Here is a 72089-nt window from a genome sequence, read left to right as displayed (position 1 = left end):
TTGAAAATGCTTTAAGCAACCATGACCATTCTTACACCACCTACTGAGCAGTATTTTAAGGGGAATGGGAATTCTCTCTTCCACACTCACCAAACTGTCTTAGTTTTCAACTATCTCTCTTGAACCATGTCTCCTACCCAATTCTACCATGTTCTTGACAATCTCCGCTCGCCTTCTATTATCATCCTCACATCAATCTTCGGACTTGACAGTGCCAGTTTCGAAAATCCTCTCCAGTCCAGCTGTACCTAGCTCAGATAATCAATCAGTCTGCTCAGCTGATTTGGCAAAGGACCCTTCTTCTCTGGTCACCTCCCTTCATGGGCAGCTCACTCAACAGGGTTGCTTTGGACACAAGAACATGAGCTATGTTCTTCTTCACTTGGAATCATCAGCCTCTATACCTCTCCTCCTATGAATTAGAACCCCTTCTATTGGTAAAATACCAAGTTCTCTGTCCTGGTTCCAAGGAGAACCCTTAAATAAAAATCAGGAAGACAATCTTAATTTTGGGCAATGAAAGTTAAGATTTTAATTTAAAGAGTGGGGGATTTATTCTTACTCAGGACTAAAGAAAGTGTGAATAGTGGCAGTACTAGACCAGATTCTAATACAGAAACACCCCAGAGTCTTGTCCAAACCAAAGCAGAAGAAGGTACTGAAACATCAAACAGTTATCATCAATTTGTCATTGAATATATTTATGTACTTTGCTCTCACTCTCTGACAAAAGAACCAAAGTATAGTGAGAGATTTTTGTGAACATTTTTTTTTTAAAGATTTTATTTATTTGACAGAGAGAGACACAGTGAGAGAGGGAACACAAGCAGGGGGAGTGGGAGAGGGAGAAGCAGACCTCCCCGCAGAGCAGGGAGCCCAATGCGGGGCTTGATCCCAGGACCCCGGGATCATGACCTGAGCCGAAGGCAGACGCTTAACGACTGAGCCACCCAGGCGCCCCTTTTGTGAACATTTTTAAACAAAGATGGGTAAATTAACTGAGTCATCTAATAACTGAAGATCAGAAAGCAGAGAACACACCATAGTCTTCCCCACTCGGTCTGAATGCCAAACAGAGCCTGACAGGGACAGTCAGGACTCTGGCTGTAGCACTGTCTCAGAGCCTGAGGATGCTGCGCTCTGGCTATACCAGCCACATCTGAATGGGTGCTGAAGAGCCTGGATTCACTGAGAATATTCTCTGCACAATTTAGGAATAGTCATTCCAGTGATACTGAAGAAGAGTAGATGGACATTCCCCACAACTGCTCATCTGACAAAACCAAAAACTCTAAAGATAGCCCTGTGAATTAGCAGTTCTGTCCTGAGGGACAACTTTGAACGACTGACTACAGGATTTTTAATAAGACTCAATTAAAACGAATAAATAAATAGGGAATCCTGACACACAGATTTCATAATCTGTCCGTTCTCTTTATTTCTATAAAAGGCACATGGTATGTTTAAAATGATTCTGATGATTTCCCTTTTTTCTTTCAACATATAGAAAGAAATAGAGGAGAATCTCGTTTAATGGGAATAACGGTGATGGGAACTGTGGCTGTGATTAACTCTATTCAGAGTTGGAGTTAATATTCCTTCTCCTCGGCAGTATTTTTTAACTACACTCCTGATTTTCTGTTTGGAGACATCATAGACCTGTTCTGGTAATTTGTCACACAACCACAAGTCAAACACTCATATGTGCTAAATATTAGAAAATGCTGCCATTTTTATCTGATTTGTGATTCATTCATACACTGTTATCTACTTTTAATTAAATAATATAAAATATACATGGTCAGCAGTTTGACTTTTCATTTCCTTACTATGTCAGTAATTCAACTTGATTGTTCCCATCTACCCTGAAATTACACTTTAAGGATGTAACACTTGCATGGTACTCAGCCAAAATCTGGTAAAGTCAAGCCCCTGCTAATAATAGCCACTGTCCAACCATACCCTGAAAAAAAAAACAGGCATACCAAAATATGCCAAAGAATATGATCCCTCAAAAACACAGTGTGCTTTAGTAAGGAGGCAGCAGCCTTCCTTGTCTGATCTTCTTGTTTCATCCCTTTCCCCAGTGTCATATCCCTTGTTGATTTATAGTGTACTGAGTTCCTTAAAGACCCACAAGACTCCCATGGAATTGCTTAAGGCACTGGAAGAAAGAACTTTACTCACAGGCTGTTATGGACTTAGACAGTTTACTACTTCATTAAGGTTGCTCTTCCCCTGGACAGTTTGCATATTGCTGTGCCAAAGAAACCACTCGCTTCTTCCTCAGCCTCCTACCCCCACTTTCTCCACATTCTTCCCAAGAACAAAGACAGGCTGAAGACAGAGGAGTGAAAAAATGAAAACCCAAATACATACAATTCCTATTTTTTGTTATGATTACTGTTATTATCCTCATCAAATCTAGCAAATTAATTCTACTGACCTATTTGACAGTGTGCTGTTCTGTATGCAATTTTTTTTTTTTTCAATTTAGAACTAAACTGGACAAGGACTCTATGGAGGAACTCTGGATACCGGAAAGGTACAGAATCCTAGCTGAGGAAATACACACTCAGCCTTGCTCCTGATGAAATGGGCAGTGTCCTTGGGAATTTATTTCCCTAGGATATTCTTGAAATTATCTCAAAGCTAGAAGTTTTCAGGATGAGGCAGCTCTATTCATAACCCAAATGAAAATAAAAGCAATTAGTTAAACGATAATAACCAGGAGGTAACCCTAAAAGCAAAATCCTCTTGTAAATAAACTTGATTTACTTACATTTAAATGTGTGATTGCAAAATATATATATATTTTTTTTTCAGCCAAACCATAGAACTTCTGCTTAATAATAATAATACTTAGCACTTACACAAGCACTTTACATCTGCAAAGTGCTTTACAAACATTAACTGATTAATTGTTAACAACACCCCAGTGAGGTAGGTAAGTATTATTCAAGTATTCTCTTGAATGTTCAAGCCAGGATTACAGCAACTCCAGAATGGGTTGGTGCTTGAGTGTGTGAGTGTGTGTGTGTGTGTGTGTGTGTGTGTGTGTCCTGCTCCACTCTTACTAAATATAGGACTTTGGAGTATCTTATAAATGGAAAGACGGCTCATCTGGGGAATGTTTGAAGCCTTTCCAAAACCATGGCTTCGGAGTTTCCCTAATAGAACCAAAACAAACTCTGAGGTGGTTTCTCCAAATCTTTGAAGTAATTGGGTAAGGAGCGGTTTTACATACAAGAAGCCAACCGCCCCCTCCCTTCCCACATTCTTCACTTCTCGGTGTTTTGGTTCTCACCATCATTTGATAACAAAGACTAAAATCTCACTTTTAGAAGGATTTCGCTCGATGGTTAGGAGAGTAGGCACATAAAACATGGCGCAGCATGGAAGAGCCTGGCATCCCCAGGGATATATAAGACACAGGCTTAAAGAGCAACAGTTTTGGAACCTTATGGTACATGCCAGGAGAGTGAATCACAGTGCTGTAGAAACCAAAGAAATAACTATTAAAAGCCAAGGGTGGGCCTTGTTGGAGCAGGGGCATTTGATCTGCCCCTACAAAGTGTCACGGTAGACATTCAAAACGTCTGTGATAAACATTACCACTATCCTTTGGCTGAAGGCACTGTAACTTCAGCAAATGAAGGCCACTGCTAAAGTGCTGATCTCTTTCCTGGGTCAGATAATATGCTGCCAAAAATGACCTTGGATTTTTTTGGTCATTTGCATCATACTGACAATAAAATCAATTGGATCAATTTCTTCATTTATTCATTAATAATAGCTAGTATATACTGAGCATTTCCTCTGTGAAGGGCACTATGCTGAATTCCTTAGTTTTATTTGGTCACTTAATCTTCACCACAATCCCCTCAGGAATGTTCTATTAGCTTCATTTAAAGATCAGTAAAATGAGGCTTAAAGAGGTTAAGTAATTTGGTTAAGTCACACAGCTAGTAAGAGTCAGAATTAAAACCCAGGCTCCTAGATCCCTGATTCCACTCTCTAAACTCTACTCTATATTCTTCCATTCATGTGATTACTATCTGAGTAGATGCCTGTCCTAGAATTAGGTTCTGAGCATAAGTACTGAGCAAACAGACATGATTTTTGCCATGGTAGAGACAGACATTGGAAAAAAAAACCTCACAAATAAATATGTCATTTCAAACTGTAATCAGTATTGTGAAGGAAAAATCAGAGTAGTGTGAGAGATACAGGGAACATAATTTACATCAGAGAATCAGAGAAGTCCTCTCCAAGTAAATGACATTTAAACTCGAACCTGAAAGATGACAGGAGTCAGCCAGGCAAAGAAGGAGTAGGAGAGCATTCCAGGCAGGGGAACGACAGGTGGGAAGGCCCCAAGGTGGGAAGGAGTTCAAGAAACTGACAGCAGACCAGTGTGGGGAGTAGATAGTGATCCAGGGGGACAGGCACACAAGACGAGGTCAAAGAAGGAAGCCAGGGCCAGATAATCAAGCAGGGCTTTATGAGCCATATGTATCAGTTAACATTAAGTTCAGCTGCATATAACTGAAATGCAGAAATAACAGTGGCATGAAGAAAACAGAAGCTCATTTCTCTCACACATCAAAGAAATCAGTCCAGGGTGAGTATCACAATTCCATAACTCAGGACTAGGATCCTTTTTCTATCTTTCCACATGGCCATCCAGCATATCAGCTTCTTTCTGACAGGTCCCGTCATGGTCCAAGAAGGTTTGTGGTGACCCAGCTATCACATCTGCACCAGGCAATGGGAAGGAGGAATGGAGGGCAGGCCAAAAGGGTGCCCTAAATCAATTTCCTTAAGGGATCCTTCCCAGAACTCCCAGGGGACATTTCCACTTACGTATCTTTGGCCCGACTGTTACATAAACACACCTATTTGCAAGGGAGGGAGGGAAATGTAATCTTATAACCAGGCAGATTCTGTTCCTCAAGAAGGGGAAGAGACTGGGTATCAGGAAGGCCCCTGGTAGTCTCTGCCATACCATGATGGAGAGTTTGGATTTTATTGTCAGTATGATGCAAAGCCTGTACAAGTTTTTAAGAAGGAAAGTAACATTACCTAGTTGGCATGCTTAGAAACTTTGGCTGCTTCATGAGAATAGACTATAGAATGGGTAAGAGTAGAAACAGGGTATCGTGATGGTCTAGGAAAGAGATGTGGCTTTCATAATGGGAAAACATGGTGGAATCAAGATATATGTCAGAGATGAAAAGAGCAAAAATGTTTATATATTTAATACAGGACTGGAGCTGTGGGAGTTTTCCAGGATAATGCCTCAATTGGTGGCAGGTACAACCACATGGCTGGAGATGCCACTTACAAAGATGGGTAATACTAGAGAAAAGAAATATTTGGGTGTGGGAGAGAGAGATTTTAGTTCTGGACATCTTAAACTTAAAATGCAAGTGAGTTATTCAGAAGGGAAACAGGGAGTGTGGTATCATGAACACCAAGAAAAGAGAGTACTTCAGAAGGGAGATGTCAACTTTGACAAATGCTACTAAAAAGAGACCAAAAAAAATGAATACTGGGTAGTCAACATTAGATGGAGCAAAATGGAGGTCACTGGCAACCTCAGCAAGACAAGTCAGGAGTAGTAGAGAAAAAAGACATACGTATATACAGAAGAACAGCTGAGAGGTGAGGAAGTAGAAGAGGAAACATTTGTCCAGACTTCTTTTGTGTGGCTTGGCTGTGAAGTACAGTTAGGGTAGTAATGGAGGGAGGAACTGGGATAAAAGGAAGACATCTGAAGAGTACTTAATGCTTGCTTCAAAATCAATGGAAAGAATCTTGTAAGGAGTAAAGGCTGAAGATGCAAGAAAAAGAAGGGCTTGCCAATCAAGGTCATGGTCTAAGAAAAAAAAAAGGAATACAATCTAGAACCTATATGAAAGGACCAGTCTTTTTTCAAATGTGCCAACACATATGCAAAATGACATAGGCATAAATGTATTCATTACAGCATAATTTGTAATAACATATTGGAAATTAACTATCCATCAATAGTAATACTACAATATTATAAAAAGAATGGGAACATTCTCCATATACTGATATGGCTTTATCTCTCTGACACATCATTAAGTTAAAAAAAAAAAAAAAAAGCAAAGTGCTACCATATATGTAAAAGAAAGAAGGGAGAGAATATACATGTGTATTTGCTTTTTTTAAAAGATTTATTTATTTATTTGAAAGAGAGAGAGAGGCGGCAAGGGAGAGGGGCAGAGGAAGAGGGAGAGAGAATCTCGAGCAGACTCCATGCTGAGTGCAAAGCCTGATGCAGGCTCGATCTCACAACCCTGAGATCACGACCTGAGCCAAAACCAAGAGTTGTATGCTCAACTGATTGCGCCACCCAGGCACCCCTATATTTGCTTTTATATGCATAACTGTCTCTGGAACACACAGACTGAGATCAGTGGTGGCCCCATGTGAAGGAAAATGGGGAGTACAGAGAACTGCGATAGAATGGTGACTTTTGTATCTTTTGAATTTTGGACTGTTTGAATGTATAGACCAAAATAAATAAAATTATGTTTAAATAAAGTTAGAGAAAAAGCATTTATCTATGTATTATTAGGCCTGGTAGACCAGGGAGGTGGGAGGCAGAGATGACAGAAGGAGAGGAGAAGAGAGAAGAAGATACATTGGTCTGTCAAGTGTGGGAAAGCAAACCTACTAGAGATAGGCAGGAAAAATGTTGGGCAATGTTGAGAGCCTAGTTGAAGGTTGTGAAGGTCAATGTACAGTGGCGATACACCGCTTGGTCATGTGATAATTTTCTCTTTTCCTCCCTTCCATCCTTCCTTCCTCCCCAACCCCTCCAAACCCCCTTCTCCATCTCTCAATCTCTTTCTCTCTCTTGCCAGAAATGTCTTGCTGTTTAATTACAGGTACAAAGACAATAGGTTGTTGAGCTCATCTAGAGTGTGTGTTTTTCTGCCAGGTGGGAAGGAAGGAAAGAGGGTGAGGGTATTTGTAAGACTGAGTATAATAAGCTAGATACATGGCATGTGAAAGTGATAGAAAGTGGAGGAGTCAATGGATTAGGGTCATAAAGATGTCTAAAAATGTTAAAGTGGGGATCTTGAGCAGGTGAGTTCTAAGAAGAAAGTTAACTTTTTCAGTTCCTAGAATGAGCCAACAATATTTTTCCTGTTGGGGGTGGTGGTTATTAGAAAATGTTCAGATTAAGAGTAAGGCAGGGCGAGAAAGAGGAAAATAAAGGGTATGTGGGAGTCACAAGAGCATTGAGACTGTGGCCCAGAAAGGGATGCAGGATGCAGAAGAATGGCTTCTCTGGACCATGCCCAGGGCACTTATGTGGATTAATGTCTTCCAAAGTCAATGCTGTGGGGGCTTTGTGCTTGGGACAAAAGCAGTCCAACAGTCAACTTAGAGAGGGGAGGGTTACAGGAGGATTGCTTAAGCCATATTTACAATCGAAAGGGAGTCCTTAAACATATAAAGAAGAGCAATGCTAAGATCATGGCAATTTCATTATCAAGAAAAATACCATTGTCATTGGTCTTTGAGAAAGAAAGCTCCAGAAAGGGACTCCCACAAGACCAGCTATGGAACTATCACTGTCTAATTCACAATTCTAAAATTCTTTTGATTCTTGAAATCACATACTTCCAATGGCTCTAGGTTAACCATAGAATAAAACTAAACTCTAAAGAACATGGCAGGAAATCCTTCTACCCATGGTCTGCCCTATCCAGAATCAGCAACTCTGATTTCCTGCTTACATTGAGAAGGAATGTGCCCACGAGTCCCAAAATATCCATTATTATACCTGCTTCCATGCTTTTGTTCATGCCATTTGCTCACCTGGAAAAATCTTCCTCCCTTCTATCTAAAGTCAACACTTCCAAAGTCCATGTCAAGTCCTACCCTCCCCTCTAGAGCCATCTGTCTAGCAACTTATAAAGCCCAAGGACTCAAAAGGCAGCCCAACTTCCAAGAACGGTTCCCAGTTCTGTTGGCCAGAAGCCTGGGGAGAAAACTCATTCATTCATTTGCATTGAAAGAGAAGCAAACACTAGACTCAGGTCTCCCCAAAGAGTTGTAGGTAAGAGAAATGCCTCCTCTTTTTTTTCAGGGGAGCAATTTCTGGCCCTTGCAGGTCAGGTTTAAGTCATTTCCTGACCAAACACCAGCACAGTTCCTACGCAACTCCAGCCAGGTTCAGCTCCTCTGGAAGACTCAAATGTAGTTTCTGAATTAATAATTCCTTCCAGCTTTGATATCTTCATTTGAGAGTTCCAGGAGAACAGTGTGTTTTTAAAAGGAAATGGGAGAAGGGATGCTCAAGGGGGGCATTAGAGTGGGGAGAGAAGAGCTGTAACTTTTAAAAACGCATCTGGATGAATGAGACTAACTTCCTATGACTAATGTCCCCCAAACATTAAGCTAATGATTAAACTAAAAAATGCAAATCCCCAAGATGTCATATGCTGCTGGGCGGACTGATGGAAAGAAGCCTTGCAAACAGTCCCAACATTGTGTGGGGAGTAGGAGAGGAGATGTGCATGAAAACAACGGAGAGCCATATGGTGCTAGCCAACGGTCAACAACCAAAAATTCAAAAGCAGGGAAAGAAAACTCCAGAGCTACACAGAAATGTGATTCTCCTACTCTCTCTTATTCTGGCACTTCTCTGGAAGTTCTGAAGTGAGAAGAGAGCAATACCTCAGGAAGCAGATCTGTAGGCATAACCCCCTGGGGCTCAGCTCAGCAAGCTATGTGACAAGTGATGATCTCTACCTCCCCAAAGATTCTCCATCTCCAGAGAAATGAACGGGTGCTAGGCTTGTGTGACCTCCCAACAGCCACCTGGGTCTCCTCACGATCCTCCACATGCCCCCAAGAAATACGATAGTCCCCCAAATCAAGAGGAGCCTGGAGTTAGCAGGACATCCCAGAAAGTACAACAGAGATGCAAAAGAAGATTCTGTGGCAGCAGTGACTCAGAAAGGTCTGTTTTGGTGGTGCAAGAGACTTAGTTACCTTCTGACCTTGGAGGGTCTAAAAATTGTAATTACTTGATTTGGGGTATCTTTTTGTTTCAAACTACCACTAAGCAAAAAGCTGATAGTGTCCCGGCCTCTTCAACATATGTGTAACTTCACAACAGAGGTGCTTGAGCTGGCATTTAAGGCCTTCTGGAAGGCCCAAGGAACCCCCAATATTGTATGCCATATTTTACAAGTATGCGCATTTTAGGAGAAAAGAGTCATTGTTTTTATTCGATTTTCAAAGAGACCTACTACCTGAAGTTGGCTTAAAACTACTGGTATGCCTCATGTAGCCAAGAAATGATAGTCTTAGTTATGGAGAATATGAGATTATGTTTTTCAGAGGTTTGAAGGACGTGATTGTGGGACCTCATTAGAATCTGGGGCTTGGGTTCAGAAATACCCACTTTAGGTGTACTTGGGTGGCTCAGTCGGTTGAGCAACTGACTCTTGGTTTTGGCTCGGGTCGTGATCTCATGGGTCATAAGACCGAGCCACGCATCAGGCTCCTCATTCAGTGTGGAGTCTGCTTGAGATTCTCTCTCCTTCTCCCTCCCCCCCACTTGCTCCTGTGCATGTGCTGTCTCTCTCTCTCTCTCTCTCTCTTTCTCTCTCTCTGTCCCTCCCTCCCTCTCTCTGTCTCTCTCAAATAAATAAATAAATAAAATCTTATTTAAAAATACCCACTTTACAGACTCTCTTTATTAGAGTAAAAGAGATACAATATGCATTCTTTTGCTCAGAGTATACACCTTGATCTGAACAAATGCTATAAATAAGGGCTCTTTAATGTAGTCTTATTTCTAAGTGAGATTAAAGAACAAAATGCCCAGACATACACAGAAGTCATCCCCAAGACTTTGCAAACAATATTAAATTACAGACCTTATAGGACACATCACAAACCAATATCATATCATTCAATGAACACATATCCTTTCAGTCTGTGGGTATTTTATTGATATATTTGTATATTTATGATACAGTTTTTCAGAGTTTGAGGAGACCATAATGAAACATCTCATTGTGCAGAAGAAGAAATTAAGACCTAAGGTCACAGAGCAGCCCTGCACCAGAAAGCATCATCTTCTGAATTAAGCCCCGGAAAACAGCTGTCCAGACTCTGAAGCTATGGAGAAACTGGTCCAACCTTCCTAGAAGACAATCTGACATCTTCTCAGGGATGGCAGAGTTTCATGCCATTCCCTCCACTGCCAGAAAGCTGCTGCTACAGGGTTCTGCTTAAGCAAGCTGGACTGAGGGTGGCAATTTCTATCAACACAGTTTGATTGTTTTTCAAAGTTTCAATGCTTTCTCTCCAATGACTGCTTTCATGAAACACGCAATGTATGAGCTGCCAGCCAATCACCTCCCCAAAATGAAAATCAGTGAGTCCTTGCATTTGAAGGTGGGAGAAGGATAGTTACCATGGTTGTTCTTGTTTTCCTTCACCAGCTAGGGCTTTGGTAGGAACGAGGAGTTCTGGAACCTTACACAAAGGAAGGCTGTATTTCCGAAGTGGCAGTCATTGGGGTCCCAGGGAACACCAGGAGCTCATCTTATAATTAGGTTAGTCTTTCAGGTTGACATTTTTGAAGAGTGCAGGCCAGCTATTTGTAGAATGTCCCTTGACTGGATTCTGGTTGCCTGATATTTTTTCATGATTAGCTTCAGGCTATGCATTTGAGGCGGAAATTCCTCGGGACATTACATGAGAAGGCACACACTGTTTTTCCTGCTTTCTACCTCCTACCTGAGCTGTGCACTGGGACTGGGGAATGCAGTCCTCAGAGACACCACTCAGACAGCAGCATGCCAGGCTTCTAGCTCAAAATGAAGAAATCTGAACCTCTTGAGTCAAACCTCCACCCCCAGCTCCTCACTCAGGCAGTATGATTATCAGTTCAGCGGAGTTCCGTGGAGGCAGCCCATAGCAGGAGCACTGCAGGCTGGCAGCTGAGAGCTGACAAGGAGGAGGACTCCACTCCAGGTCCTGGAGTCACCCCCACCCAGGTCTCGCATCCTCGGGGATTGGCTGGGGTGGGGACGGAGGAAAGGGCCACCTCATTCTTGTCTTTCTGATTCACATCTGGGAAGCTGAGATGCCTGCAGGGTGACCTTCACCAGGGCTGGACAGCCAACACCCTCTGGGTAACTTGTTGCCAACCACAGGTCACCCAATCAATCCAGAGCTTGCTTCCAAACATTCGTTCCCAAACCATTATTCATCTAGGCAGAGCTGGCCAAGGGGAAGAGGAGACGCAGCTGGAAGCATAAGATCAAGCTCGCCCTAGGCAAAACTGAAGAGCCCAAATAGCTTGTTTTCAGGGGCTCCTGCTCTTTCCATACATTTCCCCTTTTTCAGAAATAATTTTCTCCCTGGGGCCTAAGGCTCCCAAGCGCTGCTGAGTAGAGATGGCATCTCACTCACAGTAAAATGGTGGGTGCTTTCTGCATATTTGGAGTACATGCACAATTTTTAAAAAGGAGGGTTCATTTTTTCCTGGTGCAATTATTATCCAAAAAAAAAAAAATGATTGGAAAAGGGTGGGATGTCCACAGCAATGGAGGAGCCGTGTAGGGTCTTCAAAACATCCTTCAAGTCACTCCAAGGAGCCCACCAACTGCCTCTATGAATCTGAGGCTGGTCAGCAAGGCTTTAGTACTAAACCCTGTGCTCAGCGCTGTTGTCCTTTCTAGCAAGCCCAAGTCCCAGGAAGCTCTCATCAGGAACAAGGAGAAATATCTGCAAAGAGCACTAAATTACACAGAATCCACTCCACCAATCTGTTTAATATGTTGGTTACTTTACCTCACCAGGCCTCAGTTTCTTCATTTAAAAAATGAGAAGGTCCAGCTGGTGGATCATGAAGCTCTCTCAGCTTTGAAAGGCTGAAAGATTATATTCTGGCCTGTCATGATTCATTCAAAGTTATGGAAATGGGAAGTGGCTTCAGATTTTTAAAGCTAATAACATTTCAGATTTGTTATGTGCTAGTCTAAGTACTTAACCTGAATAAACTCCTTGGAGCCTCAAAAAAACATTTGAAGTCATTACTCTTACCATCCCCATTTCACAGATGAGGAGACTGAGATGCAACCACTCAGGAAGTTGCAAAGCAAGAAGCCGAACACAGCAGTGTTAACTGTTAGTGCTCCAAACCACTATGCTATACCGCCTCTCAAAGTAGAACAATGTGCCACCAAGAATTGAGGTATGTTAGGCAGGGCTGGGGGCAAGAAGAAAGAGAGCTAAGAATGCTGGCCAGGACTGGTGGTCGGGCTGCCCCAAGCTTCGGGGTTCACGCACAACAACGGAGCCCATGGCAAGAGACGTGAGCAGAAAGCAGTCCAGCCGGGCCTGTATGACCATATGGAATGAGCTCCCTTGCTGCCACCTTAAGTCTCTGAAAGCCTGTGGCTATCTCTGAGCAGAACTGGCAAGGAAGGTTCATCACAGACACACAGGGCAAATTGTGCAGTCCTGCACCCACCCTGGCCAGCCTTCTTGAAGCCAGGCCTCTCCAGGCTCACTCCTGCATGGCCATGATTACAGGACTGGATGCCTGAAGGGTGGCCTGAAGTTCTTTTCCCTGAAACTCCCCATGCCTGAGCACACGGACACACAGGTCTCCAAAAAGAACATCCAAGGAATTGTTTCTTCACTCTCTGTACCGCTAATGGCAAATAAGCAAAAGTGTGTATATAAATGTGATACCGTGTGCTCGGGACCCTGCAGGGAAGAGAGACAGACAGAGACAGAGAAAGAGACACAGAGAGACAGGGACAGAAAGAGACAGAGAGACAGAGAGCAAGACAGAAATACAGAGAGACAAGAGACAGAGAGAAGGTAGCAGAAACACAAGACAGACAGAGGGGATAGGGGCGAGAGACAGGCAGGCAGGGAACTGACTCTCAAAAAGTCTCAAATCTTGTTCAAAGGTTCCCATTTAAATAAACCTAGATCCTACTGCAGTGTTCGGGAGCCTCTGTTGGTGTCTTAAAATCAGTGTTTTAGCTCCACCTAACTTTTGCAGGTTTTTTGTTTTTGTTTTTGTTTTTTTAAGTTACAGTCTGGCATAAAAGTGCCAGTTTGTTATGTGGGTGGGTAATGGTATGCTTTTAATTAAGGAGGCAGAGACTAAATTAAACCACATCAAGTGGCTAGTGTTTCTTTAATTTCAGATTGTGGGTCCCTTACCCTGAGCATAAGGAGTTGCACTAGATCATGATTCCCCTTTAATGGTTATGGCTGAAAAGCTCCATCTCATGACCAGCTTCATAATTGATTAAACACAACTGTGGACTCCCATGATCAGGAAGTGCAATTTTGCTGGTGTCACTTCAAGTCTAAAATACCTCCAGGGTAATTACAGGCTCAGAGGCAACTCCAAAGGCTTTGAAGTAGAGAAAGAAAAGATTAGGGCGTCCAGAGGATCTGTGCCTGTTCATTTGTCCTTCATGGCAAAATCTTGAAAGCCTTTGGGGAAAGATGCCTCTGTCTGCAGGAGTTCTGGGGGTCCGGACAACCCGGGTTGGCTGCAGACTGGGAAGGAGAGCAGTGTCCCGGGTCATGACAAGCTTCAGAGGTTACTACGGTGTCCCCTACGGAAGGCCACCTTTTCCTGTTAGCCCCGAATCCAGGATTCATGCAGCTCTGGTTCTCTTTGCCTTGGGTTTGGTGTGCCTGACTGGCCGTGACTTGAGCCTTCCACTCGAGGCGGGGAGAAGTGCACTCTGTCTGACCAGCTAAATTATTTACTTTGATAGCAATTATCAAACACTACAAACCACACTCTAAAGGCCTCTTTGCAGTTCACACAGAGAGGATATAAACCTCACTCAGAAATAGTGAGAGTGGAGGGCTCTTTTTTATTTTTTAATTAATAATAGGTTAGAAGTAAAAACCATTATTAGTGACAGGACATAATGGGAAAGCCAGACCTGCATTGTTAAGAGGACTATTTAAGGAAATGTTAATGAATTGAATTTGAAGTTCTTGGTAGTCAACCTGGAGACAACTAATGGTTTCAAAGTGGAAAAGTGAAGAGTTATTAAATGTTGTATATTTATTACACTAATAATCAAACTGCCAGAGGCTGAGAGAGATGCAAATACGGGTCCAAGTCCTATTTAACCATTAGCTGTGGAAATGCAAGAGATGCACTGGGGGAAAGTTAGCGCATGCAAACATTTGCCAATGCCACCGTGATGAATAGTTCATGGATTAGGACCATAACTATTCCAGTCCCAGGAAAGAGCCCATTTCAGCAGAGGATAGAATCGTAACTTAATTTTTTACTGGCACTTGGAGAGAGACAAGGACAATATTTCTGGCGGCTGCCATTTTACATAGTGTGGGGGTTTTGTATTGAAATAAATAAATAATAAAAGACACCTTTTCCAGTTGTCCAAGTCTTCCAGCTCTCCCAGGAAGAGGTGAGATCCCTCAGATCCTGGCATGTAGGAAAGAGCTCTTTCTAAGGCAGACATCCCTCTGAGGTAAATCTGCAAAGATCCTCTGGTATCTGTGATAACTTCCCTCAATGAACGGTTCTATTTGTAGCAAACTAAATCTCACAGAGTAGAAAGAGTGTGGATTCTAGAGACAGAGTCTGAGTTCTGAACTTGGAATTCTGAATTTGCCACTTCCGACCAGAATGAACCTGGGAAAGTCATTCCTCTCTCTGGACCTCAGTTTCCTCATCTGCAAAATGGGGAGAGCAGTACCTATCCTGCAGGATTGGGCCAAAGAGCAGTGATAAAGTGTGTCAAGTGCCTAACAGAGTGGCTGCAACATAAGAGGCTCTTGTTTTAGGGGGTTCCCTAGAATTGGACCTTCCATGAGAATTAGTGCACATTTGTAATTTGTAAAGAGGATCTTCCCGGGGCAAATCTGGAGGGCAGTGGGAGAATCAGGATAAGAAAGGGGAGATGGCCAGAAAAGGGCTGGATTTCGGGTGAAGTCTCATGGAAGGTAGCTTCAGCCTGATCCTCAGTGGAACTCTAGAGTTTAACTTATACCTTAGAGTCACCAGAAGGCAAGAAATTGGGTGTTCATATCCCTGGGCTGTTTGTCATTGGTCAAGGCCTCCCTGAGAAGATCTGAATTCCCAGGCACTTTTCAGCTCTCCAAACCAAGAGCAAAGCAGGCTCTGATAGTCTGAAGACAGTCCAGAAGACAAGCTGCAGTTGTTGACTGTCAGAAACTAAGTGGCTGGTGGTGCATAAAAATGGTAAAAAAGGATCTGAGGGCATTTGGGCAGACTATCAACGTCATACACAAGAGTGCTCCACACATCATACCATCAATTTTCTGACCTACCTTGAGTTTATCCCACAAGCTCTCTCCAGCCATCTCTCAGTTGAATGTGGAGTAATGGAGGACAGGGGTCTATCACATTTTCCCCTGAACTCAAGCCAACAGGGATGTAGTAAGTGCTTCCTGTATGCTCTTCACTGCACTAAGTCCTGTGGGGAAAGACATACCAGCGTGAAGTGTACGCTCCATCCCAGTCCACTTGGGAGAACAGGCACTCAAATAAATAGTGCAGTAGCTGCACAAGGTAAGAGCTCATTCCTTGGCGCAAAAGAAGAAAAGCGGGAAACAAAGCACTTCCTGATTCTGCTGTCACTAGTGAAAAAAAAAAATGGCACCAGTATGTACTGAATGTACTGAATATGGGACCTGCTGAAAGAACAATTGGGGCTCTAGACAGAAATGATCCAAGGCCAGGTTTGGGAAGCAGAGCACTGCTCCAGTGAATAGGCACTATATAAAGCATCACTCTCTCCCAGACTCCCCCCATAATACCACCATTGCCATCAAGAACCCAAAATGATGATGTAGATGTGGGGAAAGATATTCCTTAGAGCCTGAAATTTGGAACTCCCAACTCTTCGATCAGAACTTTCCAGCTGCAAGGAACCTCAGAGATCATTTAATCTAAACTCCTTGTTTTATGATGATGAAATTAAGGCATGAGAGGTTAAGCAAGTTACCACAAGCAATGGCAGAATGGAGATTAGAGCCCATGCCTCCTCATTATTGATCTTTGTATTGTTCCAAGTTAAATCTAAAATACAAGATTTGCAAGTGTCTAATAACTACCCCCAGAGGTCAGCAAACCAGGGCCTATAGGACAAATCCTGCTTGTTGCCTGTTTTGGTAAATACAGTTTTATTGGAACATAGCTGTGCCTGTTCATTTATGTATTGGGTCTATGACTACATCCACACTACAGTGGCAGAGTTAAGTCACTGTGACAGAGACTGCATGGCCCACAAGACCCAAAATATTAACTATCTGAACATTTGCATAAAAAGTTTGCTGACCCTTACCATAGACCATTAGGAGGTGAACATTACCAAATGAACCAGCCTGTGCAGGTAGGCTCGGTAACTGAATCAGGTAGCTATCCAAACGCCTTGCTGAGTAATCCTAAGTAACCCAGGAATGGATGATGGTGGAACCGGCTGAAAGGTCTGCTGAGGACACTCAGATCATAGAAATGGTCAGCATGGCTTTCTCAAAGTCAACCCAGTCTGGGCCAGAGAGGCCCCACATACTACATGTGCTACTAGGTTAGAGGACCTTTTTAGTCCACTTAAATACATGAATCAGTGATGAGACCCTCAAAGGTGCCTTCCAGTTCTGTCATTCAAATGCCAACAAGAGGATCTTCCACCTCACTCCGTGACAACACACTGCTTTCTTTCCTAGTCCTCCATGAAATGCCACAGAAACAAAGGTATACACATGTTCCCTGCCTCAGCAGCGCCAGAATTACCTGTCTTCCTTCATGGAATAATTATATGTATTTAGCAATGACAGTCCATAAATCTACTTGTTCGAACAAGAAAAAAATTACTGATATTTGTTCTCTATCTGGTTGGCTAATTCTTAAACAAAAGGAAGTGTATTTCACCAAACCATAGGCTCCAGAGGGTTTAAGGCATACATTACTAGCATTCAGCCTGCAGAGAAACTTTAGTCTAAGGTCCTATATGGGAACTGCTTCACAAATGTTATTACTTCTCTAGCAGATAAATATGATTCAAAACACAGACAAATGATTTAATTAACATGGTGCCTTTATGTGGACACTCTGGGGTTAGCTGGGTAAAGCTAAGCTGTTTGCAGATATCATTCTAGTTGTATTGCTCCTGGGGAATATTCTACTTGAGCAAACCTAAGGTGCTTTTCCACATAAAAAGATTATCCCTTGGGAGTAGTCAAAGTCATATCATCACCAGAATTAATAATGACATAATTATAATAACAAATACTATATGTACTATAATTTTTATATAATGATACATATTGTAATACAAATAACAACACATTATATTTTATTTAATTTTAAAACTTAGTGGAAGTGGACAGATGGTCTGAGGAACACTTCCTGCATCCAAGTGAGACCCAACTTTCAAACGAAGCCCAGCATTCCTCCCTCCAGTGCCTCAGAAAATGAGATGAAATCACATGTGACAGCCTCGAGTGAGTCTCAGGTGCTACATGCTCTCACACACTCAGCATCCCTCTGACAAGAAAGAACACTGTGGCGAGTAGGAAACTAACACTCTCAAGTGGAGAGGGTAAGAAAATGTCCTGCAATATCAGCCAGAAGGGCTCCTGTGAGGCCCACGTCTACAGCAGTGAGCAGGGGAAGCAGCTCTTCTCAGAAGTACTGATAAACTGTGATGTGTACAGCTGCTCCTCTAAGGAGACAAGATCGAGGCCTGGAAGCTGCTGATGCTTTTGGAAAAGCTTCCCCAGGAGGAACCCCTTCTCAGAAGCATTGGATACCTGGCTGAGAAGTAAAGGTGGTGGCTGTAGAGGTAAACTTGGCTGGCATCCCTGAGTCTCTGGAATGGCTATGCCCATAATGCTGGAGTATGGGCATATGTGCATACTACCAATGGGAGCCAGTCAAATGAAGTGAGCCTAGAAGATGATGGAAATGAGCTTTAAATAAGCCTCGCACCATTTACACATGCAGCGGAGGCTCCATCCTGTCCCAAGAGCTGTCCTGGGAAGCAGAGCATTTACTCTACTAATGTCACCAGAATAAGAAGGGTCTAGAACTCTTCCCCGGGACTCCTTGTCAGATTCTTTGGCAAATTCTTTGGAAACCCCCAAAAGTAGCAATTTTCTCTTTTGGGGGTAAATTTGACTTTTAGAATAAGTGAAAACGTTGCTCAGAACCAAGCCTGTGAACAAGGTGAGTAATCAAACTGGGGAACCGCATGTAGGATTTAAGCGACATATAGCTATGAAGAAATGAGTCTCCTTGCCTTGGCTGGCTCAAATCCTGGTTCGGAGAGTGACTGTAACAGGCAAGTTCTCCACAGCACCCTGAACAGTGGCAGCCTGTGCGTAAGTGACTAACACTGAAAGACACACTCACTGAGACGTCACTTAGCCTGAGAAAATATTAGTTCCACGATTTTCAGCACCACCAAGTATGCAAGAAGTCAAGGCCATGTAAGTGGACTTTCAATGTAGCCAGCAATAAATGTCTACATATTCACAAGGCAAGGGAGGTCTGCAAAAGCCATCCATGCCTTTTGTCAGAGTTGGGCTAATCATAGCCCATGGACCACATCCAACCCACTGGCTCAGCACCTGCTTTTGAAATTAAACTTTTACTGGAGCACAGCCATGCCCATTTGTTTACGTGTTGCTTACCCTGTTTTCACTCTACAATGGCAGCATTGAGTAGCTGCCACAGAGAACCCATGGCCAGCAAAGCCTGAAATATTTACTATCAGACCCTTTACAGGAAGTTTGCTGACCCCAGTCCTTTGTGATTGAGTCTAATTACAGTAGGGAACGTGTGGTGAATTGTCTTTCCTCCCTAGTTTTCCTCAATGACACTTGATCTTTTATTTGTATGGAAGGTGATAACAGAATTGGGCATATACTTTTATTAGTCTCTAGGGCTGCCATAAAAAGTGACCACAATATGGGTGGCTATTAACAACAGAAATTCATTTTCACAATTCTGAAGGCTAAAAATCCAAAATCAATATGTTTGCTGGACTATGCTTTCTCCAAAGACTCTAGGGGAGGATCCTTCCTTGCCTCTTTCTAGCTTCTGGTGATCACCAGAAATCCTTGGCATCCGTTGGCTGGTAGATGCATCATTCCAATCTCTGGTTCCATCTTCCCATGGCCTTCTTCCTGTGTGTCCACATCCCAGGTCCAAATTTTCCTCTTCTTATGAGGATACCAGTCATATTGGACTTAGGGCCCACACTATTCTGTATAACCTCATCTTAACTTGATTACATCTGCAATGACCCTATTTCCAATTAAGGTCACATTCACAAGGTTCTAGGACATGAATTTTGAGAGGACACTCTTCAACCCAGAACAATTTAGTACTTGGTACTCAATAAATTTTATTTATTTATTTATTTATTTAGCCCTTTGTGATATATTCTGACCGATTTCCAAGTCAGTTGACCCTCTTTCTTCCACAAAGCTCTGAGGAGCTTGTCCTCCTGTCCTTCGGTATGTCTATCTATGTCTGCTCTCCTCTACTTAGAAATACGTCACTTCTTCTCAACTCCCTAATATCCCCTTTTTCTACTTCCTCTTGAAGATCTACATCAGAGAAAACCCATTTATGGCAATCCTCCTCTTTTTGTTTCCCAAATCTTCACAACACCGAGACTCCCCAAATCTGGGCTCACGGTTTCAAGTGGCTTCCTCTGCGGTCTTGTGGCCAAGACACAAAAACCTAGCCTACTCTTCATACGAACACAGTCACTGTCTAGCAAAGAGTAGCAAAGCTGTAACCATTCTCCACTGTACTCTTTTCCCTGTGATTCTATGGTCATAATTATTATTTTGCCATTTTAAATAATACTTGCCTTTGTCTAATGTTATCAAGGAGACGTAAAAGTTAAAAGAAATCCTTACCTACCAACAGACAGTATTAACAATGTTAGGGTTGCCAGATAAAACAGGATTCCTAGTTAAATTTGAATTTCAGATAACAAGGAATAAGTTTTTGGTGTTAAGTATGGCCCATGCAATATTTAGGACATATTTGTACTAAAAAATATAATTTCTATTTATCTGAAATCCAAAATTATCTGGGCCTCATGGATTTTATTTTAAATCGAGCAACCCTAAATAATAGTTCATTGGCTATTTATAAGTACAAAAGACTTCACTAACTATACTACACAGTACTTACCTCCTGTCGCCTGTTGTCAATACCTCTGAGGGATCAGCTTTTAAGGCCAGTTGTTAGCAAGTAACACTTAAGAATTTGCTTCTCTTTTTCTCTCCAGCATCTGAGGAGAATTCTCTAGGAATTCTGGCAACACCGCCTAGTGATGCCAGTGGTATCACCATCAAACCACCAACACTCAGTAGCCATGCGGCTCTGACCAAGTTACTTATCCTCTCCCTCTAGGCCTCAGTTTGCCCATTTGTAAAAGAGGGGTAATCACAGTTGGATTAAATAGTCCATGTGGGAGCACTATACTTGGCACAGAGCAATCATCTAATTAATACCTTCCCATCGCCTAGCACCCTTATTACCCATAGGGACTTATTGCATGACTGGTGGGGAGGGTGCAATTGGCCTGGACCTCTCCAGATGAAGTTATACCTGCCTTCACCAAAATCCCCTGACAAGCTTGAAGAAATGTGCTCCCTACATAGCTTTAAGCTTGTGTCATAGAGTTATTCATACTTTATAAGTAAATATTATTTTATAAACCCTGTGATTATAATGGGAAAAGCACATTTCCATTGCATCACAGTTTTGTAACCCTATTTTGTGCCTTTCTTATTTTAAAAAATACGGAGACACTAAGAAACTACAGGTAAGCAGGGGCTTATACTAACTTCTGATGGTAAATCTATGAACCCACTGCTGAGAGTGATGAACAGTGGCCCTCCCCAGCCCAGACCATCTAGCCAGTGGGTACAGAGGTATGCCTCAGAGGAGCCACAGATAAGGGCCTAAGGAAGACTGGAAGGGGCCAAAGCCCTGGGCCAGCACTCCATCCATAAACAGCTCATCCATCTTCTCCAGAGAGCCCTACAAATATTGTCATTTTATATTTGTGCCATGACGTGAAAAATGATGGGAAGCACTATTCTAGCCTCCAGGGAAAACTCACAGCTTTGCCACCTCGGCCCCCCAAAATCCACCCTGAGGAAGAAGAGGAACTCGGAAATGGATCAATGACAAGTTGAGTCCTTAGAGAACACAATTTTGGTCCTCATATTAAGGGTAGAGGCTTTAATGGATGGGAGGAGTAGAGGGAAAGTAAATAAAACCAGACAAGGGCAAACTATTCTGTTTCTTTTTTGCCTTCCTCATTGTGTTCCCTGTTTAAGGTTCCAACTAGCTCTGTGTCTGATCGGAACATCTCACCTCTCCTGATCCTCGATTGAACGTTTGGGGGAAGAACACACAGAACAGGGCTTGAGCTATCTCTGCTCTGTCCTTGGGGGAGGGCACTTATTTTCTCTGACTTGCCCATTTTTCCCCACGATGGTGAGACTAAGATCCAGATGCCCAAGTCAAGGGGTATATGGGCAATTTGAGAGGTGGGTATTTACCATCTCTGAGACTCTAATCTGAACAACAGGCAATGATCTGACATGTCAATATAATGCCATCAGGTGCAGTGAGGAAAGCATGGGGGTAGGGCTTGAACAATTCTTGGGATGAAACTCAACACAAAATCTGGTTTTGTGACTTTGGGCAAGTCAGTCACTAAAATTCTCTGAGCCTCATTTTTTCTCTCATGGGAAATGGGGATAATAACACCTTCCTGACTGGAATATTGTAGGGATTTAGGGAATCAGAGTAAATAAAAAGCAGCATTATTTCATCCTGCCTGATACACAGAGGAATTTAATAAATGTTACTTTCCTGCTGCGCTCTTCCCTGATTCCCCATTTTTCTCAGAGAATCTAAGGAAATATGCTTCCACAGATCTGCTGTCCAGAGGCAGCCCTGCCCCTGTGGCTCCACCTCCCAGGTAGGATTTGTATGCAGCTGCCTCAGTTGCCTGCTCCGCAACTCCAGCCTCATTCCATGCATTTCTAGTGACCACATCCTCGCCATCTGATGGAGGTCCTTGGTTCCATTATCAGCACAGAAAATCTGCTTTAACAAATCCAGTTTTTATTATTTTTTTTAAAGATTTTATTTATTTATTTGACACAGAGAGAGATAGCTAGAGGGGGAACACAGGCAGAGGGAGTGGAGAGGGAGAAGCAGGCCTCCCGCGGAGCAGGGTGCCCGATGTGGGGCTCGATCCTGGGATCCCGGGATCATGACCTGAGCCGAAGGCAGACGCTTAACGACTGAGCCACCCAGGCGCCCCAACAAATCCAGTTTTTAAAGAGAAGCTTTTATCATCTTTTAAAAATATCTTAAAACTATTTAAACAAAATAGCACCTTTTTGAATGGTGATCTGATGATCTTTATTCTCTCCTGATACTTCCTATTCCTGGGCTTGAGTCATCCTGAAATGAGACCATCAGTACCACAGGCCAAGCTAATTTCCCAAGACCACAGACCCAATCAGGCATCTCCCCTCCTCAAACACTCTCAGCAGCTCCCCAAGCACCTTGGCCTGCCAGTCAAAGTCCTCCATGATTCTGCCCAAGCAAATATTTCAGCTATGGTCACCCCTGAACCAGCATTCCAACTACAGCTAAAATGGAAATGAAAGCTACACAAGACCCTGACTTTCTTCTGCTGTTTCCTTATGCCGTTCCTCATTTCCACATGTACAAAATGTGGAAATGCCCCTCAAAAAAAATGCCCTTCCCAGTCAGCCACATTGACATTGTTCCCTTCTCTGAACTCCCAGAGCAATTAACGTGCTCTGCATTGACTGACAGATATTTAAATAATAATAAAAAATCACCATCTAACCTCTTATATAGGCCTCACATATCCACAAGTGTCCTCTAATATTTGCATCTGCATGATCTCATCAACTACATTATAATCCCTTCAAAGACATAGGTTTAATTTCATATTTCTCTCTGTATTCCCCAGGGCATCTGACCAAAGCTTTGAACATAGAACCATGTACAATAAAAATTTGAGGAAGAAATGAAGGAATGAATGAATGGTTCTCAAGAAGGAAGTGTCATAAGGAGTCAGATGCTATGAGAAGCAAGGTTGATGACCTCAAAGTTCCTTTCACCCTCTTTAAATGGCACTAGTCCAATATTTGTTATTTTTTTAATGCTACGTACTTATTCCACACATAATTGATGTTCACACACTATAAGCAAACTAAATGCACTGATGGTATGATTCACGAAGGGTCACAGAAATGGCCCTGCCCTTGAGAAGCCTTCATCTAGTAAAGGGATTTGAGGCATGGTCATAAATGCATATTGATAGAGCAGCCTCAAATAAACAAAATGAGGCAAGAGGTATAAACAAATGTCCCAGAAGTTCGAAAGAGGTGCAAACCTTCTAGTTATGAGAGCTACATCAATAATCAACGAGAGTCCAAGTTTACAGGAGCTAATGGGTTTCAAGGATTAGGGAGTCCAGGTCAGTGGACCCTATCAAAGTTACAGGTATGGGAACAAAGCACTCCATTGCAACTATACCTTGCCATGAGGTGACACGTTCAGAGATGGCCAGATCCTCAAATACAGGGAAAGCCTTTCACAGAACTCAGTGCCTATGAGCCTTGGAATCCTCATCTGTAAAATGAAAATAACATTAGCTCCTCTATAGGGTTGAAATGAGATCGAAGTGAAACATGAGTCAAAGGTCTTCTACTACACTAAAGACACCACATATGTCCAATAAATACTAACTACCACACATATTATTACATTATCTCATCAACTCTAAGGTACCATGGGCTGGAAGGTATGTCTTTGATTTTAAAACAGTGTTTTAGGAAGAAAAAGAAGTAAAAAAAGATATGTTTAGTGTACTATAAGCAGGATGCTGATCACAGCTATCTTAAAATGCTAAAAAGCTACTTCCTAGAATTGAGGAAATACGGTAGTAGTAGAGAGTATGTCTCAAGAGTCCATTGATTGTGCTTAATTTCTCTGGAATTTAAAGCTACACCAAGTCCTTATAGGTCAGAGACCTCAGGATATTTGTGTCTGTCAAAGCAGGATCCTATAGCTCAGACCCTGGAGGATGGATTGGGACCTTTGCTCGAGTCTCTCTCTCTCTCTCTCTCTCTCTCTCTCTCACACACACACACACACACACACACATTCCAGATATGGAAACCTAGGAACAAATCACCCTTCACAGTAAACTTGCTCATTGTCTGAGCAGAATCGTGTTCTTTTAAAAATAAAACTGTGAGTGGGAGTGCTTGCGTTCTGGAATAGAGTCTTTTTTTTTTTCCCTTCATCCCATGTTCCTTGGCTACATGCTATTATGTGATATTCAGGACTGTCAAACCTTCTGGAGCCATAAGCATTTTTCAGACAACCAATCTCAATATGCATTATCAAAATTAGATCTTTTCTCTGCAGATGACAATTATGTATTATATGGTTACACGCTTATGAGTCTGTGACACCGTATTGTTAGACTTGGGGTATTGACTTTTAACAATATGTTACCTTATTATATTTGGTGTCGCATTATGCCTGGATTGCAGCATTTGTCCCGTGGCCCCACTCAGGCTGCAATTAGTTTCTCAGTAAGTGTCAAACAACGTTGGGGGGAAGAGTGAGTGAAAGGTAACTTGGAAATGATTTTCTTCTGCAACTGTCACTTAACTATCCTGTTCCTCAACAAAAGAACTTCAACTATTCCAGCAAAAGACAAGTTGTATGCTCATCAATAAGACTGCCTCTGAAGAAAAAGGCAACTCCGGTTGGGAGGTCAAACATTCTGAAGGTCTTGGATACCAGCCCACGATCACAAAAGAGCTGATCGCTGGGCAGGGAGAAAGGAAGAATAGGACGTAAGAAATCCCGGTATTTGTTTCTATAAACACAAGCTCAGTGCAGTTAAAACTCATAAACCTGCTAAAAGGAGCTAGAGGTAGCCTGTTACTTTGTCATATATTTTTATAGGCCTTTCTGAATGGTTTCAGATTTGACATAGTAACTGCCTGTTACTAGAAATAAACTGTAAGTCAATTCCATGCTGCCATAATTCACTGCCCAGGGTTGTTCAAAGAGATTTAGTGATGCCCCCGATGGACAGCAAGGCCCCTGATTTGTTCATTTTCACTAGGTGTTTTGTAGTGCCTCCAGCTTGCTGACCTCTAGCGCCCTGGAAGCAGAGGACCTTCCTAAGGTGTGACCACTCCCACCAAGTCGGTACAAGACCCATCCTTGCAAGAAGGCAAATGAGACATTCTCTACAAGCCTCTCCGGGTCTGCCTGCCTCCCTCTTTATTTCTAGAGGTTGACAATCACTGTTCCCACAAGAGTGACCTGCTTTGGAAGAATAAATTAATCCAAGGTCACAATACCACCCAGCAGGAATTAGGTGCCTGGAAAGTAGCAATACCTCATCTCCTTGGCTGGCATTTTCTTTTGGCTCAAGACTTTGGCTGCATCTCCACCATGTCACGCACCCAGATGGAAAGTGAAAAATCCATTCAGCCATCTGGCTGTTTCGGTCTACACAATGCCATGCATCTGGGGCCATCTGGGAGACGGACTAAATTTTTTCACTTTCTGCCTGGTTGTTTGGTGTGGTGTAGATGCAGCCTTTTACTAGGCTAAAGTACCAGATAACCCCCTGCCCCATTTGAAAAGCTAAAAGAGGAATCCAGGATAATGAGGCCATTCTGGAAAATAAACTGAAACTTTGTGAATAGCAGTATAACACAAACTGCAGGAAAAAATAAAGAATAAGACTATTGTTTATTAGATAAAGGAAACTCAAGAACTGAATCAAGTGATTATTTGTCAACTTAGTTTGTCCCAGACAGCTAGCACAAAATTCTCAAGGGCATATTATTACGATTCTTTCCTACAGTTGGACATTAGTCTAAAAGGCATCTTGAATGGACTCCTGTGCTTGGAATTGTGGTTGAACTAAAATATATGATTTCTAGACCCTAATTGGTATCTCCTATAAGAGACTCTCTCTGTTTCTGAGTCAGTTCTAAAACAAATAACAGAAAAATATATGAAACACTTCCCAAGAATCATATTCAACTTAACAGAACTTCTGTACTGATTTCAGAAACTCAACATATTAGCAACACTAGGGGCTTAATAGTGTGGGGTGGAGGGCTGAGAGTACAGAGTGTATAAATTGTGGGAAAATGTAAATAGTGATTGTCAAATTAGGGTTTCCCTGGTATTATAATTAAACATTGTGGAATTCAGGGGTACTTTCTCTTCCCCCAGCTCATTTCTGAAGCTTATCTCTGGCAAGGTCTGGCAGCTTTCCCTTAACTTCAGTCTCTGCAGACAGCAATGCTTGACTCAGTTTCTAGAGTTTTCTGCCCATATGCTGTTGGGAAAATATTAAAATAAATAAATAACAGGAATAGATATGGGAAAATCACGATTAAAATGTTCAGCCTAAGGAGGCAAAGTGGGGACTAGGTCATTGGGCCATCATGACATGTACCCAAGGACTAAGACCAACATTTGCCCTGAAGCTGGCTTTAGATTAAAAAAAAAAAAAAAAAAGAAAAGAAAAAGGATGGAGGCCATTTAGGGCCCAGAGGAGAAAAGAAAAGTAAATTCATGAAAGGTAGGCTGAGAGGATAAAAATAAGGTCCTTGCTGTTTCTATTCCAGCATTATAAACAGGAATCCCCCTGCACACATTTAAATGACATGTTCACATTTTATGAATCAGACCCTTAGTTTTAATTGCTTCTTGGACTATAGGCCAATTAAGGATGGGTCCGGAGGGCAGGGATCATTCCCACAGCCTCTGAGGTTCTAAGAGGTGGAGCTTGCTTAGCCTGAGGCATCCATTCACACTTGTATTTAAAAACACACACACACACACACACACACACACACACACACACACAGACTGAGTACACCATTAAACACCTCTGGTAAGCATGCTTACTTTATATGGGCTGAAAGCAAGACCTGGAGACCACAAGTCCCCCTTTGGCCCCATCTATTCCTTTCAAATAAAATCAATTATGTTTCTTCTTGTCTGGGCCATGGAAAACTTAATACCAATATATACAGACTCAGTACTGTATCTTGAGAAACTGCCAATAAGTTTGCAAGTCCTCTGAGATCTCCCCTCTTTTTATCTATAATTGATCCCCTGTACCTTTATGCAATAGTGAGGTTAAAGATTAAGAGTTTTTTAAAAAAATATTACATGTAACACCAGCTGCATAACATACACATCTTAATGGATTCCTAGTTCCCACAAAGTAACTCCAATATGGTAAATTACTGAAGTAAGTAGTAACACTTAATGGGAAGAAAAATAGAATCTGTTATTAAAACTATACGTTATGTTTTATATACTTTGACTTATGTATACAGTATTTCCCCTGCTTCATTTTCACATAAGAAAATTAAAACTTACTGATTTATATAAATAATGTATTTACCAACCATTTTCCAAAGCTTTTAAAATCAACTTTAGGTCTGATCACCAGGTTTTAGTGGGACAGTCACCTGCACCTCACATTTCAGTGCTGAACATGTCTAAATGTTAATTTTGAGGAGCCCATGGCAGGTGGTGAGAGGGTCAAGCTAAAGCACATGCACCTAGCAATAGCAAATAGCATTTCTCGCTTACGGGTCACTGGTTCAAGTCTCACTCCAGTCAGCAGGACCCCAAAGCCATGACCATTTAGTTGCTCAGGGATCTGGTGAATTAAGTTGCTATGAGAAGTCTGGTCACCATTCCAGCTGGACATCTAATCAGAATGAACAGACCATCCATAACTCACCCTGTTCCTCCCAGCTTCCTTCCCTTCCCCCTAGCTACGGAGCCCTAACGAAGAGACCCTAAATGACTGGGCCTGGAGTTAGAACCCCTGCCCTCCCACTTCTAGAAATGTAGACTCCTGTCCTCCTACACACACACACACACACATGCACACGCACACGCACATGCACACGCACACACACACTCTCTCTCTCTCTCTCTCTCTCTCTCCAGTACCTGTATTCTACATCCATAATCCACACATGCACACAGTCATGAGGGAGTCCAGTCACCGTCCATGGTCTCAGGAGGTAAATCACCTTCTCTGCTTATGCCATTAATCCAATGCCTTTTGCTGATGCCAAATTTACTTGTAATCTTTTCTCATTCTCTAAATATATGTACCACACTGCAAATAACCAACTAACTGAACAATATAAAAAATAATATCCCAATTTATGATAAATATTACGATGAAGCTTTCACATTTTCTTAATGAAGAAAGAAAGCATTGAGATAAAAGTAAAATGATTTATTAGATTTTGTTTCTTTGCCACTGAAATATAATAGCAAACCAGCCTGGCAGTTAATGCAGGGACCCTGCATGTGCTCATTAACTCTCTGCCAGGTACAAAGGTGTCCTAACAGCTCTGTTTTAATTCCATGATCCGGCCCATAATCCAGTGCTAAACAATAATTAGTATCGACTTGTTAAACAGTAGTTGAAGGCTTCCTTTAAGTACAGCAAATATTCTTTAAGTTCCACAGACGGAGAATCAAAGGAAGGAGGAGGCACAGTTGGGAGAAGAGAGAGGGAAGCAAGAAGGCATTTGTAAGGTTTTTAACCATAAAGAAAGAATTGTTCTCCTGCCTGGTGCCTCTGTACACACTTATGCATTGTTTCCAGACCAGCCCCAGCACTTTCTTCCACCCCACGCCTGCTCTTCAGCACCATTGTACACGGAAGTCCTCCCTTCCCTAATAGCTTGCCCCCACCCCACATTCCTTTTTAACTTGGCAGACTGACCAAATGTTGGACAATTTTCTCCTCTTTTCTAATATAGTTTAAACTCTCTCCTGCTAATGGCTCTTTTCATGCTTTGCATCAAAGTTCATTTAAAATCAGCAATGAATGAAGACCTCTGGCATTGTGGATTTTCCATGGTTTCATTTATTGTCCAATTGTGTATCTGGATAAGCAACAGAGAACACTGACCACATTTGCAGGGGAAGTGCTGAATGCACCCATGTGGGCAGCAGAAACAACGAGCTACAAACTGTGATGTGCTTGCCAGAGGGAGCCACATGCACACCGCACTGCAGGCCTGCAGACTCGCCTTGCACACTGCCCTGCCTTGTGCATCTGGCGGTACAACCTCTTACTGCTCCACCATGAAAGAAAGAAAAGCAGTAGGCGTGAAAGGTGTCATAAATGTATTGGCTCATGGTATCTCCACTAGCATCATTCCCTCTGACCCTGAGTGGAGTCAGGGGTTCAGGATCCATATATACTGTTCCTTTGCTTAGATGGCTGAACTTCTGTGACAAAAGGGATGTAGGAATCCTTCTCATATAGATTGCATGTGCCAAATTTATAATCCCAAGCCAAATCAAATAGAGGTCCACTGAAGTATCCACCCAGTGTTTTTGAGCACATTCTAATGTGCTTTAGAGAAGAATAAAGATATGGTCCCTGTCCTCAAATGACCTTACAACCTGATCATGATGAACAAACCATGAACCAGGAAATCCAATAGCAGTTCAAGAGTATAACTAAGTAAGAGCAAGGGGTGGAAGCATATTTGACTAGAAAGAAGACATGTTAAAGAGGGTGGACATGGTCAGATCATGCTTCTGGAAGACATGGGCTTCTGCTAGACCTTGAGGAATGGGTATTATTTTAAAAAGAAGAAGGGGAGAAAGGGGAACATTCTAGGCACAGGAAGTAGCACAAAGACTCAAGAAGCCAGAATCAGCTGTCTTTACAGAACATAAAAAATAATAGAGCACACTAGAAGACTTTAAATTTTATAAAACACATCCATGTTCCTTATCTTATTTGCTTTTCCCACTGTCCCTGTGGCATACCCACAGCATAAAACAGCACTAGGTGATGGGAAGCCTGTCATTACAATAATTTCTAAGAAAACTGACAAGCGCTACTCTGGGGAATTAAGGGCATCAGATAGATGAAAGATTATATACTCACTGGAATGGTTGTGAAGGCAAGGAAGGAGGTGAAGATGAATAAGCATGTACTCACTGGAATGGTTGTAAAGGCAAGGAAGGAGGAGAATGCAAGACTATGAGCAAATTTCTCCAGTGGGTGACAGGGAGAGTGACACTACTCATTAACAGTGAGGAAGTAAGGAAGAGCAGCTTGGGAGGGTTATAAAAACAATGATCTTGTTCCATATTCACTTAAATTTGGGAGGACTATGGAAAACCCAAATGGAAATGGCCAGCAGACAGCTACATGTAGACATCTAGTGCTCAAGGTCAGAGGCAGACTGGAAACATAGATTTAGGACTCATTAGCATAAATGTGGGGTCATAGGGATCCCCCATGAGAGGGGAGATGGCCAAGCGTTAAACCCGGGCATTCCATTTAAGAAGCAGAAGAGGGAAGAGTGCTCATTTAATTAAGCCCCATTATGTATGGAAGGCCCTTGTCAAAATGTATGAATAAAGTGTGGAGGTTCATGGATCATAGATTGAAAATGATTTGAAAAAGACCGGATCTTACAGCTTCTTCAGTCCCGCCCCTTCATTCTTCCAAGTAGGAAACTACTAGTGGGATATAGCGGCTGCATCATAATTTATTAATCCATTACGTCTAATAATCTCCATGTTCTTGTAGAATTTTTTTATTAACTAACTAGAAAACACAGAGCATAGCCTGGGGCAGGAATGCTGGAGTTACACTTTTGTTGGAAGTAGCTGAATGGCAATGGGAAGGGAAGATCCGGATCATGGAACACTACCTGGGGAGGGCAGAGTGGAACGGGGATGTCCTCAGAGAAGGGAAAAATCCCAAGGCATTCAAAGGGTAGGATGACACAGGAATGCCAGAGAAATGGTTGTGGAAAACAGAAGAGAAGCACAGAGGAGAATATCCCAAAGATGCTTCCTCAGCATCACTGTGTGCCACTGTGGAAAAGCCTGAACGTGAAGCCTACATGGTCTGCTTAACATATGCAGTCTAAGCCAATCTGTTTAGTCTTACTACCACTAGCTCTAACTTCCAGAGACAGTGTAAAGAGAACTGTTTTGAACTATAGCATTTCATATTTACACAGAGATGCTAAGAATGGAGTCCGTCCAACTCATGGAAGTTTATGAAGCTCAAAGGTCGTGTTGAGCAATGCAAAGAGCCAGCATTTGGCATCAAGCATACCTAAGATTAGTTGCATAACCCCAGGCAGATTACTTCACTTTGTAGAACCTCAGTAACCTCACATATCAAATGGAAATAACCCACCAACCTCACTGGGTTACTGATAAGATAAATAAGATAATGGATGAAGGTGCCCCATACATGGTAGGCTATCAATAAACATGAATTCCCTTCCCAGATACACTTCTTAGTAAGATACTCAACATAAATACACACACACACCATTCATATTTCTCCAATAAATTATTGCAGGATTCTAGATTTAAGATAAAATTCACTATAAAGAGAAAAAGAGCCTGCAACAGACCTTTGTGTCAGAAATTAAATGGAATGTAATTTGGTAGAAGCTATTTATGACATAAATAGGGGATTCCACTGGATGCCATTAGTAATTATGATGAAAGCAAACCAGAGAGATGAGTCAACCTAAAATAAATACATATATATATATATATACACATACATAAATATATATACACACACACTACCTAGCCACCCCGAAGAAGAAGGCTTAAAGATTAAATTTCCAGACCAACCTCTTTTTATCTGGGTGTAATTTTTGTACCTGCAATTAGCTCCTTCAGCCTTCAATCTAAAATCAGCTGGTTAATTGTGCATGTAAGTGGCTAATAGCTCCAACTGTGGGATGGTGCAGGCCTAGAGGGTCACACACTTTCTTCCTCCACACACATTCAGTTGTTACACATTACAGACACACCTACGCAACCATGTACACAAAGGAGTTAAAAAAAAAAAAAAAGGAAGGAAGAACATATGATTTGTGCTACTTCAAGAGAAATAGCATGAAATAATTAAGCCACTATGTATTCAAAGAAATAGTAACCCTAAGAAATATCATCCTTGTGGCTCAGCTGGAGTGTTTGACAATTATCTATGAATGTTTGGGGATCAAACTGAGTCCATAATAAAAAAGGAGAGAATGAAGTATAGAATCCCACCCAAACAGCCACTTGATTACTCTGGGATCTGGAAAGAGCGACCCTCATATCTCAGAGACATCAAGGATGTCACAGATTCGGTTGGGGGGTAGGCACACTGAGAAGAATAAAATGAGAGAAACAAAGTTTTGTGGTCAAGGTTGGGCAATCTGCATATGGTAGCACTATCTCTACTCTCTACCTTTAAGTCAGTCTGATGCTCCAAAGGCCATCCATGGTCAGTCTATTATGCAAGCACTCACCAGTGTTGAGCTTATCAGCCCAGCTCCTTCTCCATCATGCCACTCTAGTCTTGCCTTTACCATCCAGCTCTGTGGCCCCTGGCTTTTGGCTGCCACTCAAGAATATTGAGGTCATTTTCTCCATCAGCTTGTCCCACTTTGAAAACACTACCTCTGGGTCATATAAGTGTTTGACCTTGGCCCTCTGGGGGCCCAACTCTTGATTCAAGCAGTGGTCCCAATAATCAGGCCTTATCATTAATGATGGAAGAAAAGGGCCACTGATCCCAGTTTAAGACAGGAGTTACTTCCAAATAAACTACTGTCCAAGGCTCTAAGTTGCCTGGAAAAGTCTATCTGGTTGGGCAGCTGGAGACCTAGAAGTCCAGCAGACTCAGTAGGTTGTAATTAAAAGGTCAAGGAGTTTCCTCACAATTACACTCAATTTCTCTACTTGGCCCTGTTTCAGTACAATGGAGCACACAGAGCCTCGCCCAATACTATTCCCATATGGAAGAAAGCACTGCTTTGGAGCTACCTAAGGAGGGCAAGCCAAAGTGGGGTACTACAAGGGGGGACTCTAATGAAAATGGGGGCACTAAGAGTGGAAAGAGGTTTCAACGCTGATTAGTTGTCTGATCTTGGGCAACTCACTTAAACCTTGCTGAGGCTCAGTTTCCTCATCCATAAAATGGGAATGCTATTAATACTTGTTCCACATATTCAATTCATCTGAATAAATATTTATTAACCATCTACTATGTGCCACTCTGAAGATGAAAATAATCAAAGGGCGTATATGAAAGTGTTTTGCATATTTTTATATTTGTAATATACGTTTCATAAAATTTTGCTTTATTTTAGTGTTTAATGGGCCCAGGGCCATCTGCCAATGGACTAAGAAAATTCCAGAGATACTAGAGGAGAGTTGTAGGACAAAACTCCAAGTGACAAGATCTGTAGAACTACTCAAGGCAAACTCCAAGGCTGGTCAAATTCACTTTGACGCTCTCCCACATCTCATTTCTAGAGTCTCTTTCTGCATTCTTTGTGCTGCCCCCAGCCTTCTCCACCCTTCACGGTGACCCCAGCCTCCCCTGCAGTGCACCATTCTGGCTTGCCTGCATTAAGCAACTTCGAAGAAATTCTTCTCATCAAAATTCCTATGTTCTGGTCCCACTTTTTAGATCCTGATTGTTCAGCTTGCTAAATTGTGATGACACTAATTCTCACCGTGGTGTGTTGATGACTGATGAATGTCTATTACCTTTCTCTGGGCCATTTGCATTTTAAATAGGGATTCTCAGAGAATCCTTGCTTTGGGGGGAAAAAACAAGTTGAAAGGTGGCCATGCCAGCCACAAACCCTTTTCCTCTGCACAAATCACATCATACAAGTGGCTGCCAAATCTGTCTATGCATAAGGCTGCTCTGGTTCCCTTGAGATGTCACTAAGGGGCAGGGTGAAGAAAGGGAAGAATGCAGAGTCTGACACCTCCACTACCTGGGAAGTGCACACAGATGTCAGTTGTCAGAGGGAGGAGTCCGGGCCCATAGGGCTCCCTGTCCTGTGCAGACAGGCCTGGCTTGGGCCTGGGGAAGAAAGACAGCAGAGGCTGAATTTTCTCCCTTCAGTTCCTTGAATTCCACCCTCCTCCCCACAAGCCATCATTGTACCATTAGGGGTTTCTTGTTACAATTTAATTTTTCTCATTTACACACTGGGGTTCTAATCTGCATCACACCAGCAGTGGGAACATTTTTAAGAATCATTTCCCAAGACACTTTTAATATATTTCCAGTAAATTGTACCTCCACCTGTCCAGCTGGCTGGGTCATTTAACAGCGACACACCCACTGAGTCCTGAGGGCCCCTGGAGGTTTACTTTGGTGCTTTCCTAACAGAAAACCTGCTCTTGTTGAGGGGATAAAACTTTTCTAATGTGTAAGGGCTACAGAGAATACGATGGGGACTGCCCACCAGAGAGGAAAGGGACCTTTAAGTTTCCTTATGATAAAGCCTATACACAAGATTAGACAAAAGGGGTTTTGAAGATCCACACTGAAATTATACCAGCTTTGGGGAAGCTGCATTCAAAAAGAAAAAAAAAAAAAAAAAAAAAAGCCAGTGATTATTGAGAGCCTAACACAGACGGTATAGTTTATCAAGTATTTTTAGCCAAAATCAGTGCTGCTTTCAGTGACTTAAAAGCACACTGCCAAATGTAAACAAAGTTCTCACAGGACAGGAGCCAGTGAGCAATCGCCCCTGAATCTGCAAAGTCAGAAGGAAAATATAATTAATCACAACTCACTCCTAGCTGGCTAGCTGAAATACCAATGAGAAGAAGTAAAAAGTTAACAGGAGGATTTGGGGGGGATGGGGGGGCATGCCCTCCTTTCCTTTCAAGAGCTTGAGTTTGTGCCATTTGGATCCAAGCCTGTGAAATAAAGAAGAGTTTTGTTTTTCTGGATTTTAGTTTTCATTTTTCATAATCCAGTTTATTTGACCTTTATTTTTCTGATAATAGAGGGAAAGAGGGAGTGTGGCTGAGAGACGTTCCTCCAAAGTACAGCTGCTGAGACCAAGGGTCGGGGAGGCCAGGCACCACGCAGCAGCCCCTCCCATCACACTCTCTGGGCAGGTGCTGTTGTTGTTTTCCTCTGAACATCTTTCCTTCAGAAACTGGAGGAGAAAATACATGAAGCAACGGGTGATCTGCTCTCAATTTCTAGTGGGAAAGCTGCTGGCTTGGACAATCCTCTTTTCGTTTCCTTAGAAAGACAGAATTCCTTTTGGTTCCACAAATAACAGACAGGTTCTTCAGAGGGATGCAATGGGCTCCTCTCTCCGGCAAACTCATCATCCGTGCGTTACCCAGAGCTTTGATGTCCCCCCACGGCAGGCCGAATGGCAGCGGGCACCCTTTCAGGAAGGGCCCCAGAGGTCCTTATTCGCTAACAAAGCAAGGAGAAGGAAGTGGGGAATTTCACCCAGCGACACCCCACCTACAGCTGTCACTCCCACCTCATCTGATTCCTGAAAGTTCTGAAATGTTGGCATCTTTGCTGCAGCTTTTCATCAATGCCATTTAAGTGAATTTAGAACAATAATTTTATTAAAATGTTTTAGATGCCATATCTCCAATCCATAAAATTTATTGTACCTTTATGCAGAATTATACTGGAGTTGAAACATATAAATCAATTTATAAGGTCTAATGACACACAAATGCTTAAAAACTAAAGGCAATGTAGTAAATTCAAATTACCATTACAAATGTAAGCTTTGTAGTCAGTGTGTGACCCGCTAAGGATTATATTTAACTCCCCTGAGAGTGGTTTATCATAAAACTTTATACTTTTATTACAGTGAATTATTAAGTCCTCCATGACATGAGTCATTCCTCGCACTGACTATGGCTTTTTTAATGGCACTATAATAGACATCTTGCTAATAGCAGGAGGATTGCTACCTCTGCGGTAAGGAGAAGGGGTGGGAGGAGGAGGAAAAGGAAAAGACAATACAGGACACATGCACGGAAAAGTGTGTTTCCCAAGGGACTTGCATTAACAATCCTACAAAGAAATGTTCTGAGCCTCAAAACTCAGACCCCGCCATGTTCTGTCCTGGATAAAACAATACCTTGTTGCCTAAAAGAAATTCAATTTAAAAGTCACACGTGGAGAAAGGAAAACAGTTTATATTTTCCTAAGCAATTTTAGTTTTCCATTAAAACTTTAAAATCCCCTCCCTGCTGCTCTGCCACAGATATGTTCCCTTTTGTTCTGATAAGCTTTTTGCTAATAATAGATCTCTGTGATCACATTATGTACAGTGACCCACTGCTCATAAACATGACTTTCTTGCATTACCCTCCTCCTCTCTATGTTGTGTCCACACCAGGGCCCCACAGCAAGAGACTCTTTCCAGAGGCCATTTGAGCCCACAGATCATCAAGTATGCAAAGTCTCCAATCAAAGTCAAGGAAGGGTTTTAGATGAAACATTCTGCACCGCACCTGCAGGCTTCAGAAAAGCAGTCCTGGTTAGTTAGATATTCCTGGGTATTATGTACTCCTTCTAAAGACTTGCTGAGGCCCAGGATGCTGGTGTCACACAACTGTTCACACACAGTGTCATTTCTACATTCAGGACAGCAGAATTTAGGAATCCTAAGCTCCCGTCCTGAGAGAAAAGCCAATGCACATAAAAGATGTCTCTGTATTGCAACTGATGAATAGACTCGGATTAAAAAAAAAAAGACGGATGCATTTGACCAAAGAGGAGAAGCAAAAATGGATGCCTGGCCAAGATTTCTATGTATCTATATGCAAGAGTGATTTCTTTGTAGGAATTTCCCATGTATTCTGTTTCATTTTGCTTTGAAAATACTCTCTGGTGATTGTCTCTCTGTTCTCATCCCTGGGGTCGCTTGGTCACATCTGAGGCCATAATGCAATGACTGTGAACCTCCACTTCCAACCCAGTAGCTTGCCAACTGCCCATAGGCATTTACTGCTGATACCTGCTCCGCCTGCCCACCAACATAAACCTTAAAGAGCCAACACATATTTCTTCTAACTAATATATTCTGAACCATTTAGACACAGAGGTTTTGTTTACATGACTTTACCACTGCACTGGTCTGACCAAATAGGCTGGGCAGTTTAGTCAACTGACAAACACATTTTTCATAAACTGACTCACTGATTGACTAATTATGGGAATTCTATTCGCTACTCTATATTTTTATAGGTGCAGGCAAATGAAAACTACAGAAAATCTTTCTCTTTCTCTCTCTCTGTCTCTCCTGCTCTCTCACACACAAATACACACACACAAAAAAAACTTAATATGAATCTGTTTTGAAAAGTTTCACTAGAGAGTTCAACAAAGCTTAACAAAGTTCAACAGGAATTTCCATAAATTGTCCCCAAATCTTTAAGCTATAAACATTTTCTTCCAAAATGCTGTAATTTTTCCCCAAGGCCAGACACTCTGTCTCCTTCTCAGATATTACCCCATGAGTACAATAAACTCATGGAGCTCAATTTAATTTAGTAAGTATTTATGGTGTGTCTGTTGCATGCTAGGGACCCAAGGTTGAACTTCATAAGCACAGTACCTTGTCTTCATGAAGGTGACCATCTAGACACTGGAGCAGGAGTCTACAAAAACTACAGCCTGCAGGCCAAATCTGGCCCACCACCTGTTTTGGCAAATAAAGTTGTATTGGAAGACAGCCATACCCATCCATGGCTGCTTTGGCACTGAAATGACAGAGCTGATTAATTGTGACAGAATCGCATGGCCTGCAAAACTTAAGATATTTACTGTGTGGCCCTTTGCAGAAAATGTTTGTTGACCCCAGGTCTAGAGCAGTGGTTCCCAGCCCTAGCTGCAATTTAAAAATCATCTGGGAAGTCTTTCAAGAGTAAAATCACTGCCTAGACTATCCCAGACTAATTAAGTCAGAATCTCTGGAGTGTAGGTCCCTGGCATCTGTTTCTGCAAATGCCGCCTCCCCCACAAGGTGATTCTGATGCAGAGCCAAAGTTGAGAAGCACTGGTAGATCAAAGTAATAATAAAGGCAATCGTGAACGTTACACAGGGAGTGAGGCACTTTCTAAGCGAGCAGTTGAGTAACCAAACATTCTAAGCTTCTCCAAGAAGAGAGACCTGTGTTCTCTGCTGCCCCCAGATGTTCTGCCTCAGTGGCATAGACGACTGACCCAAAGTGAGCTGACTCTAAGACAGTCTAATCCAGGAAGAAGAGCACAATCAGAATTTTCTCAAAGAGAAGAAAATCAAATATTTGTGTATTCTTCTTCTCCACCTAGTAGCTAAACATATCATGCCCTGAGTGAGTTTTAATATTATTTCAGGAGCCAGAACAAGTAAACCTGCCTCATCCACCTGTAGAAAGGACCAGTTTAATTCAACACCCAAAATTATTCATTGACAGCCACCTAATTTGAGGGACCCTGAAGGGCCTCAGTGACTATTAAAATGTCTATAGATGGGTATCTCTGTCAGCTCTAGGATGGGGACAGGGGATCACTCTAGAAGCCTTAACTCAGGCTGATTTCCCTCGGGCATTAAGCATGTTGTCCAGGTGGTTATGGAAAGAGTTGAACAGCTACATAAACATGCTAACACTCTGCTAACAACTCCTGCAAACCAGCCTCGTACGGAACAAATTCAGAGATTCCAATGAACCTAAGAGGCCTCAGAGACCTGGGGAAAAACCTCAAATTCAGGCAATTTAAATGGCCTAACTTACTTTTAATAAATAAAACAACTATTTATCAGTCACTAACTGTGGGCCTAGAACTGCCTAGGCACTGAGCGATATACATTTCAAAGCATTTATAACTGCAAACACACACACACACACACACACACACACACACACACATACAGAGTCATCCAAGAAATGCTTACATAACAAAAGAGACTGTATGATTACATTCCAAAGGGTGCAACTCAGAGTAGCAATCCTTTTCTGTCCAGAAGCTGAAGTTATAGGACATTCCTTGGAAGAAGTGGCCTTGAAAACAGAGCCAAAGTTCCATATACCCACAGGGAGGGGGTTTCAGAATGAACTGACCACCTATAAAGGAAGGAATATAGGAATTTCTAGGTTTAAGGGAAGAAAAACTGTTTCCCCCACCCTCTCAGGGTCCCTGGGTGGGCGTGAAAATTAAACTCACAAAAACAGATTAAAAGAGAAAAGCACACCAATTTAATAGAAGTTTTACATGACACAAGAGCCTTCATAACTAACTGAAGACCCGAAAAAGCAGTTAAGCATGAGTATTTTTACACTCGGTTTGGTGAAGAGTGAAAAGTCATGGAAAAATATGACAGGACAAAAGAGTGTGAGTTAAGGGTAGTAAACTAAGGGAAACTTAGCAAGGCATGTTTGTTTGGATCCCTTTTGATGTCCCTAAGGACGTTAAGGTATAAGGATATCTGCTTCAAATATAAGGATGCTCCTTTCCTCTGGGTATAGGGAGGGCACGTCTCACAGGATAGTCTTTTGATCTGCTTCAGGGTAGAAGGGGGAGGTCAGAGATCTGTTCTGCACCTGCCATTTCTCCAATTCCTTCAGCTTAAAATACTCAATATTCTAAGGCCCCAAATTCTGGGATAGCATGTTGTGAACCACATCACAAGCCATAGCCAAACAGTAGTTGGAACCTGGGGGAAGACAACATTGATGGACTAAGGAAAATTCCACTAAGAGAAATAGGAAGGTGGGAGATTGTTAAACAGAGTCTTAAACCAGACCAAGGAATAATTTCGCTTTCTTTGACATTCATCACCTTCTCTAGCAAGGTCCTTGGGAGCTCAGAAGAGTCTTGGGTGATCTGGAGTCCACTCTAAAAAGGTTCTCCAATTTCATACTGTGCAAGGCACTTTCATATCTGTTATCTTATAGTGCTCTGCCAGCAACTCTATGAATTTACAATTATTAGTTATCTCCATTTTAAAGAATAGGTATCTAGAACTGGCTTTCCACGAGGTTAAGTAATTTTCCCAAGGTAATAAACATAGCAAGTAGTCAAGCTGGAATCTTAATCCAGTTCTGAAGGTTCAAGGTCAATGTTCTTTTTACTACATGACTGTGTTGGGAGATGAAGTGAAGAAGGGCTTTCTCATCATAAAAAATGCCAGCATGAGCCAGGTTCCTTCTCAGAGCTTCCCCAGCCCTCAGGCCTCAGCTCTAAATAACAATGCCATCTAATCATTAGAATTTCAAAGACAAAAGCCACAGCATCTCTTTATGATCACTGTGATAAATTAGGGCTCCTATCCTTTATATACACACTCAAGGACTGGAAGATGTGAAGGGAAATAAATGAAAAATTTGTATATTATGCCCCAGGTAAATTTTAGTTTGTTTTGCACATTCAATTCTTATTTCAGTACCTTGGCCTTTTTTAAAAGCTTGAAGGAAGAAAAGAAGTAAGGAAAGGCAGAGAAAGAAACTGGAAAACTAAATCGAGAAAAGGAGAGTCACTTTTTGGTATACTAGCTAGTCGTGTTCCAATATAAAAGAATGTGTAGCAGGTCCAGATGGGGCCATCAGAATGGATTTCTTAGGGTCTTTTTTTTAAAAAAGATTTTATTTATTTATTTGAGACAGAGAGAGAGAAAATGAGAGAGAGAGAGAGAGAAAGCACAAGCCGGGGGGAGGAGTAGAGGGGAGGGAGGAGCAGGCTCCTCGCTGAGCAGGGAGCCCAATGCCGTGCTCTATCCCAGGACCCCGGGATCATGACCTGAGCCCGAAGTCAGACGCTTAATCGACTGAGCCACTCAGCTGCCCCTCTTGGACAGGGTCTTGACAAGAAGCTTGAAGCAAGAATTTTCTCTTCCTACTCATGAAACTCTGGCTCTGAGAACTCCTAAGCCAAGAAAAAACCCCCAACAGCAAAGCTCATTCATACACATCCTTCAAGCATTCCAAATCACAGGGAAGGAGAAGCATCTGGGGGGTGGGGGAGGAATCTGGGTTGTAGCTGCATCCAAGCCGGCTGAAAGGGTCTACTGCCTTTCAAAGTTAAGAGACAGGTGTCCTGCCTGATGTTTTAAGTTGGGAAATGAAGTGAGAACCGGGAGTCACCCAAAAGGGCAGTCTAATTACAGACATCCAAACCCATCCATCCTTCAAGGGGCAGTAAAAATGCCACCTCCTTCAGGGACAATCTCCCCTTCCTCATCATTACTCTTGCCACTTACTTCTAACCTGAGCTCACACACAAGGGTGTCACAGACTTGTGCCATAGCAGCAGAGATACTGGAAGGCAGGGCTGGCATTTAGACTCTTATTTTTTTTTCTAGGATTCGACACCAGGAGTCATTAAACTATGGCCCACAGGCCCACTGCCTGTTTGTATGGCCCACAACCTAAGGATGTTGTTTACACTTTTAAATGGTTGAAAAGAATCAAAAGAAGAATAATGTTTTGTGACCTATTTTAATAACATGAAATTCAAATTTCAGTGTCCATAAATCTTATTGGAACACAGACACACTCATGTGTGTATATATTGTCTACAGCTGCTTTCACAGGCCCACTGAGTTGAGTCTTTGTAACTGAGAATGTATGGCCCCCAAAGCCTAAAATATTTACTACCTAGTCTTACAGAAAAAGTTTGCTGATGGCTGGTCTACACCACAGTGAGAACTCAGCAAATGTGTGGGGTGTGAGAGAAGGAATGAAGTGTGAGGCAGGGAGGAAGGGAGGGAGAAAGGGAGAAAGGAAGCATGGGAGAGAGAGGGGCTGGGAAGGAGGGAGGAAAAAACAAATACAAGAATGGGAAGTAAGAATAAAGAAAGGAAGTCAAGTTTAAGGCTTCTGAAAGGGGACAGAGGCCAGCCATTTGGGTTTTCATACACCACTGAGAGTGAGAATAGCTATATTCGTAGATTTGGAGGCTCTCCCTGTGAGCAATGACACCATGGGGGTGGCATCCGAGAAGGAATACTAAGAGGGCAGTAGGGGAAACCAGCAGGAGCAGCCTGGAGCCAAGATCCCAGAGCAGAAAGATAGCGTAAAAAGCTAAGGATTTCCCAAGCTCGGGCCACCAGTCGGAACTTCAACCTTGACCCATTCTTTTCACCCTCCACCCCTTCCACGCCTGCGCCTGTGGAGGGGGAGTCTCTCCTAGTTCCCCATCTACTTGACTTCCCAAGCTTGCCACCATGCCTTTTGCTCTTGCCATCTCGACTGCTTCTCAGCAAGCTCTCCATCCACCTGTGTCATCGAAGCCTTCAAGTTCTACTGTAGGTCCGCTGGAATCTTAGACAACCCACCCATCCTGGCTACTCTTTTGCCTTTGGGTTTACTCAGCATGTTCCCTGCAGCATCTGCCACTCGAGATATTACATTGAACACAATGACAGTGAAAACTTGAAGGCTGAATTGCCTTTGTGTGTCTGTGGCCTCACAAGGGACATCCCCAGGGGAGGCATCCTCTTATCTCTACAGCATTGGTAGCTGTCCCCTCTTCTGTTTCTAATTTAGTTTGACTTCTTTCTGTTTGCGAATTAGTCCTCCCAGAGATGCTATGTTGTTAATGCCTTCAGAGTATCCACTTTGGACTTTGGTGATCTTCTCACTGTATGTTTTCCATTCTGTTCATTTCTACAGCTATCTTTGTTATTTCTTTCCTCCTCTTTTTGAGGAGTTAATACTGTTCTGCTTTTCTGTCTTCTAAAACTGGATGCTTTGTTCATTAATTTTGAGCTTTTCGTATCTTCTAGTACAAATATTTAAGTCTATAAATTTCTCTCCAGGTATTCAATTAGCTATACCCCACAGCTGGGATATATAAACTATAATTGTCATACAATTCTAAATAATTTGTGATCTCTCCATTCACACATGACTTACTTGGATGCACGTTTCTTAATTTCCAAACATATGGCTTTTTTCTAGTTTAATGTTATTGTTTTATAATATAATTGCACTGTGGTCAGAGGATGTGGTCTGTGTAGTAATGATAAATTGAGACTAGTCAAGACCCGCTGTGGGGCTCAATAAATGGTGGTTGATCACACACGTGTCATGTGTCCTTCAAAGAATGTGTGCTCTGCAGCTGCTGGCTGCAGTGGTCCACATATATCCATTAAAACAAACTTGTTAACTGAGTTTTTCAAGTCTTCCATAGCCTTATAATACTTCATCACCCTGTTTTATCAGTTACTAAGAGAATTATGGTAAAATCCAAAATGTTATGGGAGATTTGTCTATTTCACCTAATAGCTCATCCTATTTTTATTGCATAACTTGCAAAGATAGGATATATTTCTGAACTGTAATGTCCTCTTAGCAATTTGAATTTTTATCATTATGTGATGACTCTCTTTATCTCTAATAATGTTTTTATCTGAAATTAACATAGTGATCTCAGATTTATTTTCATTAGCATTTGCATGGAGTATCTTTTTCTACCCTTTGTCATTCGATCTCTCTGTGTGCTTGTGTTTTAAACATACCTTTTATAAATAGCATTTAGCTTAATTTTTTAAATCAGTCTTAAGCTTTTGATTTCTGATTGGAAAGTTCAGCTTACTTAACACTTACAATGATTACTGTTAGATTTATTTCTACCATTTTATGGTGTATTTTCTATTTCCTTGTTATTTTCTGGATCTCTTTTAAAATTGTCTTCTATTCCATTTTTTTAGACTAAGTCTCTTTTTTCCACTCTATTCCCCATTTGTTTGAAAGCTATATGCTATATATTTCTCTTTCTGTGATTACCCCAGCAATTTTAACATACAGATATAAATTATCAAAATCCAAAGCTGATTTTTTTAAAGATTTTATTTATTTATTTGAGAGAGAGAGAGCGTACAGATTGGGGGGGAGGGGAGAGGGAAAGGGAGAAGCAGACTCCCCACTGAGCAGAGAGCCCAACACAGGACTCAATCCCAGGACCTAGAAATCATGACCTGAGCTGAAGGCAGACGCTTAACTGACTGAGCCACCCAGGCGCCCCAAAGCTGACTAATAGTATTGTCTCCTTCCCAAGAATCACAAGAACCCAGAACATTTCTGCTTGATTTCCCATCCCAATTCTTAATTATTTTGATTATATTCTGTTTATCCCATCCAAAAACAGCAGATATTTTTATGCAAATCGGTGTTTGCTTAGTGTGCCCACCTACATACAGCAATCTTTGTTTATGATTCCTTCCTTCACCACAGGCCTTCCACCTAGGATAATTTTCCTTTTATCTGAAGTTTATCCTTTAGGACAGCCTTTAATGAGGCTGTTTGTCATTTAGTTATATTTGTCAGAAATGTCCTTATTTAGGCTTTATTCTTCAAGATTTTCTCTATATACAATTCAATATCGAGAGTTATTTTCTTTCAGGACACAGACTATGCTATTCCACTATATTCTATTGTTGCTGTTGAAAAGTCTAAATACTATCTCTTGTAAGTAATGTGTCATTTCTCACTGGCTGTTTTTAAGATCTTTTCTTTGTCTTTGCGGTTTTGTAATTTTTTATCTAGGTGTGAATTTATTTTTTATCCTCCTTGGCATTTCTTAGGCTGTCTGGTTCTGAGAATTTGTACTACATAATTCAGAAAAACTCTCAATAATTATCCACTTCATATTTTGACTCTTTTCCATTCTTCCTATAATAACTATCTAGATTTCTGATCAGATATATGTTAGACCCTCTAATTCCACCCTGCATGTCTCTTAACCCCTCGTTTCCACATCCTTGTCTCCCAGGTCTGCATCCTTAATCTGCTAATTATTATTGCTGCCTCTTCTAGTTCAGTAAATCTCTATTTAGCTCTGTCAACCCTGCTCCTCAATCTATCCAGTGAGTTTTATGTTTCAATTATTAAATTTGTCTTCTCTAGAAATTCAGTGTAACTTTTTTATTTGAATCATTTTGGTCATTCTTTATAGTTTCTTGACTTACTCATATTTTCAGGCTTCTCTTTTATTCCTTTAAATATATTGAAACTTGTTAATTTAAATTACGTATTTGATAATTATAATAACTGAATATTTTACAAGTCTGACTTTGCCTTCAGTTATTTCCACCAGCCTTTATTCATGGCACCTTGCTTCCTTGCATGTTTTATGGTTTTTGACTGGGCTGTTTATTTGCTTTGCAACTTCATCTTTGGAATATCTTAGGCATGAATTACAGTTGTTTTTCTTCAAAGGAAAAAGGAAAGCAATCCAGCCCAGAACCATTTCCAGTTAAATTCCCCACCTGAATTTTTTTTTGGATTCCACAGGTAGCATGAATTCTGACCTCAAACTCACATGAGAGCAAGGTATTAGTTATTAATTTGCAAGGAACATCCCTCCCCCTGCCTTCGCTCAGCAACAAAGGTAAATTTTTATCCCTGCTATGTTCTTCTGCATTTTTTTTCTTATTCACCTTCATATTTATAACACAGCCCTTTGAAGTCTACATTTATATGGGGGCCTCTGTCAGACTTCCTACACTGAGGACGGTAGGTTTTACCTCCACCTTCCCATGCCCCTTTTCGACATTAAGCCAAAATGCAATGTCATTCGGGCTCAGCAGAAGCTCTCAGGGCACAAGTCAGTATTGATGGTACTCATCTACCTTTCATATTTCCCACCCTCCCTTCTATTTGGCATCTACATATTCTTATGCCACTGCTGCAGAACATTAAAAGTAAGTTTCTATTTCATGCAGCATTTTTTTTATTCCAATCAGAGGTGTTGGTCATGGTGTTAGTCTGCCATTCTGCCAAAAATTCCTACTACTTTCCAATTGACTCATAAGCTCTGGAGTGGAACTTTAATGCACTCAAAATATGGCAGACTCCGAAATGGTAGAGAAGCAAAGATTAGAATCCATTATACTGAGACATTTCTGAGGTACAAACAGTTAAACTTCAGCTTCAATCTGGATTTATATTTGTGGATTTTTTTTTCAATTTCCCCTAAATCCAGTCTGTATCCCTCACTTGGTAGGTTTCCTTAATCTGGCCACTTTCTCCTTCCCTAAATCTGACATTATAGAACTAGAATGAAAGCTTCATTTTGAAAGACTGGTTTAGATATTTATAAATTAATGGAAAACCCCTTATTTTGCTTATTCTTTTATTCCATATCTTCACTCCTTGCTCAGAATTTATTCTCAACTATGGTCTGACTACAAAAAACTTCCTTTAAATATAAAGATACAAACAGGTTAAAAGGAAAGAGATAAAAAAAATATAATACCCTAATACTGGTTAAATGAAGTGGGAGTAGCCATATTAATACCAAACGATGTAGATTTCAGAGCAAAGAATGTTAACCACAGACTGAGAGGCTCATTTCATAATGATAAAGTGGTAAATTGGGGGCACCTGGATGGCTCAGTTGATTAAGGACCCAACTCTTTATTTTGGCTCAGGTCATGATCTCAGGGTTGTGATATCGAGTCTCGCGTGGGCTCTGCACTCAGCAGGGAGTCTGCTTGAGATTCTCTCTCTCTCTCTGCCCCTCCTCCTGCTTGCATGCATGCATACTCTCTTTCTCAAATAAATAAATAAATCTTCAAAAAATAGGTAAATTCAACAAAGGGGCAAATAATCTTAAACACTTATGAATTTAATAATAAAACTTCAAAATATCTAAAGCAAAATTGATAGAAGGAGAAATAGATAAAATAACTATTGTCAAAAATTTCACTCCTCTTTTTATCAATAAATGATATAAAAAAGCCAAGAGAGAATCATTAAGTATAAAGAACAAAAAAATATAATCAACCAGTTTGACCTAATTCATATTTATACAACCATCCACCCACAGCAAAACACACATTGCTTTCAAAAGCACATGGAACATCATTCAACAAACTAGGGATAGAAGACTACCTTAACAGAATAAAGGCCTTATATGAAAAATCCACAACTAACATCATATTCAATGATTAAAGACTGAAAGTTTTTCCTCTAAAATCAGAAATAAGAAAAGGATGTTTGGTTTCACCATTTCTATTTAACATTTTAATGGAAATCCAAGACCAATTAATCAAGAAAAAGAAATAAAATGCACCCAAATTGGAAAGGAAGAAGTAGATTTCTGTTCACCAACAACACAACTTCATATGTAGAAAAACTCTAAGGATTCCACAAAAACAAAACAAAACAAAAAGCACTTTTAGAACTAAAAAATGAATTCAGCAATGCTGTTGAATCAAAATCAATACTCAAATATCAGTTGCTTTTCAATACACTAACAATGAACAATCCAGAAGGAAATTAGCAATAATTTACATAGCATCAAGATGAATAAAAAATTTAAGAATAAACTTAACTAAGGAAGCAAAAGACCTGTACACTGAAAACTACAAAATGTTGCTAAAAGAAATGAAAGAAGACACACATCCCTCATTCATGGATTAGAAGACAGTACTGTTAAGATGTCAAAACATCCCACAGCAATCTACAAAATTAATGCACTCCTTATCAAAATCCCAATGCCATTTTTTGCAGAAACAGAAAAATCCATCCTAAAACTCATAGGAAATCTCAAGAACCCTGAACAGGCAAAACACTCTTGAAAAAGAACAAAGTTGGAGGTATCACACCTCCTGATTTCAAAACTTATTACATAAGGCTACAGTAATCAAATTGGTGTGGTACTGGCGTAAAGATAGACACACAGACCAATGGAATATAACAAAAAGCCCAGAAATAACATTTGTATATAGGGTCAAATGATTTTTGACAAGAGTGCCAAGACCATTCAACGGAGGAAAGGAAAGTCTCTTCAACAAATAGTGTTGGGAAAACTGAATATTCACATGCAAAAGAATGAAGCTGGACCCTTACACCATATACAAAAATTAATTCAAAATGAATCAAAAACCTAAATGTAAGAACTAAAACTATAAAACTCCTCTTAGAAAAAAACACAGTGCAAAAGCTTCATGACATTAGATCTGGCAAGGACTTCTTGGATATGACACCAAAAGTACTGGCAAGAAAAGTAAACACAGACAAACGGGACTATGTTAAAATTAAAACCTGTGCATCAAAGGACATAACCAGCAGAGTGAAAAGGCAATGTATGGAATGAGAGATTATATTTACAAGTCATATATCTGATAAGAGGAGAACAATAAGGAAATATATAAAAAATGTCTAAAACTCAACAACAAAAAAATACCCCATTAAAAAATAAGAAAAGGACTTAAATATACATTTCTCCAAAGATGATACACAAATGCCCAACAAGCATAAGAAAAGGTGCTCAAAATCATTAAGCATTAGGAAAATGCAAATTAAAACCACAATGAGCTATTACTTCATACCCATTAGAATGGCTACAATAAATAATTTTGTTTAAGAGTGTTGATGAGGGTTTGGAGAAATCTGATTGCTGTGTACTACTGGTGAGAATATAAAGTGGTAAAGCCGCTGTGAAAAAAAGTACTGCAATTTCTCAGAAAGTTAAAAACAGAATTACTACATAATCCTGCAATTCCACTTCTGGGTATATATCGAAAAGAACTGAAAGCAGGATCTCAAAGAGGTATTTGTACACCCATGTTCATAGCAGTACTATTGAAAATAGCCAAGAGGTGGAAGCAACCCAAGTACCCATCGAGAGAAGAATGGATAAACAAAATGCAGTATATATATAGGATGGAATATTACTCAGCCTTAAAAAGGAAATTCTGACACATGCTACAACATGGATAAACCCTGAGAACATTAAGCTAAGTAAAATAAACCAGTCACAAAGACGTAAGTACTTTATGATCCACTTATACGAGGTTTCTCAAATAGTCAAATTCATGGCAACAGAAAACAGAATAGTCCTTGCCAGGGTGTAGAGTAAGAAGGAAATAAGGAACTGTATAATAGGTATAGGGTTTCAGTTTTGCAAAATGAAAAATTCTTAAGCTTTCTTTTTTTTTTTTTTAAGATTTTATTTATTTATGTGACAGATAGAGAGACAGCGAGAGCAGGAACACAAGCAGGGGGAGTGGGAGAGGGAGAAGCAGGCTTCCCGCTGAGCAGGGAGCCCGATGTGGGACTCGATCCCAGGACCCTGGGATCATGACCTGAGCCAAAGGCAGACACTTAACTACTGAGCCACCCAGGCGCCCAATTCTTAAGCTTTCTGTGCAACAAAGTGAATATCCTTACCACTATTGAAATACATGCTCAGAAATAGATTAGATGGAAATCTATATGTTATGCATTTTTTAACAATAATAAAAAAACACACAGGAAATATTTACTATGATAGACCATGTTGTGGGCTATAAAATTAATTTCAATGACTTTAAAAGGATTCAAATAATTTGTGAGGTCATGTGGACATGAAAATTTCTTTATGGAAATTAATTCCAAATTAAATTTCCTTAATTGATATATTTCTTATAATTCTGATAAATTATATTTTCTTCAGAATTTTTCCACTTCATAGAGATTTCAAAATTTTTTGGCATAAAATTTTCCCTAATTTCCCCTTGATAATTCTTTTAGTATCTATAGCATCTGTATGAAATTCCTTGTTTATTCCTGATACTAGTAATTTGTGCCTTCCCCACTTTCTTCCTAATCCATCCAATTTGTGGCTTATCAATTTGCAATCTTTCAGAGAACTAACTTTTGGCTCTACTGAGTTTCTCTACTCTGTATTTGCATTCTATTTTATTAGTTCTTTGGTCTTATCTATATTGTTTCATTTCTTTTCCTTTTTTGGGTTTGGTTTGCTGGCTTTTTCTGACTTCCTGATATGAATACTCAGACTGTTGATTTTCAGCCTTTTTTTCTTTTCCTATACGTGTTTGTTGTGTATTTCTCTAATCACACCTTTAGCTGCATCACAAAAGTTTTCATATGTCACATTTTCTTATCATTCAGTTCAAAATATTTTCAAAATTTTTACTGTGAAAAATAAATTCTAAGAAATAAATTCTTATTGTGATTATTTCCATAACACAACAGTTATTAAAAAGTACACTGCTTAACTATCAAGTATTTAGGGATTTTCAAGTTACCTATTTGTTACTGATTTCTAGCTTTATTTCAACTCTGGTCAGAGAATAAATATTTCACTCCTTTGGGAATTTGTTCAGACTTGCTTCATGAGCCAGCATATGATTAATTTTGGTATATGTTCTCTGTGAATTTAAAAACAAGTTGGTGGAGATGGACAGTGGTGATGGTGGCACAAAAATGTGAATGTATTTCATGTCACTGAACCACCATAAATGTAAAAATGGTTAAAATGGTGTGTTTTATGGCATGCATATTTTATAATTTAAAAAAAGTTGTGGCTACAGTGTTCTCTATGTGTCAATGTGGTCGATTTGGTTAGTAACGTTGTTTAGAAGTTCTATACCTTTACTAACGTTATGTCTGTATGTTCTACCAGTTACAAAGAAAGGTATGTTAAATTTTCCTGCTGTGATCATGAATTTCTCGATTTCTTTCTTGGATTACCTTTGAATTGTTTTATATATTTGGGATTGTCTACTTGGTGGCTATAAATTTGGACCTGTTACATCCTGCAGTGCAATGGTGCTTTTGGCATTATATGTCCATATTCATCTTTAGTAATATTTTGTCTTAAAGTCTTCATAGATTTATCAGCTTTCTTTTGGTAGGTGTTTTCTTATCTTTCAATTTTCAACCTTTCTGTATCCATATATTTATGTTGTGTCTCTATAAGCAGCATATAGTTGGGTTTGTTTTTTATTCAGTCTGACAACTTAACATTTCTTCAATTGGTGCACTATCGTTTATTGCCTCCTTTGGATTCATTGAGAATATTTAGTTATTCCAGACTCCTTTTTATCATGTTGTTATGTGTTCTTTTAGTGTAAGTATATATGTATTTTATTTAGTAGCTACCTAGAGAGAAAAATATACATTCTTGACTTATCAAATTCTAATGTAAATTCAGACTTTCACTCGTTCTTGGGCAATTCAAGTGCCCCCAAATACTTTAACTCCATTAACCACCCCCCACAAAATGTATGTGCCACTGTTAGAGTGCATTTTAATTCCATTTATTTATTCTTCCTTCATTACATTATTTTATATTTACTATTTATTTATATATATCCACATATTTACCCTTTTCAATTCTTCTACATTCCCAACCTTTACTATGAAATCACTAAAGAATACCCTTTATACTCTCCCTTAGTATAGATCTGCCAGCAACACAACCTCTCAGTTTTTGTTTCTCTACAAATATTTCCATTTTGCCTTCATTTTTTTAAGGATATTCTCACTAAGAGAATAAGTTGCCACTTTTTTTCAGTGCGTTTAATATATCATTCATTAATTGCTAGCTTCCACTGTCATTGTTGAAAAGTCTATTGTTAATCTCTGCTCTTCTCTCTCTGGCCACTCTTAGGACTTTCTCACTGTCTTCTGTTTTCAGCAGTTTAATACTATAAACAATTTTACTATATTTATTCTACTTCAGGTTCACAGTGCTTCTTTAATATGTGACTTGATATCTTTCATTAGTTTTGGGAAACTCTCAGCCATCGTCTCTTAGAACACTGCTTCTACCAAATCCTCTCTTTCCTGTCAAGCCAGGCTTCCAATTACACATGTTACATCTTCTGTCATTATCCCTTTTTCCCCTCTCTTTTCCCCATGTCCTTTTTTATACCCAACACTTTATTTTGAATATTTTCTTTTGACTGATACTAGTTTCTTTGTTCTCTCTTCCACTGTGTCTATTCACTGTTAATCCATCCACTGAGTTCTGAATTTTCATGGTATTTTAAGTTCTAAAATATTTATGTATGTATGTATGAATGTAGGTACGTATACATGTGTTTGACTGATACCCCAAATTCTCAATCTTTCCTTTTATTTCTTAGGATATATCAATATATCATGGTTATTTGAAAATTCATATATGATAACTTCATTATCTGGATCTGTTTATATTACATATTGTTTCTCTCAATTTCTTATCACATTATCTTATGTTTTCACAGGCTTGGTTATTTTTGCCTGAGTGCAAAACACAGTATATAAAAGATTACTGTAGTAATTTCAGGATCGGGAGTATAATGTTTCCTCCAGAGCAGATTTACATTTGCTTTTTTTTTTTTTATTATGTTATGTTAGTCACCATACAGTAGTTTTTGATGTAGTGCTCCCTGACTCACTGTTTGCGTATAACACCCCGTGCTCCATGCAATTCAACAGACAAATGGATAAAGAAGATGTAGTCCATATATACAATGGAATATTACTCGGCCATCAGAAAGGATGAATACCCAACTTTCACATCAACATGGATGGGACTGGAGGAGATTATGCTAAGTGAAGTAAGTCAAGCAGAGAAAGTCAATTATCATATGGTTTCACTAATTTGTGGAACATAAGGAATAGCATGGAGGACATTAGGAGAAGGAAGGGAAAAATGAAGGGGGGAAATCAGAGGGGGAGTCGACTGAGAGTCGGAGAGACTATGGACTCCGAGAAACAAACTGAGGGTTTTAGAGGGGAGGGGGGTGGGGGGATGGGTTAGCACGGTGATGGGTATTAAGGAGGGCATGTATTGCATTTGCTTTTGATAGACAGCTACAAACATCAGCATTCCCAGTCCTCTTATTCCAATAGGAAACTGAGATGATCTGAAGTTGGGTTTCAGTCCCTGAAAATAAGTATAAAATCAGCTTAATCTTAACCCCAGTTGGAAACCTAGTGTTTTTCCAGGGTTCTCATTCCTCTGCAGTCCCCCAAGGTTGTGAGACTGTCAGGAGCTATGTTGGGCTTCTCAGCCTCCAGGTAACCTCTTCCAGGATTCCAACAGCTGCCACTGGGGAACACTGCTCCAAATGCTGCCCTTACCTATCTAGGTTTCATCACTCTCCCAGGTCTTGGCCCTATTAGTTTGCAGTGTCTTATCAGCTCCACTATGCCTTTCAATAGATGTTTGTCACACTTTTCCCAGCTTTTCTAGTTGTTCTCAATGGGATGGTTGTCCAAATTACTCAGCCCTCTATTACAGAAAGCAACTCTTGACAGGAAATGTTTCTAATGCATCACTAATGTTAATTACATTTCCCTCACCCCACCTAAGCTACTTGTGCCATCCTTAAGTATTTCCAACCCCTCTGTCATCCATCTCTCAACTACAACAACAAAGTCACAGTCCAGGTCTTGGATAAAAGACAGAAAAATTTAAAAATTAATGTTAATCTTTACTTTTGTCAGCAACTTCACATACTGTCAAATCTCACGTAATGTGACAGCTTTACCATGTATCATACTTTAGGCACGATGATACTGATGTTCCAAGAATGGAATTAATTTCCAAGGCTATAAAACTATAGCACAGCCCAAATTTGAACCCTGATCTCTCTGACTTCATGTTCAGACCCCATGTCACCAGATAACAAAAGCTCCTAAAGGGATAGTGACCACATAGGTAGGAACATAGTAAGAAGGTAGAAGCAAAATGTCTCATTCTCTCAGAATCAGGAACACGAAACCCATGGAAGAAGCCCCTGGAAGCAGCTATTTAGTAGAAACAAGAGAACTTCTTTAATGAAATAAATTCAAAAGACGCAGAGAGTATCATCCAGCCTCTCCCCCTGCCTAAACAGAATTATCCTTGCTGCACCTGGCTAAACAGTTTCAAGGGCTTCCTGATGAATCATTTCATTAATGGAACCAATTAAATATCTAACAATCTCCCTTTTCTTAGGAAGCCAGATCCTGGTGCAGGATTAATTACTCCTAGAGGTAAATCATGGAGAACCTTGATCTTGTGAGATTAAGATCCTCTGAATGGCCCAGCTCTTTGCTTAAATAAGACTTTATCTATTCCCAAATATCTTATTAGACTCAGTTTTTTGATCACATACTATATGCCAGACATGTGTGACGGGAATACAACACAGACCAAAACAGACAAAGTCCCTGGTCTCATGGAATTTATAGTTTAGTGGAGAAGAGTTTCACAAATCCTCATGTCCGTTGTATGCTGGTGAATGTTTTAAAACCAGCTCTCTGGGGGAAAGGGAAAGAGTGAACTCTGATTTGTAGTAAGCAAAAAAGTGCCAAAAAAAATTGCACTATTGACAAATGACTCCATTTCTAGTAGAGATTCAGACACCTTGTCCTTAGTCACAAGTGACATCTAATTTGGCCCTAAAAAACTAGCCTTTACGTCTTTGGTACTTGAGGCTTTAGGTTAAGACACGTGGATGTCCCTCATAAATCTGATCTCCTTCAGGCCCTGTCAGCGACCCCCAGGCTGCTACCCAGGAGCAACACGGCTACTTCCTTTTGCTCCCAAAAGGTTTCAGGGAGAATAAAGAAATTATCTTTAAAACATACGAAGCAATTCCTCAGCATAGGTAGGAAAGAAGTCATCGAAGTTATGAATGGGGAGAAACTACCAAAAGAAAACTGAGGAGAAGAGGGAGCTGTGTACTCCTCTCTCTCTCCATCTCCCCGGTACTTCACCGGCCAGGATCACGGGGGTTCTATACTGTAGAGGGACATCCGTCAACACTAATCAATACACGCGGTGTTAGTCATGTATGATAAATTTGAAAGGGATTATAACTGTAAACAGTGATCAATAGAGACTCGCTGGAGGAGACAGAGAGGAAAAAACAACCTTAAAATGTTACATGGTTAATAAAGTAAGGGGGGAGGGTCGGTCTTAAACAAAACTCCAAGAGACCTACAACGTTCTAGCTCCTTCTCTTATGGGAGGTGGGATGGAAGGGGGAGTGGATAAATAATCCTCCCCCAGAGTTTTTCACACAGCAATTGCCACTAAAAGGGTGCATTATTAATTTACAGCATATTTGCTGATCCTACTGGTTGGAAGGCACATTCTCCATTAGCATTTGGTTGAAGATTTGTTCCTGGATCCGAGCTGGCATCACTCAAAGCCCCCAGAGTATAGCTTGCCCTTTCCCTACATCGCCCTCCGCCCCCTTTCCTCCCTCCTGTCTCTTCTCTTCTCCCCTCCTCTGATTTCACCCCCGGCACATGACTGAGCAGTGCATTCACAAGCATGACATCCCTCTCTGCAAACAAATATATCCTGAATCCAAGCAAAAAGGAAAAAAAATGCAGGGAGCCTCCACTGCTCACCCATAGATGAATGGAACTATCTGTCTTGTCACCAGAGGTCGGAGTGAGAGGTTACTCCGAGTCTATACCTTAGCTTCTCTGCTGACGTTTGCAAGCAACTTCCTTAAAAATAAAACAAAATAAAGAGTGAAAAAAGGAATCCTGCCACATCAAGCACTTAGCCAGTCCCTCTAGAACCCTCCCAGACTGTGTCTTCTCACCACCTTTGGAGTCACAGCTCCAGGCCTGACATATAAATTTTTTTTCCACTGACCTTTTAGTGTCCTTTCTGCCAGAGTGTGTAAACCATAAGCTGATATATGAAGGCAATTTTTAGTGGTGCCACTTGTATCTGAGTGATTGCACACACTTTACGTCTCTGGCCTGCCACCCCTTCCACCTTTCGGAGATCTCTCTATTTTCTTTTAAGGGAACTGCAACAAAGGTGAAAGCAAGTTTAACTGCTTCAAGACTTTGATGGCCAGAGGCACCTGTTTGGGGGATTCGTAACTGACCAGGGCCCATCTTCAAAGCTGGAATTTTTCTTTGCTGCTCTGGGGATCAGCAGGACAGGAATAATGGAGAAGAGAGGTTAAAGTGGCACTTCTCCCCACCATCCCCCCAATCACAACCAAAACAGACAGATATCAAAGCTAAAGTCTTGCTGAAGACTCAGAGGACACACTCTGATTGTCTCCATAAATTCTAAGAGCTAGGCCCCTGGGGGTGGAGGAGTAAGTGGGTGTAAAGCCAGAGAAGATACCTAGCTGGCAGAATCACCACTCTGCCATTGTCCTGTCACCCCTTCAAAAGCCTAGGCTGCTGTTTTTCCTCAGCATAGCCGCAGGATCAGTCCTGCTGGGTTCTGAGACGTGCCCTGGCCTTGGAAGGGAGACTGTAAGAAACACAAGAGGAACAGCATTTACTCTTCTTATTCCAGGCTGGAAAGGAACATAGTACATGTACATAGTACATGTTCTTGTCCTTGCGGTAGCTCACAAGGGATTAGGCATCAAAGTCTGAAATAAGAGGACCCCGTCAGGTGATGTGAAGTACTTGCTGAGGGAGGAAGTATAAAAAAGAGTTGGCCTGAGTTTGATGAAGCTGATCTGGTCTACTAATATCCTCCATGGAAGAGCAGCATTGATGAGTAAAATCTGCAATGGGAATGTGGCTCCTAGAAGACCAACTTTAAGACCACTCCCCCCAACCGTGCCACATTGCCCTTCCATTGCCAACCTTGGAGGATCAGAATTCAATGTCATTAAGTGTCCCAATGGGTCTCTTCCACTGGAGCATGACTCAAGAAGGCTTGATAAGAACGCCCTGCCCACCTCAAGTAAGAACCACAGTCATTCTCAACTACCAGGCCCCAATTATTTCAAGAGATCATACATATCTAGGTAGCCAGTGAAGATGACCTTCACTGAAAGACCTGAAGATGATCTTAAAAAAACCCTCACTGGGCTCCTCACCTTAAGGCCATGTCCTTGCCAGAATGTCTTTACCATCAGTGGGAAGATCACAGTAATTTACCACTAATAATAACATTCTAAGATTTTAAAACTTTTGTAACACATTTAAGCAAATTCTAGTTTACTTTTCTCACTCAATGTATTTGAATTTGAGTGAGAAAGAAAGGAAAGAAATATAGCTAGTGTCTGGGAATTGCCAAATCTGAAGACCATCTGATCGGTGTCACCGTTTGCAAGAGAAAAAGGCTACTGAGACACTCTGAAGCACTGTGGCAACGATAAATTGTTATATGGCTGTGCCTCCTCCACAAAATTCTTAGGGAGGTGCTCAAAATTTGCACATGTGTTTGGGACTGTTTCCAGTGTGTGAAAATCATCCACCACATGTGTGGCAGCTGAGAAAAGGACGAGAAGTTAGGGACTGAATGTTGGCCAGAGGAGCAGAAGATCAGGGGATGCAGGAGGATGCAGGCTGATGGTCAATAGGCATATGTCCCATGTCAGACCTTCTGGAGAGGAGAGCAGCTCCACAGACAGACCCATCCAGCTTCCTTTCGCCAGGACCCTGGCCTGGGCACCCAATGCAAGAAAAGTGACCAACCTCCACCATAGGGCCACCTGGTGGGGACCACAGAGATGGAAGGCCCAAAACATTCCACAGAAAAGAAGTGCTGGGAGCCATGGCCTCCCTCTGCTTCCAGGCCAAACACCATCTTGACTGAGGATTCCAGCTCCAAGGGCTGTTGGGAGCATGGCCAATGGCATGCATGGTTGCCAAGCACCAAGAATTCCAGGATAGTGGAGTGCTAATGAGGATTCTACCCTGGGCAACCTCTTAAGAAGTGTGACAAGGCTTTGAGAGGCACTTCAGTGGAGACTCCCAGGAATAACAATGGTGGCAGCCCCAGGTATGGACTTAGGGTGTAATTTCAGTGTGAGTGTTCTGGACTAACTCTGCCCCAGGCCTGACCTGCGAATGCCTCCAGTGAGCAGCTTTGGGGTTGGCCAAGCAAAGTTCCAGGGAATAAGAATCTTTGTGTGTCAAATGCAGAGCTGGGGCAGCTAGAAACCAGTGCTAAAGAAAAAGGAGCCTAATGTTCACCTCAATCAAGACAGCTGATGGATTCGCAACCCTAGGAGGAGCCACTGAGGGAGAGATTCCAACAGAGAATATTCATTAAGCATCTTGACCAGTCACTAAAAGCCAAAAGACTTATATATATTACCTCAGTTAAACTTACAACACTGTAGTATTTTAACTCCATTTTACAGACGAGTAAATTGAGGCTCAAAGAGCCTAAGTCACTTATCTAGTAAGTGTCAGAGCCCAGAGCTATCAATCTCCAAAGCCGTTGCTCTTTTCTACCACTTCTCAGTGATCTGCCCTATTTAGCCTTTCTCAAACAGAATGGATGGGACTCAGAGACTGGAAAGGGAAAATGATGTTCTGTTCCCTTGAATTCTGGACCCAAACAACTTTTGGACTGTTATGAATGGTATGCTGTTGGCAAAGTGGCCAATGGTAAAGATCAAGATCGAGGAAGGTCAAGAAACTGAAAGACATTTTTAGAAGATGGATTAACAGGCAAAACTCCGCCAAAATTATTTGGAGGACATAGCCTATGACTGACTTATTTATGTCATCCCCATGCTCCCATCTTCAAAGTGATGGCTTTGTGCTCTTACTCTTGACTGTGTGGTGAATCTGAAAGTTCTCCTGGCCCAACTCATTTGGCAGAGGAGGATGGAGGAAGGATGAAAATACTGCTCACAGAAGGGCTATCCTCAGAAAAATTCAGAGGAAAGGCCATGTTCCCAGTGGCACAAGGGAAGGTGCCCCATTTCACTGCTTCCAGAAGTAGGTGGTGGTGTCAAGGATCCCAGAGGCTTGCTCTGGGTACTTTTCACAACTTGAGCGACAAGAGGATAATGCAAACAGGGGTAAACAGTTCCTTGTCCCAGAAGCAAAACCTTGCCTTACTACTCAAAAGGGATAATTCAGCAAAGACTTTCTATTCCAAAAGTCAGTTCATTCATACATTCCCTTGTTCATTCATGAAATATTCACTAAGCCCCTTCTCTATAAGGGCACCATGCTAGGGCTAAAACAAACCTGGCCCATCTATGAAAAACCCACAGCTAATATCATCCTCAAAGAGGAGTAACTGGGAGCTTTCCCTCTACAGTCAGGAACAAGACAGGGATGTCCATTCTCACCACTTTTATTCAACTGGAAGTCCTAGCCATAGCAGACAACAAGAAGAAATAAAAGGCATCCAACTCAGTAAGGAAGAAGTCAAACTTTCACTCTTTGCAGATGACATTATACTCTATAGAGAAAACCTGAAAGACTCCACCAAAAAACTGCTGGAACTGATAAACAAATTAAGTAAAGTCGCAGGATACAAAATCAACGTACAGAAATCTGTTGCATTTCTATACACCAATAATGAAAAAGCAGAAAAAGAATATAAGGAATCAATCCCATTGACAACTGTACCAAAAACAATAAGATACACAGGGCTAAACCTAACCAAAGAGGTGAAAGATCTATACTCTGAAAACTGTAAGGCACTGATGAAAGAAACTGAAGATGACACAAAGAAATGGAAAGACATTCCATGCTCATGGATTGGAAGAACAAATATTGTTAAAATGTCTATACTACCCAAAGCAATCTACACATTTAATGCAATCCCTATCAAAATACCAAAAGCATTTTTCACAGAGCCAGAACAAGCAGTCCTAAAACTCGTATGGAACCACAAAAGACCCTGAATAGACAAAGCAACCTTGAAAAAGAAAAGCAAAGCTGGAGGCATCACAATTCCAGATTTCAAGTTATATTACAAAGCTGTAGTAATCAAGACAGTACGGTACTGGCACAAAAATAGACAGACCAATAGATCAGAACAGAAAACCCAGAAATGCACCCATAACTATATGGTCAACTAATCTTCGACAAAGCAGGAAAGAATATGTGGTGGGAAAAAGACATGCTCTTCAACAAATGGTATTCAGAAAACTGGACAGCAACATGCAGAAGAATGAAACTGGACCACTGTCTTACACCATACACAGAAATAAATTCAAAATTGATTAAATACCTAAATGTGAGACCTGAAACCATAAAAATCCTACAAAGAACACAGGCAGTAACTTCTTTGACACTGACTTAGCAACTTCTTTGACACTGACTTAGCAACTTCTTTCAGGACAGGTCCCCTGAGGCAAGGGAAACAAAAGCAAAAATACTATTGGAACTACATTGAAATAAAAAGCTTCTGCACAGCGAAGAAAACAATTAACAAAACTAAAAGGCAACCTACAGAATGGGAGAAGATATTTGAAAATGACATATCTGATAAAGGGTTAGTGTCCAAAATAGATAGAGAATTTATAAAACTCATCATCCAAAAAATGAATAATCCAATTAAAAAATTGATAATAATCCAATTAAAAAATGTCTATTCATGTCTTAGACATGAATAGACATTTTTCCAAAGAAGACATACAGATGCCCAATAGACACATGAATAGATGTTCAATATCACTCATCAGGGAAGTGCAAATCAAAACTACAATGAGATACCACCTCATACCTGTCAGAATGGCTAAAATCAACAACACAAGAAACAGGTATGGTGAGGATATGTAGAAGGGGGAACACTCTTGCACTGCTGGTGGGAATGCAAACTGGTGCAGCCACTCTGGAAAATAATATGGAGGTTCCTCAAAAAGTTAAAAATAGAACTACCCTATGATCCAGCAAATGCACTACTAGGCATTTACCCAAAGAATACAAAAATACTAATTCAAAAGGATACATGCACCCAATGTTTATAGCAGCATTATCTACAATAGCCATACTACAGACAGCTCAAGTGTCCATCAACTGATAATGGATAAAGAAGAGGTGGTATATATATATATATATATATATACATATACACACACACACACACACACACAAACAGAATATCACTCAGCCAAAAAAAAGAATGAAATCTTGTCATTTGCAGTGACATCGATGGAGCTAGAGAGTATAATGCTAAGTGAAGTAAGCCAGTCAGAAAAAGACAAATACCATATGATTTCACTCATAGGCACAGTTTAAGAAACAAAACAAACAAGCAAAGGGAAAAGAGAGAGAGGCAAACCAAGAAACAGACTCTCAACTCTAGAGACCAAACTGATGGTTACCAGAGGGGAGGTGGGTGGGGGGATGGGTGAAATAGGTGATGGGGATTAAGGAGAGTGCTTGTCTATGATGAGCATATGATGAGCACCGGGTGATGTATGGAAGTGTTGAATCACTATATTGTACACCTGAAAGTAGTATTATACTGTATATTAACTAACTATAACTTAACAACGTTAAAAAATTCGAAAAATTAAAAAATAAAACAAACCTGGCCTCCATGCCATGGAGCTGACAATTCCACAGGGCAGTGAGACCCTGAGCACAGAACCACACAAGACAACATGAAACTGCTCCTGTGAAAGTGCGAGGGGAGGGCACAGACAGCACGAAATGAGAGCTCACAATAAGGGGATATAACTGAATCAGGGAGGTGGGGGGGGACTCCCTGATGGGTGAACAGAGAGGTGAGGTTGAGGAGGAGACATCTGGGTGAATGGAGATAGGGAGAGAATTCCAAGTAGAGAAAACAGCATATACAAAGTCCCTCACGGAGGAGGGTGGTGGCCCATGGCAAGGATGCTCGTGTAGCTGGGAAACAGAGAAAGGAGGAGGAGACATGAGACAAGGCTGGAGACACATGCCGGACATGGAGAATGTTAAAGATCGAGGTCCTCACTCTAAAACCAATGGGAAGCCATTGAAGAGTTTTCAGCTTGTGGAGGAAGTGATGAAACGGGACTGCTGCTCAAAAACATCATGATAGTTTGTGTGAAGAATGAATTTAAATGAGACGAGAATGGAAGAGGAGAGCCTATAAGGAGGCCTTTACCAGATCTTGCAAGATTATGGTGGTTTGGACCAGGGTATTCAGATGAAGACAGAGCCAAGTAAACTGACTCAGATTATTTGGGAGGTAATTCAACAGATCTAGATAATGAGCTGATTAAGGGAGATTAGGGAGGTGAGAGTAACAAGGATAACTTGTAGTTTTGTGGCCAATGTGGCAAATAATTTCTCCCAGAAAGCAGAATTATGAAACCCTTCTGTCAGAGATACCTGAATTACTTAAGAGAGAAAGCACCATTGTTGTTGGAGGAGCCAGGGAAGGATCAGAGGGATGTCCCAGAGACCTATAAGGCCACACCTTCTCAAGGATGGCCAGAAGAGCCACAGATCCATACATAGCCTGTTTTTCTCCCTCTTCTTCTCCTCCCTCTCCATCATTGGTGCACATCAGGACACTTGGCACAAAGTGGATACTCCATGTTAAGGGGAAAAGAGAAATCAGAAGACCAGCTCCACCAGGAATTATAGGTTTGCCCTTCAACAAGTCTCATGATCTCTCTGCTCTTCAACTTGAGGTCACTGAACTGGATTCATGGTATCCAGTGCTTCTTGGAAACCTGAATTTCTGGTGCATCTACATGGCCACTTGCAGTCTGCACCTCAACATACACCTCCCTCCACTTCATTCCATCCCAACTACCAAAGCCTTATTACTCTTTTTGGTATAATTACCTGTTGGGTTGTTGTAGAGGCAATAGCTTTCCTTCAGGGAGAAAAAAAAAAAGTGTTCTCCAGCAAAAGAAAGGTTTGAAAAACACTGAAATACCCATCTCTAAGACAGGCCTCAGATTTCTGAACAGAATAAAAATTCTATTTTCTGTGTCCTAAATGGAAAGGACAATAAACTTCTGGAAGGAGAATCTCCTAGACACTGGCTCTCCACCACAGGGGATCAAAAAACCACCACCAAGTTTGAATCAGCTGCTATAGCACCATTCCCCTTGGGGAAAGACTCCCTACCATCTCTGCTTTCCTTGACCTTCCAGCTATCACCAAACCTCCACCTCTGGTCTCCCACACATCCTCATCAGGGCCCATGGTGAGGCAAAGGAAATAATTAAGATGAACTACAGTCTTCTGCCCCTCCTCCCATGGCCCACTGCCCTGTCTCCCCAGCCTCTCCGGCTTTTAGGAGAAAGGTTTCATTACTGAGAGCAGTCAGGAGTCAGAGTGGCTCTTGATTGATGCGGTCAGTTAAATGAAGAGCTCTTGTGGCAGAAACTGTCTTTTCTTCATTAAGTTTGAAAACATGCCCGGGGCTGGTCTGTGATCAACTCATCAATAAATGGAAATATACTGATAGATCCAAATTTATGCCAGACCTAATCCCCTGTTTTCACTCACCTCAGTCTGAGGTCTGAAGAGAAAGGGAAAAGGGAGACATCAGTTTTGGCATGAGGCTCTCCTCCAGATGGGCCATCATTGGAACAGCCTGCAATCTGTGGGATAGAAAGGCTTCCATTAAGCACAGAGGTCTTCCACGTCTGATTTTTTCTAGGACAATCAGGGGAACTGGCTCTGAGCAGGAGATACTGGCAGAGCTCTGAGGGTCACCAATGACTCAGTCACGAACAATCTCTCCAACATAGCATAGCCCCAGGGACTTTAGGAAGGTTGAAGGTAGTAGAGATTGGGTTTATCAAAATATCCAAATATCTCTGCAAGACTGCAGGACAAGAGGCAGGCATTGCTAAAGGGCTAGCATGCCATGGAGAAAGGAAGTATAAAAGGGAGTAAGGAAAGAAAACCACCACTCAGAAAAGCCAAGCAAGACATCCCTTAACCTGCCTTAGGAAATAAAATTAAAGAGAACTCTACTTTCTGCCATCAAAATCAAGAGGACAAGAGAGACCAAAAATAAAAACAATTTTAAAAAGAGCAAGCACCAAAACTGCCTATCAAGCCAACAGGCATTAGCTTAAGAGCTCTAACCTGCGGGTTTTCAACAATTAACTTCTAAAGTGACTGTTCACCAATCCACCTTGATTTCATTATGTGGGGTAATGTCAGTATTGGCAGGCATTTCCTAAAATTCCGGCTGTGCAGAGATAATGCCATCAATGCTGAGGGCCTGGGCCATGGGGTAAGGATGGGGGCAGGAAGTTGTTCTCATATTATTTGGCTCAGGATTTTCATTTTCTTGCATTTTTTTTCCTTCTCATCACCAGGCTTTACTCTTTCCCTTGCCAAGTTGCATTACTTGTCACTGAATTGCAACCTCTTATGGCAGTTTTACAGAGAAGCTCAAAAGGCAGGAGTGACCAGCCATGTTGTGTCCTTGAGCATGCTACTTCTGTTCTCCCAATGTCCTTTTGCCTAGGAATTCTGCACCTCTATGGTGCTCATTCAAACAACATCTTATGTCAGAGTATTGTAACCGTCCTTTTCATCATTGTATTCAACAGTTATTAAGAACCAATCTTCATTCATTCATTCATTCAACTAACATTGATCACTTACCATGAGCCACAATCTCCCTCTTCCTGTGTGACAATGGACGAGGGAAACAATTTCAAAACAACACTATGGGGCATCATGCAACAACCCACAAAGATCAGAAGGTCAGGGAAAGCTTCCCATATGAGGTAAAGATTGAGATGCATCTGAAAAAAGAAGTAGGACATAGCAGAGTGTATGGAGCAGGAAAAAGAGAACTTCCAGGCAACAGGAGAACCATGTCTATAGGCCCAGTGGGCAAAGAAGCAGAACATGATGCATTTGAGGAATCATCCCAGTAATAAATTATGTTAATGGAGCACTTACTCTGTGCCAGACCCAGTGGTGAGCACTCCACAGATATTATTTCATTTAGTGATCATAATCCTGGCAGGTGTGGAGTATTATTAATTACTCTTATTTTCAGATAAGATATTAAAGAAGTTAATTTCCCCAAATCAGGGAAATTATATATGATCTGAACTGTTGCTCTGACTCAGGAACCCATACATACTACTGTGGCAGACAGCAGAGGCTTAGTTAGAGCACAAAATATGATAGGGGAGATGAGTGGTATTAGAAATGAGGGTTAACAGGTACACAGGAGCCTTGCAGACATACTGAGTAGTCATTCAGGAGCCATGATGAATTTAGGCAGAAATGAAGGATGATTAGATTTGGAAAGGTCACTCTGGTGGCAAAGCAAAGAATCATGACAGTGAAAAAGAATGAGAAAAATTATCTAAAGAGGTATTTTAACCAAAGGAACCCTTTCTGGTTTATCTCCAGAAGCTCCTCCACCCCCACTTTTAAAAATATGAAATGAAAATAGTGAAAAGGTATAAGATTTTTTATAAAATTATAAATGATACTACAGACTTTGCTTCCAGCCAAGATTGAGTAAAAGAGATTGGATTTATACTCCTGGCTGAAACAACAAAAAAAGTAGACAATATACATAAAAAAAACAAAAAAACTGGTTTGCAAAACACTGGACATCAGGCAATGAACATCAAGGATCCCTGAGAGATGGGAAACAAATGAGTTGATCCCTACAACTGGCTCAACTTGCTGCCTAGAGAAAGTTCCCAGGTCATGGTAAAAGGAGGGGGACCCAGACGGAGCCCAACAGTCTCCTTGAGTTGAAGACATGGATCTGGGAGTCCTGGAGCAGTTCGAGTTTTCAGGGCAGAGTAGTGGAGGGGAGATAAAGAGACAGAAAACTCTAGAGATCTCAAGAAGGTCCCACTCTAGAGTTGAGTACCTATCAGCTCAAGTGTGTGAGGAAACCACTGAAGACCAAGGAGGAAAAAAATCATTTGAAAGGATTAGAGATAAAAAGAAAGAGTGCCTCTTTCCACCAGCCAAAGTGCAAAAACCTCCTAATTATACACTGAAATACTCAAACTACTTCAAAGAATTTAATAATGTCCCAGGAAAAAAAGCTCAAAAATATTTATAGGAATACTAAAATATGTAACACCTAATAAGGTAAAATTCTCAAATTTTAAAAATGACTAGGCATGCAAAAAAGCAGGAAAATATAACCATAATCAGAAGAAAAAAATCAATAAATTGAAATTGACTCAGAATTGGTACAGATGGTGGAATTAGTAGAGAAGCACATTAAAAGAATTACTAAAACTGTATTCCATATGTTCAAGAAGGTAGGAATACTTTAGCATGTTAACTGAGACACAAGAGATATAAAAAAGGACTAAATCTAACTTCTAAAAATAAAAACTACAATGTCTGAGATGAAACATATAGTAGATTAGATCAGACATTGCAAAAGAGAACATTAGTAAACTTGAAAACATAGTGATAGAAACTTTACAAAATGGGGGGGGGGGAAAGGAACAGAGAAGCTCTGAGTTGTGAGACAACTTTGAGGCCAAATATTCATGTCACTTTAATGTCTGAAAGGAATAGGACGAAAACAGTATTTGAAGAAAGACTGGCTGAAAATTTTTCAAATTTGATGAAAATTATAAACCCACAGATCTAAGAAGCTCAACAAACTCCAAGCACAAGAAACATGAAGAAAACCACACCAAGGCACATCATAATCAAATGTCTTAAAATCCAATGATAAGGAAGAATCTAAAAAGCAGCTGGGGGGGGGGGGGGACACATTATACATCCAAAGGAACAAAGGTAAGAACGGAGGCAGATTTTTCTTTGAAAACAATGCAAACTAGAACACAATGGAGTAACATCTCTACAATACTTAATGGGAAAAATCTGTCAACATAGAATTCTTTACTTTGTAAAAAAGGCAAAATAAAAATTTTTTTCAGACATTTAAAAGCTAGAATTCATTATCAATAGATCTACATTATAAGAAATGTTAAAGGAAATACTTCAAGCAGAAGGAAAATGATAGCAGATGTAAATCTGAATCCACACAAAGAAATAAAGAGTACTGGAAGTGGTAACTAAATGGGTAAATATAGATTTTTTAACTTATAATTTAAATTACTTTAAAAGATCATTGACTCTTTGAGCAAAGGTAATACAAAACTACTGTAGCATTTATAACATACATAAAAGTAAAATTTATGATAAAAATGGCACAAGAGCCAGAGGAGAGAAATGGAAACACACTGTTGTAACATCCTTATACTATACATAAAGTGGTAGAATATCACTTGAAGGTAGACTGTGATAAATTGTGATGTGTACTATAATCTGGGCATAGCTTCATGTTCACAGGACAGGCTGTTTTGTGAAGGAAGCCCATGTGGAGTGTAGAAACACATGATGCAGCCAAGGTTCATGGTGAGGTGCATACAAGGTACAATGTGGCTGTAGCTATTTCTGTCCTCCATCCTTCACTTATACATCTGATCCCCACGAGGAACAGTTCACTGGAATTTGATAATGATAGGGCTACCCACAAAATGGCATCATGAAAATGTCACCATTCAAATATTCTTCTAGTTTATCTTTGTTCTCCTTGATCAAAATATTACAATTTGTTACACTATTATGTGAATTACATTTACATTTTATTTATTAAAGCTGATTACACTTGTACTTGACAGTTCTATCATAGTTTTTTTTTTTTAATATTTTATTTATTTGATAGAGAAAGACACAGTGAGAGAGGGAACACAAGCAGGGGGAGTAGGAGACGGAGAAGCAGGCTTCCCGCCAAGCAGGGAGCCCGATGTGGGACTCCATCCCAGGACCCCGGGATCATGACCTGAGCCAAAGGCAGACGCTTAACGACTGAGCCACCCAAGTGCCCCCTCTATCATAGTTCTTATGTTTTCAAATTTTCTCCCTTTGGTAAGGTAGGGGGCATGCCTTGTCATAATTATCTTAAGGGAGTATAATCTCTCTAGAAGGTTTTTTTTTTTTTTTTTTTTTGGAAGGGGTCTCTATTGTTTGACTTATTTCAATAGTCCAGATACCTTTAAAAAATGGCAGAAAATCTTTGGATGGGCCTAACTCTGGCATTGTTATCATGTTGTTTTTCAATGCCAAGCCCCTGTGGGAAATAATATGTTGATTTTAACAAGTCTGGACAAAGTTTAGAGGCTTCTGTTCTCCCCAACAAGATGACAATATGTTGGTCCAGATTCAATCCCTGATCTCATTCTGGGAAGGTGAGCTGTGCTCTTGAAACAATGACCTTCTCTTGAAGCTGCTAGCAGGATATTCAGCAGCAGTGCCCCAAAGAGGGACCTGTACACCTCTAACAGGAATTCTGTGAGATTTCTTATGGCCTAGAGAGGCCCAGAACAATGGTAATTACTGCTGACAGAAGCATTTTCCTGTTGCCAGACAGAATTGGCTAGTGTGCTGTGTCAGGTGCTAGGTTATTGGGTATAGAGTGCTTTATATTCTTCTGTTGTTAGATGCAGTGTTCTATAAAGGTCAATTATATCAAGTTAGTTGAGAGTATTGTTTAGGTCTTCTATATCCTTTTGGAATCTTCTCTGTATAAATTCTATCTAGGGGTGCCTGGGTGGCTCAGTCATTAAGCATCTGCCTTCAGCTCAGGTCATGATCCCAGTGTCCTGGGATCAAGCCCCGCATTGGGCTCCCTGCTCCTCGGGAAGCCTGCTTCTCCCTCTCCCACTCCCCCTGCTTGTGTTCCCTCATTCGCTGTGTCTCTCTCTGTCAAATAAATAAAATCTTAAAAAAAAAATTCTATCATTACAAGAAAGTGCTAAAATATCTTGATTATAATTGTATGTTTATTTTTTCTCCTTGCAGTTCTATCATGCAGTTTTTGCTTCATGTTTGGAAGCTCTGTTATTAGTTGCATAAATGTTTAAGACTTTTTACATCATTATTAAATGACCCTCTTTATCCCTGGTGATATTCTTTGCTCTGAAATCTAATTTGTCTGATATTAATATAGCTACTACAGTTTTCTTTAGATTAGCGTATGATATATCTTTTCCATCAATTTACTTAGAATGTATTTATGTCTTCATATTTAAAGTAGGTTTCTTGTAAAAAAGCACATAGTGGGTCTTGTTTTTTTATCCAACTTGTCCATTCTGTCTTATAATTGGTATATTTTGACCATTTACATTTAATGTGATTGTTGATATAGCTGGGTTGAAATCTACCATCTTGCTGTTTCATATGTGAATGCTGCTTTTTTGTTCTCTTTTTCTCCCTTCTTTGGATTAAATATTTTTATGATTCCATTCTATCTCTATTGTTGATTACTATGTGCATGCAATTCATTTTGTTAATTTAATGGTTGTCTAGTCTGCCAGCATAACCATTTTGATTAATTTAATTTTTCAATTAATAAAAGATCTTCAATCATGCTGATAAAAGTAAAATATAACTGGGGTGCCTACGTGTAGTACCAGGCCCAGCATATGGCTGTAGATGCTTATATGCTTAGCATGCTTATATCTAGAGCTAGTTACTAACTTCTGAAAAGTTGTTCTTTTTTTAACTAAGCTATCATTAGTGTAATTGATCCCAACTTTGAAGAAAAAAGATCCTTATTGGCTCCCCAGTAGATTGGAAATGCAGAATTTTTTTTCTGGAGGAGAGAAGGATTTAAGAGTCACCCCCAAAAGAGTTGTGTTAAGCATCTGCCTTCGGCTCAGGTCATGATCCCAGCGTCCTAGGATCAAGCCCTGCAACTGAAAGTTCTGTTCTCCCTGCTCCACAGGAAGCCTGCTTCTCCCTCTCCCATTCCCCCTGCTTGAGTTCCCTCTCTCGCTGTATCTCTCTCTGTCAAGTAAATAAATAAAGTATCTTTTTAAAAAAGTAAAATATAACTGGGAATGTGTTTATACATTTCTGGAATCTTGAACTAGGATCTATACTCTATTGAAATTATCTTATCCATATATCTATTCACGTAAAGACTTAAACACTATTAAATTCTACTTGGAGGCAAATTTGCCCCAGGCAAAGAGTAGTCAGTAAGTCTAAGATAAGGATCAAGAGATGAATGCAGAGGATGCAAACATCAATTAATAAGTTAGAGACCTACTGTGTGTCTATATATCATTTATGGAATCCTCACCACAGCTCTATGTGGTAATTATTATAAAATTTCACAGATGCATAAAGCAAGACCCAGATGACAAGTTACTGAGTAAGTTTATAGAGTAACAAGAATAGCAAACAGGAGAGCACATACTAGAACCCAGATCTGTCTGACCTAAAGCCCATTTACAGACAATAGCACAGATGACCTCCAGACCCAGGACAATTATTAGAAATGATGTCCTTAGCATCTAACAGATAGCAACTGCCTAGCACCAAATGACTGCTCAGTAAGTATTTGTTGAATGAATGAATAAGTAACAAGGTACAGATGTAAGGACAAAGATGGACTCAAATACTACCTACTTCATCAGAGTGCCTGTGCTGATCCTAAGGATGTCTAGTCATAGACGTATCTCCTTTTATAAAACCCTGTCCCAAACCTACCCTTAACACACCACACAACTCTTTTGGGGGTGACTCTTAAATCCTTCTCTCCTCCAGAAAAAAAATTCTGCATTTCCAATCTACTGGGGAGCCAATAAGGATCTTTTTTCTTCAAAGTTGGGATCAATTACACTAATGATAGCTTAGTTAAAAAAAGAACAACTTTTCAGAAGTTAGTAACTAGCTCTAGATATAAGCATGCTAAGCATATAAGCATCTACAGCCATATGCTGGGCCTGGTACTACACCAACTGAAAGAGAATAACTGTAGATGCAGCCTGGTTTTAGTTCAGGCCTACACTCAGTAGGACTTCTTGATGAGGAGGCAGAACTACTTAAACAGGATGAAAGTTCTGTTCTCAAACCACTTTAGGATTGATTTTTAAAAGGTGATGTGAATTTGTATGTGGACCAAGAGAGACACCAAAGGCATCCCCCAATGTTACCATACAGCCTACAACAGGATCCCTGACAGAGCACAGGAAGTAAAGGTAGAATCTAAGCCAAGTCCTAGCCTGACAGAGTATTTCAGGTCTCCCAAATCAGGATGTGAACACAAGTTAAAAATTAGACATGAGTAGGACCAGTCAGGCTCTTGGGGCTGCCCTCTGTCTCCTTTCTAGGCTCATGCCTCTGTTCTCAAGATGAGACACAGACCATAATCCATGTTCACAGGGAATCTAGCTCACAACATTGGTTGCTAGAGCTGCTGCAAACTGGGATCTCAATGAAGCATAAAGATGACCCACCTGTCCAATCAGGTGCTCCCTTTTGCCCCTGATTTCAGCAAGAGGACTCAGCTATAACCAAGGTTATTATTTTTAACAAAATAGTAATCATGTCTTACATTTGAATAGTGCTTTACAACTTATAAAGCACTTTCATTTCCATTATATCATGGACAAGGCCAAACAGGCCTGACATCAGGGCAAATAAAAGAACCACTTAAAAAAAAAAAAAGCCACCTTAAGTACAAACACTGAAAATCCAAGAAGAAAAGAAAATCGAAAATTAGAAACATAAACCTATAACCATGGCCAAAGAGGAGAGAAACCAGTGGATCAAGAACCTACAGAGCAAAGCAGCATACAAATTGGAGCAATCAATATGAATCACAAGAAAACCAAAGCTACAGATCAAAATCTAAACCACACCAGCCAATTCTGAAATAACCACTTATGTCTCTGAATACAGGAACAATGCGACTTCTCTGAGATAAATCATTGACACTAATTACCTGCAAAGATTTGGTGAGCACATACCCCCTATTTTATTTAGGTAGCAAGGCACTGTAAGAAACCTTAACTCAGGCAGAGTGTTCATTCCTGCATTGTTTTTCTAATTTTTTTCTAATTCTGATCCAAGTTCAGAATGAAGTGTCTCTAACTCAGCATACTCACTCCATCCCTGTTATCAGCAACACTTACTAAAGACCTATGGTGCAGAGGCGCCTGGGTGGCTCATTCGTTAGGCGTCTTGCCTTCAGCTCAGGTCATGGTCCCAGGGCCCTGGGATCGAGCCCCGCATCGGGCTCCCTGCTCAGTGGGAAGCCTGCTTCTCCCTCTCCCTCTCCCACTCCCCCTGCTTGTGTTCCCTCTCTCGCTGTGTCTCTCTCTGTCAAATAAGTAAATAAAATCTTAAAAAAAAAAAAAAGACCTATGGTGCACACTGCTGGGCCCACATCTCTCTGAGTTTTGTCTCTCCTATAAAGCACTGTGTGATGGTACCAGATGATTGTTATTTTATTAAATGTGAAAGCCTTTTATAAATATAATAAAATATAAATATATCATAAAATAATAAATATATTTTATTTATAAATAAACATTTGTTAAACATTTATTAAATGTGTATAAATAAATAGCTCTGAGCCTTCTTGCTGGGATCATGCGCAGAGGGGAGGAGGGCCTGGTTGGACTGGGTCATATTTGTGGACAGAGACAAACTAACAGTTTAATAGAAACATCAGTTTACTTGCTTGTAATGATTAGAAAGGGGGAACAACCTGCCCTCCCCAGAACCCATCCTGATGGAGTCATCTCACAAAAATGTTCATGGCAGAACACTTTGGCTCTCCATAATTCAATTCAAAAATCAAATTTAATTCATTCAGTTAAAATGAGAGACAGCTCAGGCTGGAAATTAACCAGAAGTTAAATTATTTATTATATAG

Source organism: Phoca vitulina, unplaced genomic scaffold, assembly GCF_004348235.1.
Source record: "Phoca vitulina isolate PV1807 unplaced genomic scaffold, GSC_HSeal_1.0 scaffold12, whole genome shotgun sequence".
Taxonomy (NCBI): Eukaryota; Metazoa; Chordata; class Mammalia; order Carnivora; family Phocidae; genus Phoca; species Phoca vitulina.
The sequence above is the reverse complement of the archived record's forward strand: the minus strand, read 5'-3'. Positions refer to the sequence as shown.